We start from the raw sequence: 64,460 nt of genomic DNA on the forward strand, positions 1-64,460 counted from the left end.
TATCACATGGGCATACAAGAAAGGCGCCGAATACTGTACTCGTTAAGAAAAAGCAGGCTACTTCGCGGTTCAGTCCCAGTGTAGGGTCAAGGGGGGGGGTGTCTTTGATTTTTTTTTGATGTTGTTGATGATCATAGAGATGTCTCTATGTTGATGGTGGACTAAATAAGTCGTTTAATTTCCCAATTTTTTTTTGATAGTGTTGGCAATTAGGAGGAGTTCAGTCGATTTTTTTTTCATTCTAGAATCGTCCAACTTCCAGGTGATAATGAGAGTAGGCCTAGTCAGACGGGAATCAGATATATGAACATTTCATTTATAAAAAAATATAAACTACTGTACACTAGAATAATTATTTGCAATAGGTTCCTGCTGCCCGCGATCAAAGATTTGCCGCGATGACAGAATTAGATGAAACGATATTAACATTGAAAATATTTTCTTTCCCTGTGCCATTTTACAGACCTGCAACGGTTCATTCATTCATTCATTCATTCTTTCCCTGTGTCATATTACAGACCTGCAACGGTTCATTCATTCATCCATCCATCCATCCATCCATCCATCCATTCATTCATTCATTCATTCATGCATTCATTCATCACTCATTCACCCACTCACCCACTCACTCACTCACTCATTCATAATTTTGAAGGGGGTAAACATATGAGTTTACAAAAATACTACTACTAAGTAAACAAACGAGTCAGGTGAGCTTCAACCCTCGCATGTACATGTGTACATTCCAGCATGGATGGAGCATAGCAGCTCCATATGATTCCACGTTGAGACTGCACTACTACGATACCACACACACACACACAAATATACCCCAAAAGTGGGTTACTCACGGTGCATACCGGTTTCATCGTATGTGCTACACGTGCTTATTAGTGTCTACATATGTTTACAACGAGAGAATGGGTCGAATCTATTAAACAATTAGGATAAGTTGTATAAAGTGTATGGATATTAACCAATATTTGTCGTTAAAATGTTATCATAAAATAAATAAATAATTTTTAATATTTGAATTATTGTATAGTATTATGTTTACTTGAAGAAATATATCAATCAACTATATTTGTTTTGATTCTACAAATCCTTACGACCCCCGTAATAAAATGAACTCGTCCCACAACTACTGATCATGTGAACACCATGAGCCATCACATGTACATCTAGTGCGGTTGATTCTATGAATGAATGATACGTCAGAGGAGGTTCCGATATGCGACGTGCTGATTGGCCGGGGTTCGAAAAATCTTCAATTGGCGCTCCCAAAATTTCTCAGTTAATGTCTGACACTCGAGCAAGATGGTTACCTCCGACTTCTCAGAGACACAACCACCACCAAGAAGTAGTACTCCAGATATGGAGGATTCTCAAGTTGTTTTACCCTTATTGACTCCATCGAGAATACATACCCCAAGCCAGACACCACCTCCGCCATATTCTGTGGTAGATCTTACTCCAAACCAAATTATTTGGGAAGTTCGAAAGGTACAAATTTGCAAACTCTGACTTTTGTCTTTTTCTTGAGAAACCTTTTCAATCAAACTCACTCCTCAGCATCCATCCACCTTATTCTTAAATTGCCAGCCGCTGTTTAAAGGTTTTGTTTTTGTTTATTTTTAACTTAGACATGTTTTTACCATTTGTTTTCCAGGTTGATCTGGGAGCCACTGATGCTGCAAATGGAGATGTTCATCTTGATTTGGATTTGGATGAGAACGTGAAAGAGAAAAAACGAGATGGCACCCTGCTTGCAGAAGAACAGCCTCCTGCTGGAGCAGAAGAAGAGGAGGAGGATGATCCATGGGCCCTGTCTGAGCTGAAAGACACAAGCACACCTTGGAGTGGTATGTTTACAATTTTTAGTTCTTACACTAGGCCTAGTTTTTTTTTTAGTTGCTTTTATAGGGCTCAGATTAGGGTCTAAACTTTGAAACTGAATTTGTGGAAAATGTGACTGTTAAAGTGAAAAGGGACGCTCCACAGACTAGATAAAGAAAAATCAGACAAACAAAACACTGAAAATTTGATCAAAATCGGTCAACAAATACATGATGTAGGCCTAGGCCTAGATCTAACATCAGATCTAGTCACTAGGCCTAGATCTAGGCCTACTGTAACAAAGTTATGACATTTTATTTTTAAAGTCTAGGCTATTTGTATTATTCTGGTGAAACAATTTCATGAATATTCAATGAGCAAATTGATGTTATATCCCCACTTTTTCTTTTTTATTTTATTATATTAAATTATAAGGTTTATTCAAATTTGTCCTGACAAGCACTGAAAAAATTGGATTGATTTTGACAACTGCCTTTAGTGCTAGGATTAGATATTCATTGCTGCAATTGTCACACATGTATGAAAAAATGAAACAAATTTATAATTTAATGTAGGGCCTACCATGATAACAAGGAAAAAGAAAGGAAAGTGGGGATGTGACATCATCAGCCCAACAAATAAATATTCATCGCGATGACATGCATATTTTCACTCTAACAGTAACATGTCATCCAAGATCAGTAGATCTAGAGTACGGTACTAGATGTAACAAGAGTTTGTGAATGAAGAGCTAGATCAAGACAACATCCACATCTAATGCCGATCTATGTTATCATTATTAACACAAAAATATTTAGGTCCTCCAAGGCTCCAACCAAAGTCTGTGCACTGCACTTACGCATCTGTGTGATTCTACTATGCAACGAACACAGACTTTACACTTTAACACTTATAAACTTTACGCATTGTAGCTGCAATAGTCTACATAGACAAACATCCACTTCAAAATTGCAGAAAATCTATTGAAAATAAATTTAGGCATTTCTTGTGACGGCATGAAAATGCAGCCTTTTCTCATCGAAATCCCCGAATCGTGTGTAGATCTAAAGTAACTGTCTACGTAGACTATCGACTGGCCAAGAATTTTTCCAAGAAAATCTTTAATATAGACTCCAGATTTCTCCCCAAATTTTTTTGATATATTTGAAACAGTTATGAGAAACATTATTAACTGAAATTTTCTGTGGAATGAAAAGAAATTCAGGCATAGATCTAATGTTAAGTTAGATTTTCAGGAGCGGATTCATGGCCCCCCCCCCCCCCATCATACAGTGAGCCTCGCAATAGAAACTGTTTTGTGAGATTAAGCATGTACTTGAAATTTCGTAACTTTAATCCAATATATTTCTCGGTGTTTTAAAACCCTTTTTTTTTCTCTAGTGATCTAGACACTACTTTGTCATATCAACTTTTGTTAGGCGCGCCTAGGCTACTAGATCTAGGGTCTACCTTTCTCTATTCATCTTAAACCTAACTTTAAAGAAGTCTAAAATATTTTTTTATTAAAAATTGCTGATTCTAGTTCTTGCAAGCATGTTGCTGAATTATTATACAAATTAAAATGGATTTAAAAAATATAGATCTGATGAAGTTTAGATAAATGAGTAGGGCTACAATGGATCTACATTTAGATTGAACTTTGAGGAAAAGACTAAAGACAGCTGGTTTTAAATGTGTCACAATTGTGGGATTAGTGTAATCGTACTCTTGTAAGACCTGGATTTATATAGATTTCTATACTATAGATCTATATTTTTTTTTGCACAATGAAACTGATCGCTTCCTTTGATTTCAGATTTTGAAAATGACTCAAATAAAGACAAGCAGTTCTTGCAGGATGTAAAATATTAATTTGAAGAGACCTCCCCCAATTGAGCTGAAAACAGTGCATGTATGCTGGATTTTAGATAAGTTGTAAAAATGTACCATAAATTTTGTGATAGGCTTCAAAATATGGATTACAGGTATCTAGATCTGTTACAACTTCCTTGCTACATGTATTTTGTATGCCTGAATAAATATAGTATCATACTTATAGACCTATCTAATTAGAATACAGACCTAATTTTTAAAAAAGTACCGGTATCTCGTTCTGAGTGAATCATTTTGTTCAATAGAATTTTCATTGTAACTGCATGAAATTTGTCAACTTTTCACTCTTGATATTGAAATCCAGTGGTAGTTCTTGCGTTATATGTCAGTAGTTCCCTGGGATAGCTCCATCCATGCATTGCATGTGTCTCATATAATGCTATAATAAATCAGAGTCTAGACTCTACATATTGGCTTACATTTGCACATGTAATTTTTGATGATTTTAAAATTCTTATGGAATTATCTGGGTCCTGTAACACAAAGGTTAGTAATTAATTGTAACGCTCGATTTTCATGATTGACCGTAAATTCATTGTAGTCAATGGAATCAGTTATTTGTAGAAAAATGTTCTAATGTGATCATTGCTAAGCTTTTGTGTTACAGCCAATGGACATATTAGTAACAATTACTATTAAGAGTAAAGGTGGTTATCGAGTTAAGTTAACTTAAATGTCAAATGAATTCTTGTTCAATGGCCATATGCTTCTTCCTATATCATATACATGTACTGTATGTCGCAAATCCCCACGTGGCGCTCCAAAATGCCGGTATAGAAGCCGGTTTGCATTATACAGGCAACAATTTTCCTGCGTGTGCCCTTCGCACAGCGCTCACTCTACACAAAAGAGGAATTCTTTGAATGCACAATAGATGCTGCCGAAGTGTGTGTGTGTATGTGTGTAGTGGGCACTGGGGTATCATAGCATCATGCATGGAAATCTGGTTATGTACATGTATATATATGTGCATGGAGCAAGAGCAGACTGTGTGTCTTGTGATTTACAGTACACGTGATGTAATGCAGAATCCATACACTCACTTCAATATGACCTCATCCTTTCAGGGAATTTATTCTATAAGGCTTTTATGATTTACTGTATGATGAAACCAGTTTCACGATTAGGAATTGCATGCTCAAGTATATTCTATTATTCTTGAATTCAAACTGAGAATTTGTATTTAAGAGGTCAATTTTTACCTTAGATACAACACTCCCTTTTTAAAAATCAGCACACTGATTACTTGATCATTATTATATATATATTTTAGTTTTATTGGTTTTGCAACCACAATATTTACATTTCATTGGTATAATTACTTGAACATATTTAGTGAGTAGCTGATACAAGTGATAGCTTTGCTGTTATCTGAATTCAAATGTTTATTCACGTTGAGCAGGTCTACCTGATATTGTTTATCTTAATTAAATTAAAGCAGCTGAAATACTGAAGAGTATTGATGATTTGTCTAGAATAAGCTGGTTTAGATTTTTATTAAAACCTCCATTGTTCTAGTGTAAAATCATTAAATGAGAACGAATTGATTAATCTATTTCCAGATCTAACATGCTGTGGCAAGTTCAGTCGGGTGTTGTTCAGCTGGTTACTCAAGCCAATCCTCATTGTTGCACTTCTCTACTTCTTCATCTGTTCCCTGGACCTGATGAGCTCTGCCTTCCGTCTCCTTGGTGGTAAAGAAGCTGGAGAAGTCTTCTCGCAGAATGAACTGCTCAACAACCCAGTATGTGGTCTGATGATCGGCATCCTAGCTACTGTTCTTGTCCAAAGCTCGTCCACTTCAACCTCCATCGTTGTGAGCATTGTAGCTGCTGGAAGTAAGTTTGCCAAATTGTAATCCTTTCTTAACAATTTTTTGCTACCAAATTACTTGTTCAATTTGATTCTAAGCCTATGACAAAAACGTGTACATGAAAATTAAAAACAAATGTAAATAAAGTCAAACTTATTTCTTTACATTATAACACCCCAATGGTCCAACTTATTTCCAAACTTCACAAAATTTGATTTATATTCTCTTCAAAAGAAATAATTTTAACACCAAAGTTTGATACTTAAAAGTTCAACAATTTATTAATTAAAGCAGGATTGCATGTAATATTCTTAATTTAGTGTTTGATAACTTTAGTTAGTAATGAATTGTCTTGTGTGTACTTTTCTTCAGTTCTCCCTGTAAAACCTGCCATCTTCATCATCATGGGTGCCAACATCGGTACTTCTGTCACCAACACCATTGTCTCCATGGCTCAGTCTGGTAATCGATCAGAGTTCCGCCGTGCCTTTGGTGGGGCAACCGTCCATGATATGTTCAACTGGCTTTCTGTGATTTGTCTACTCCCTTTGGAGGCTGCAACTGGCTATCTTTACCATCTGACCAGCCTCATCGTAGCTTCTTTCAATATCGAGACCAAGAAGGGTGCCAAGGTGGAACTGCTGAAGGTGCTAACCAAACCATTCTCAAAGAGGATCATACAGGTGAGAAAAACACTTTGAAATACTACACAGATAAATATAATCTTAATGCACAGACCTGAACATTATTTATTTGGTTATATTACATGTATATGTGGCAACTGGCTCTTTAAGAAAATAAAAGCTGGTTTGAACATAGCTAGGAGCCCAGGACAGGATCAACCAGTGGTAAGCTCATGAGAGGTAGCCCATCTGTAGACGACTGGTTACTTTTTCAAATCGCCAAATTGTTTTAATTTGTACACGTCTATATTTACTTTCTCTTCTTTTTTTTTCCTCCTGTAGATTGACAGCAAGAAGATTTCCAAGATTGCGACTGGAGAGCTGGAGGCTGAGAACCAATCCCTCTTGAAAGTGTGGTGCGAGACAGATGAAGTCCCCCAGATTGTCAATCAAACGGCCAATGCCTTTGTCGCCAACACCACTGATGCTGCTCCTACACAAACTACTGGCTGGGGATGGGGAGGTTGGGGAAATGTCTTCAATACCTCTGGCACTGACACTGGATTTAATAAGACTACAACTGGATATCCTCTGTGGTGGGACACCACTGGTTCTCCGACAGCTCCAAACTCTACAATGGCAGCAACTACCACAGAGGCTTCTGGACAGGTCACAAGGATGGTCAAGGTCAATATTGAGAAATGTAAGTGTTGAATTGAATATGTTTTTTTTTTTATTTTTTTATTTATTCACTTCCATTAAAATACATTGAGCATACAAAAATCATCAAAAAAAAAACCCCAAGGAAACAAAGACACATAGCAAGATGATTCAAGATGTCACAGATGATTTCTTGCACATGATAAAAACATTAAAATATAAAATTTTTTGTTATATATCAATTGCTAAAATGGCTTGATATTTCATGTGGAAGATTATGATAAAAGATAAAATGAATAAGCAATTTAGCGAAAAATTTAGCTGAGTGATATGTCTGGTTAAGACAAATGAAGCATTGATAGACTTAGCTATCTGTGAATTTGATAATTAATGAGTTGCCATTTTATCTGATGGTATGACAATTTTTCCTACTTTTTATCTTTAAATTCAGGTCACTTTGTCTTCAATGATACGGGTCTGTCAGATCGAGCTATAGGTGGCATCCTCCTTGTCATTGCTCTGGTCATGCTCTGTGGATGTCTTATCATGATGGTCAAGACACTCAACTCTCTCCTCAAGGGTCGCGTTGCTGGTATCATCCGCAAGACCTTGAATGCAGATTTCCCAGGACCATTCTCCTTCCTGACAGGATATGTTGCCATTTTGGTAGGTGCTGGAATCACCTTCTTGGTCCAGAGCAGCTCAGTCTTCACCTCAGCCCTGACACCGCTGGTTGGTGTAGGAGTCATTACCCTTGACCGTATGTATCCCTTAACGCTTGGTTCTAACATCGGCACTACAGCTACGGGTCTACTTGCTGCCATGGCCAGCTCTGGTGACAAGCTGGAAAACAGTATCCAGATCGCTCTCTGCCATCTGTTCTTCAATATCTCCGGCATTCTCATCTGGTATCCTATTCCAGTGATGAGGAAAGTTCCAGTCATGCTCGCCAAGAAGCTTGGGAACACCACTGCAAAATACCGTTGGTTTGCTATCATGTACCTCATCCTCATGTTTTTCTTCTTGCCCCTCTCTATTTTTGGTCTTTCACTCATCAGTGTGTGGTGTCTGTTGGGCGTTGGCATCCCCATCATTCTCATTACCATCTTTGCCATAGTGGTGAACACACTTCAAGTTAAACGGCCACAAGCTCTACCAGAGAAACTGCGCAACTGGGACTTTCTACCCCTTTGGATGCACTCGCTTTCACCACTTGATCGCCTTATATCAAAGTTCTTGTCCATTGGTGGGAGGTGCTGCCCATGCCGATCAAACTCTAAAGGAAGCCTCAACATCAGTGGGCAGCCACTGGTACACAGTAATAGCGCTTCCCCAATCAAGGTGCACTACAATGTAGCGAATGATCGTACAGACACTTTGCCTGCCTCAGAACTTAGTAATACAGGTGGTGCTGATCGTTTGAGTACTCTATGACATAGCACATGTATTACCTAAACCGTAGATGTCATGCTGACCATGTTTATTATTTCTAGGGCAGTGCAAATCACTCGTAGTTTCCATCCAGTCACTGATTGAGATACATGCATGGAACAGGTTATATATTTTTATACATCTCATCTTGTAACTACATATTCTAGATCGAAAAATAGATCACAAACAAGGAGATATAACATGCAACAGGGCCGACACAATGTGCATTTTGATATTTGCCAAGTCAAAGTTGTCCTGTTATTCTTACTGCTGCAATGTTTTTTTTTTCCTATCTGGATGTTTGAAGTGACACATCTTGCATAAAATGACTATGTCTAACTTATTTCATACAGAGGTAATATAATATTTGTAAAATATGTTAATTTTTTGTAAAGAAATGTTTATGTCGTAAAATTTAGATGCATTCATACTTAAGCAATATGGCTGATATAGTTTGTCAATATCAAACAATACTTGATGGATAGAGATCTAGTAAAAAGTATAGACTATTAAAGGGAAACTAAAGCATTTTTGTTGAAGTAAATCTCAACATATACTTGTTTTTACCTAATTGTACATTTTTCTCTATTCGCATTTCTTGAAAAACCCAAAACATGGAAGTTTAGAAATCAATATTCTCCTGTACAGCTTTAAGCTATTTAAAAGGGTGTAAATTTTAACATTCCATTGTTTGGACTGGTCAGAAATCTTCCAGCATAATGTATTTTTTTTTGTGGAGTAGAATATTGTTTTCTGTGTTTATTATGAATACTGAAATTTTTCAATGCTTGACACATTTATGTTTATAAATGTGTTTACATATAGGCGATATCTGAAATAAGTATGCAATACAGAACATTAATGATATCAGAGGTAAAAGTTGATGTTCTGAAGTCTAGTAATATTATTTTTTGCAGATTGAAAATTATTTTTTACACAATAGTTGAACTTGGCATTATAATAGTACAGGGTAGAAGTTGAATCCATGTATGAATGGTTATTGCTATGCTTACATGTATGTTATTTTGAATCACTGCACATTCACTGCCAATCCATCAGTGAATCACCTTTTTACCATGACAAACATTTGTTTTTTCAAGGCATTTACTTAACATCATTTGAAAATGTTGAACTTGGCATTATTTATCAACAACATTACAATGGAAACAATTCCCTAGTGTGGTTGAAAGTTGTTAACTTCAGCCCATTTAAGTGTAGTGCAATCATAATTTCCAGGGTAAACAATAATCAGCATTATGATTACATTTTCAACACCAGAAAAGCTAGGTGGCTTGGAATGAATACCCTTGTACCTTTTCTGATTCATGTGCATGATCATATTATACATCATACTACTATAAATGCTTAATTCATAGAGTGGTTGGTTCATTGAACCAAATTCTATTCAGGGTTTTAGGGGATGCCAAAGTGAACCGAGAAATGTCGTTTGTATCATGCAATGTTCCAAACAAAGATACTTGACTGGCTTGCTGCAGTTATGTTATGTACCTGAAATGAGGTAACCTATTTATGCTAATGTCTCCATCTTATGTGCCTGGCTTTATACATAGTAATGAGTTCTATGATTTCTAATATTCATGATCATAGAGAAATGTATTTGTGTTTGGGCTGATTGCATCTTTTTGTTTTGTATTAATGCTGAATAAATGAGCCAAAAACCTATCACATTCTCAATGACAATTTGCTGATTCAAAGTGATTTACAGAAAGTGATTTATGAGGCGAACGATATAAGCAGTGGTTAGTGAGAGAGTGAAGTGCAAGAGATGAGAGCAACAGTGAAGGAATCTTCCCATTTAAAAAAGTATGTATATAATTTGAGAGAAACTTATATTTACAGTAATGATTATTTTGTAATTACATTACAAAAGCATTGACAAGGTGGAGATGTATGTTTCCTGCAACATTTTTATTACTTTGGCAAAATGAAAAAACAACATTAATTGTAATCTAGCCAGTAAAATCTGTTATTATAGATTTCAGCAAAAAGATATGCAAGGTTGATGGTATATATACATAGCAAATTTTAATTTTTAGAGTGAATGTTTGAAAGAATAATGATAAATTGACAAGTGAATGAGGAGAAAATGTGACTGGTATTTTGTTAGAAAAATGAATATTTTAACAAGCTGAATTTAAAAAAGGGGGAGGGGATGGGATAGAAGTTCTGAAGAACATTCCTGATGTTTATTAACCCCTACCCCCTCTATTTCTCTCAATCTCACCACCCCCCTCTCCCTCTTCATGTCTCTATCTCCCTTCCCCCTTTTAAACCATTTCTTTTATCTGCTCTAACCCTACACTTCTCACTCTCGTCTCTTCTTCGTGTCTATCTCTTTCCCCCCTCTTGACCATATCTGTCTACAATTACCCCTCTCCCTAACACCCACATTTTCTCTCACCATTTTATCTCTTTCTCTCTTGACCATCTCTTCGTCTACTCTTGCCTCTCTCTTTCTCTTGCTCCCTAAACCCACATTCTCTCTCGCCATCCCGCTCTCTCTATCCCCCCTTTCAACCGTCTCCTCTCTCCTATCTCATCCTCTTGTTCTCAAACCTCTCACTTATCATACTTCCTCTTCCCTCTTTCTCCATGTGTAACTTTAATAAATGATCCAGAGGGAAGGGCTATTAATTTATAACATGATACTTATGTGCCAAGTCGAAGTTGTAAATAGGGGCTCTAGAACCATGGACCTATTAGAGATGGACATACAGGTGTTTTGACAACAGCGACTACCAAGGCGCATCTGATTATTTCAAAGGCAAAGCTTTCCTGGGTTTGGTTATGTTGGCTGATGCCCTGTGTTAAGAAAATGCTTTTCATTCAACATGCTTTAGAGTTGAAGCAGCAAAATTAAGAAGCAGACAATTTTGTAACATAAAATATGTTATTATTTGATCCTTACACTTCCACATGCACATAATGTCCTCATTAACAATAGATAAACGCTCTTTACATGATAGGAGCCATGTATCTCTGGAATATTAGAAGGAAAATTAGATTAAAAATAGGCAATCGATCACAATATTGCCTCTATTTTAAAATATGCATACATTTTCCAAAATAAAACACATGGAACTAAGATTGCCAAAGGTAAACCAGAACTGCACATCGATTTTCCAGGATTTTGTTTATCATCTTCTGCGCATACAATTTGTGCAATATCAATGTTTAATCATGAACTGCTTCTTTCAACTCATGGCCTAATTGACGGCGGAACAAGGTAGGATGAAAGTAGAAAAATAAGAAGAGAATGTTATTCAGAGCACAATGACGGTCACTTGTTAGTGAATTCATTCACTATTCGATGAATGTCCATCTAATGGGTCCATGCTGGAACTAAACCTTAAAATGGGGTTCTGTGGAACGATTCTGGGACTGCTGAAAATATCATGCTCTGGATCATTCGGCCATATTACACTTTGCAAGGATGTGTTTTTATTATCGTTTCCTGAAGAAAGTAATTTTAACCTTTCTTTCCATTATATGAGCAATCACATGATCAGCATGTGATTGTCAAATACCGAAAAACTTTGTAACCAATAAGTGAATATTTCAAAGCACAGGTTAATTGGGCATTACCTGTCAGGGGCAACTTTTTGATACATAAGGTTTCCAAAGTGCTTGAAATTAATCACTGCCACATTCAAGCACAAACATGTGATCAACATATTCAGTCCAGTAGTTATTAACATTTATGTATGAGATGTATTTATTATATTTTAATGCATATGAAAGTAAATAGGGAAAAATTCATAGAAATTTCAAAGCATCACATCATTTTACATGCAAGCTACACTGCATAGATAATTATAATATGAAAAGAAGGCTGAAGAAAAACAAAGACTTCAGAAAGAGAAATAATATCATATTACTTTCAAGAGGCGATTCAAGATTGAATGACTTCCATTTCCAACTATAGTGGAGGGGAATGCTGGCGACATGGAAATGAAAGAGATTACTTCATAATTTTACTTAACTCTATCTAGGCGGGGGGGGGGGGGCTTTTTTTACCCCACCACTAGTCTTTTTACATTGTAGCCTTCCGCATCTTTTGAGTCCAATTTTGCGACGCCCAGATATGCGGTTCCGAAAATTATGCAACATTTTGCAAGTGCACGTCAGACCAAAAATTGCTAAAAAATTTGATTTTTTTGTACAAAATCAATGCAAATTGAGTTTTCTACCAAAAAAATCAGAAATTTATGAACATATGTTTTTGTTTTGCTGGTCTAAATAGATTTATTTTATGTTGTTTTTTATCATAAAAGTGTCCCCTACAAAGTTCATTGAAAAAAAAACTCAATGGATAACAAAAGGTAAAAAAAACAACGAAATACATGTAAATAATAAATTGCAAAAAATAAAATAAAAGTAAGAAATTGGATTGATATCACAATTTTTTCATGTGCATTTGCAAAGAACACCAAAAAGAGTTTCCATACCAAAAATCAGAACATTTGGTGCTTTATTATGGGAGTTATAGGAAAAATTAATTATATTTTTGCTACTAATTATGCATAAATTAGTATAATCACTTAATAACAATTGGCATAAAAAATTACTATACAGTTTTGTAGATTATGTCCCAGACAACCTGCGTGCCAATTTTTGACTCGATCAACAGCAGAGATCTCAAAGGGGGGGGGGGCTGTGAGGCACCCCCCCCCCCGGCCATGTGATCTCCCAAAATACCCCAGCCTAGATAGGGTAGGCTAATCAGATTTTCGTCAACACAATTCTGAGTTTTCAAATCGTCCCACAATTTCTGAATTGGCAACTATTCATATCTTGATGATAAAAAATTGAGATTACATGTAATGACAACACAAAAAGCAATTGATAATGAGAGAGGGCTGGATGAACTAACACTCCTCAAACAAAGGTCATCAAAGCCAGTTAAACAAATGACTCCACCTCAATTTTGTGCTTTCTCCTCTCCATCATCGTCATCATCGTCATCATCATCATCTCCTCATCATCTGTTCCTAAAATGACATCATCGCTTGCATGATCATTCTAAACACACCTTTCACATGTATTCTGAATGAGAGCCTCACACTTGGCTATCAAGGTCTTGGATTAAGATCTCTACCAGTTCCTTCAGGACTGCCATCCATCTGCTATTAAGAGATTTCCAGGTGTGTTATCTTCCTGCAGCACTCTGAATGAAAGCCTCATGCTTGGCTACCAGGTCTTGGACTAAAATGTCTTCCAGTTCCTGGCCACTACCTCTCTGTTCTTCAGAGATTTCCAGCTGTGTCTCTGAGTCTGCGGTGATCACCACAACCTTCTTACGTCTTTCCTCCAAGATGTTGGCAACAACGACCTGGACAGCCAAAAAGAAAATAAAGTAGACCCTGTACAACCTTCAAAGACTGCAACAATTGCCTAGCTTGAAGTATTATAATTAATTTTGAATCAGATTATGTAAAACGTGTTAATAACATCTTTCAAGTCAAATTTGTAAGTCCAAGAGATTTTAGCAGTACTAAAGAGATGGGCAGATTCACATGTTAGTAGAAATGTAATGAGGGACCAGTGTTAATGGACAGCAATTATCAGGCCCAACTGGCACAGAAGATTTCTAACCATCACTCATCATGAAAAACACCGCTTCCGTCCACCACTAATTTCTAATGAAAAGTGTTTCAAAACTTACTCCTTGCAAAGAGGCATTGCACTTGTGTTCGTTTTCATAATTCACATTCACATTTGACATTCTTATATTTGATAGATATTAGTTTATTTTCAAAAGTTTGCTAATGTCAGATTGTTATTACATTGATATTCCTTCACTGACATGACTCTTTTGTTTATATTTGTGAATATTTGAACATATTAATTCTATTGGCAGTTTTCCATGGGGTGTTCACAAATCTAAGCTGTTTCAAGAAACCACCCTCTTTTATCATTTTTGTTATGATTCTGACACTGTCAAAACAAAGCCATTTTGTAGCAAACACGTAACATGGCAAAAACCAGATTTACAGGATATGAGATAACATTAATGAGTAATATGCTCATGTTTGGCAATAGTTCTTTCTTTTTCCCTATACACATCAAGGTTATGGCTAAATATAAATGTTAAATTCGTGAAGCTGTAAGGACAGATCAATGCCCTATAAAAGCTTATGAACCTTGAAAGAAAAAAAAGAACTTGGATAGGGAAAGAAAAGGCATACCGGCCCGACTATTCTCAAACTCAAATCTAGCCCTATATGTGAGCCAAAGAGTGATGACATTGATGGCATCGATGGCCATTGTCAATTTCATAACTAACAAAACTGACGAAAAAAGAAAATCGCCTCTGGATACTTATAAGTAGATTTTAGTTCATAGATGGTAGATGAGAATGTTCCATACCCCTTAAACCAATTAATTTCCCCTTTATTCCAAATTTAATTGGAATATAAGAATATTTTCATTGTTCGCGTACTCATAAAAAGAAGAATACTTTTCATGAGTAATGACTAATCCTTTGCAGTGAATTTTAACTACGTTTAATCCCCCAAAATTTGTTTTTAAATACTCTATTAACGAGACTTTAATATTATATTTTACACAAAGTTCCTGCCGTGGGAGGGGTCATCATAGGTAAATCAAGAGGGCGAAGCGGCGGCCCTGCCCATTGGCAGCGCAAAATAGGAAGGTGAGAAGAAAAATAAGAAGATAGGAAGAGGAAGAATAATTGGAAAAAAGAAAACATTGTCATTGTAAAATTTTTAAAACAAATTTGCTCGCGCTTTTCATTAATACACAGCCATCTCTTTATTTCAAAATGTGCTTCAAACTTTTTTCACTTTTTAGATCAAAATATATAAAATCAAATCATTTATTTAGGAAGATATCCATCTTTTTTATAATTTGTAGGTTTAAATCTTAAAAAAAATTACTCGCGCTTTGTGCTCGCATTGTTTAAGATAAATGCTTGTTCTTTATTTCAAAAGTGCTTGAAAGATCTAGTTTTCAGATCTGAATAAAAAAATCATTTCGCGCTTCGCGCTCGCATCAGTAATATGGTTGAGTCACATACTATCTTGTTTATTGTTATAACTAGGTGAAAAGAAGATGACGTTTTGGTCGGAAAAAAATCAGGATACGCTTCGCACTCACATCAATTAAAATTTAGTTAGATAGCTACCCTGTCCTTGATTTTAAAATATGCTAATAATACCAATAATACCAATTAGTAAAATTCCAATTCTGTTCATGATTTGAAAAAAATTGACGATTGTCCAGTTTTTAGGTTGGAAAATACAAAACTTTCACCTCTTACTTTGCGCTTGCATTAATTGTTTAGATTCCTATCCTGTTCATGATAAGTACTAAGATTGACTATTATTTACAGGTTGGAAAAGCAAAACTTTCAGCCTGCAGTAATTGAATAGATTCTAATCCTGTTTATATTCTTTTAAGGTGCTATGAATGTCCAGTTTTTAGGTTGGAAAATAAAAAACTTAAAGCTCGTGCTTTGCGCTCGCATTCATTGTTTAGATTCCTATTTCATTGATTATTAAGTGCCAAGAATGTCTAGTTTTTAGGTTGGAAAATCGAAAACTTTCAGCTCGCGCTCACATCTATTGCTTAGTTAAATTCCTATCCTGTTCATGATTTGAAAAAGTGTTACGAATGTCCAGTTTTTAGGTTGGTAAATCAAAAACTTTCGGTTCGTGCTTCGCGCTTGCATTAATGGTTTAGGTAGGTTCAAATCTAGTTCATGATCACAAAAAGAAATGTTCAGAATGTTCAATTTCCATGTCACAATTTATGAAATATCAACATATTTGGGCTCGTGATTCGCGCTTGCATTATTTATTGAGGCCTTTCATTTTTAGTTAGGAATACCTCCCCTCATCGAAATATATCTATCTCTCTCTCTCTCTCTCTCTATATATATATATATATATATATATATATATAAATGAAGGTCCTGCGTTGGTTATGGTAGTACAAAGAAAAATACAATGTGAATAAAACAACCATAGATAGAAAAGTTGATCAAATTTTCGCCCATAGGTCTTCATCAGGAAAAATAAATAAATAAATATATATATATATGTATGTGTGTGTGTGTTTGAGTTAGTAATTCTGTAGTTCAATGGTAAACTCAAATGTGTCCCCCCTACCTTCAAGGACAGATTTCCGCCCATGAAGAAAAATAATAATTTTTCTCTTTTGGTACGAAGTCAAAGAACCAATTTGAACAATTACTGCCAGAATGGGTAATTTTCATTGAAAGATGATCTGAGCTCATGTAAGGTTACTGATTGAAGAAAAATCCTGCAGTCACATGCAGGATACTCGCCAAATGTAAATAATTTTATCATTATCAATGTAAATATTACGGACACCAGTTTGTGTATTATCAGTTAAATATTGACTCTTTATTCCCAGAGATGATGAAATTGGAGGTCAAAATCAAATGCAGAGCAATAACATTGAATGATTACTAGCTCAATATTTACCAAGTATATCTAATAATATCGCATTGATATCAATAGAATCCTTCAAATACACTGCAATTGAATCAGATATTTCATCAGGTTTTGAGGGTTTTTCATATACATTTTCAGGATTTGATTTTAATTTTAGAGTGGAATAGATCATAATACAGAACTAATGGGATGATGAAATACAAGAAAATAATAATGATAAGATCATAGACCTAAATTTTGACTATAACAAGTATTCAATTTATGAGGACAGAGCAAGTAATTAATCACATTTACCTAAGTTGCCAAAATCTCTCTTTTTAAACTGGTAATGAAAAAAATTATCATATCATCTGAATGATTATAAAAGAATATCCTAAATTTCAATGTCAAGTGCAATTTAGTTTAAAAGTTTGATTTTGAACTACAGTTTACTGGGTCTTGATTAAATTGTACTTTAAATTTATATTTTACATCTGAAATTCTCTAGAAGTAAGTTACGAGATATTTTTTTAGATTCATTCTATTATGATATTATTATATCAACAGAAAAAGAAGACAAAGGAAAATAAAAGCAATGGTAGGATTGTGGTGTCAATATCAAAAGTCTGGAAAATAGTTTTGAAAAATGTTCTTGTGTATTATTAATGTTTCAAATGGGAGAAATTTACCAACAGATTACTTTGAAAAGGTGTACAAGGAAAAGTGTAGGAAATAATTTTTTTATATTTGGGGGCTACATCCTTCCATATTGGGGGGGACTGCTGAATTTTGGGGGCTATTAATTTCATTCCAAGGGCTACCTTTTTTGTCCATAAAGCAATTGTGCTGTAATAGCAAATCTCATCTTATGCCTTAATGTAGAATGTTAAGTTTGTGGTAGATCTTTGGTCAAGTAAAGATGGTCGCCCCAAAGAATTGCATTTTGAGAATTTCATGGATGGTTTCGACTGTCATGAAAGGTGAAAAGGCCCATTTCTTTCAAGTATTCCCTATGCTAATGACAGAATAATTTTGATCTATAGAAATGAAAGCAATATGTTGTGGGGGATGATTTTGTAAACTCAGTGCTATTATGTTGGGTGGCCCCCTGCATGGGTTGCATCTGCTTTGACAAAGAAAGAAAGCAACAATCCACTCTCCCGGGTAAACTCATGTTTTGAAACTAGAGTATAACAATTGATTTCCAATAACCAGCAACCTCAGTGAATGCACATCACACAATAAAATTATTGATTATATACCAGGGCAAGGTAGGTCATGCAAAGTGTGCCACATTCTATGAGAACAAAAATGATTTGAGCAGCAGTATCAAGAGCATTTTGTGACTTCGTACTGTTCCTCACATGGCCTTAAACTTGGTAGATATATTTGATTGGTTACTTTCTTACCTCAAGGCCTGGAAGTGCTGTCATCTATTTGCTATTGGTACAACCCCTGGGGTACATTTCTATCTCCATGGGAAAACTGTCCTTTTGAAAATTTCAAACATAAATGTGTCCATCAAAATACCTCATAGGGTGTGTGGTTGACTTTGAAATATCTGCCAGAGGGCAGTGATCTCTTACAATTTTAATGTTATATAATCATTTTTCAACATGCATTGAATAAGAACTGACACTATAAGGTATGAACAGCCATGTTCCCCTTTTTACCCAAAATAGCTATATATGTATGAGGTCTGGTTTGGGAGGAAAATCCATTATATTTTCAATTCTTCTGTCAATGAAAATTGTACACGCTCTAGAGGTAGGCTTCCTGTTTTTAATCATGAAAACGGGTACCAAATTGGCAAACCTGACCCTTGAAATTGGTCAGGTTTGGTGGCTTCAGCAGCAGAGCAACGTCTGAACCAAAGATGAGTATCCTTTCCTCAACCGCTATTTCCTTTCACCAGTCTACCAAAGCCTATACTGTAGGCCTATGTACAGAACTAAATTTCATTCTTTGTTCCATCTATTGTATGGCTTTATATTAGGCCTATGGATATTCATTGAAATACAAGGATAATTACTTTAAAAAATTTTTTTTTATCTTTAATGAATTCTAAAAATTTTCCATTCAGATGAAATCTACCCTCTCATAGCAGTTTTTATACATTCTACTGGTCTAACCACAGTGAGCAGAGTTGTGTAACATGGAACAAACTTTGCCGTTTTGCAGCTGTTTCATGGGCTAAAGTCTACATGGAGGAATCTAGATGGACAAATTTGTATTTTTCTATAGCCGTTTTCTTTAAGAGCTAAAAAGGGAGAGAAAACAACAAGTTGCTGTGTTCTCATTATCTTTTGCCACAACCAAGTGATGGTAGATCCAAGAAGCAACATAATTTTTACTTAACTCTAGTGTAATTTCAGTACTTATATAGTCTGCATGATTTCATAAGGAATGTTAAGCTATCTTTATATTGGCATCATTCTGCCAGGGGGGGGGGTGCAATTTATTTCTTTCACACACATTACATAGCTTCCAATATACTGAGCTAAAATCAAGGTAGCTAAAAATAAAAATTGGCAGTTTCTCACATTGAATGTCATACCCCCCCAAAAAAAAAAATAGGAATGGCAAGAGGGGAATACATGAGTATCTCACACGAACTGATAAATGGGTGGATCCAGGGGAAGGGGTCATATCCCTATATTTGGACCCCATTTCTCCCCACCCACAATTCAATGACCTCTTTTTTATTGCTGGGCAGAAATATTTCATACACCAATCACCTCCCCACCCCTGGATCAGCCCCTGCTATTTTTATATGCACACATGCCACAAATGTGTGCCAAAGAAATGACATTAATATGAGAGCTGAACAGAATAACCAAAAACAAATAATACATACAACCATAGCCTATTAAACTTTGAAAAGTAGGATTATATACATACATTTTTCCTCACTGATCAAAAATATGCAGCTCTAACAATGGAAAACGATTTATTGTTCAACAATCAGCTGATCAGTACCAAGATGTATTCTTTAAAATCATATAAATCATATAAATCATAAAACTAGCCCATTCACAGAAAAGCAGTGATAATTTTAGTTGATATAAACAAGGAGCTTCCTCCTTGATATAAAGTACCATGCTGACCTGAATTATTTAATGAGACACAAAACTATTAAGCCTCTTCCTTACTAAGATATATAGTTCTGACAGGTTCACTCAAAGAGTGAAGATAAAGTACATTAAAATCCCCATGACAACATCACCAACAAAATTAACTCATACATGAACCTCATTATGGTAAGGATCAAGTATCATCTGTATCCTGAACAAATTCTATGAGAAGTTGAAGCATAGTTCACTGAGAAAGTTTAAAGTCAAAATCATGTCTTGTGGCTTTATTTTGTTTGAAGCATTTGGCTAGGATGTCAATCTTGATTCTGATACCAACTTTGTCTAGTTTGTCTACTTTCCATTTGATCTCACTCTTAACCCACATGATCATCTAACCCATACTTGTCTACACTATTTTGTCCACTATAAGCATTTTATATAATTGCTATTCAGCCCATTAAACATTTTGTCTAAATTCCAGTTAGGCAATACCGGTACCCATTTTGTCTAATAAGCACTTGGTATAACACCGCTTCGTCTATACAATTAGATGAACTACTTATGATTTTCACTTGATAAAGTACAGAATAATAATAAGACGAAGAGGAAATTACTCTATCTTTGGTTAGACAAAGACCCTGTTTTATTTTCTTGAACTGGTTTTCCTTAAAACCAGGTTACGAAATCAGTTTTGCATTGCTAGTGTTCTCATCACCATCTCTTAAACTGGTTTTCAGAACCACTTCGGATAAAGTTGTCTTGTTTGTGTTGGAATACTGTCAGTGGGGACACACATTTCATGCAAATTTTGAGAGCGCAGCGTGCACTGCGTAGTGAGCCAAACATGTACCATTGTATTTCCCTGCAAAGATTGCTTCCCGAAGAACGGTTGTGTCCTCACCTATGCTAAAACTATTTTTACGAAGCAAAGCAGTCTTGAAAACCACATTGCGAGGTGCTTTTCTAAACTGGTTTGGAAGAACACTTAAGATCGCTTTCAAGAACGCTTCAAGCATTCCCATTACTGGTTTCAACTAAACTGCTTTAAGAAAGTAGAGAAGAGGTGAGTTATAGACAAACTGAGTGAGTTAGATGAAGTGATGGTTGGACCCAAACTGTAATAGAAACAGATTCATATTAGCCTATCATTAGCTCCGTGTTTAGCCATGACGCGGTTAGATAATCTGAGAATTCGACAGTCTGCTAGTAGACCAAGTGGATATGAGCCACAGTGTGACATAATATGCTCTTAAAAAATGCTGCTGAATACATGTTGAGCAAGGATCTTTAAGTTAAGCAATGCCTTTGTGTAAATGCATGACTGAATTTAGCCTTTAACCATCAAACCTCTAGAAGGTGACCCATAGCAAGAAAGAGGGTGATCTTAAAAGGTATTGAGGAAACTAGGCAACTCTGATTCCTTCCTAAGGTTGGCTTACCCGATTATTCTTATGGGGTTTTTTTCACCATAGGAAAATGAAAATGACTAATGATATCTTGTTTGAATAATTAGGTTTGATTTTTCTTCTTTTTTGTACGTTAAATAAAAAAGTTTATGCTGTATATCCAAAGAGTTGGAGATTTCAATCTCAAAATCAAGTTGCATGGAATACCAGTAAATTTATTTAGGATACAACTATCTTGTATGAAAAAGGGATGGCTCATTAGCATTTACGGTCTACTAGTTACATTTCTTTCACTGAATCTGAAAATGAGAGGAGACACATATTTAAAACATTTATATCTGCGCAAATGACTGGTCATATTCTGCCATGCATGACAAATTCACTCAGAATTTGATCTCAATGAAAGAATAGATTTCCCTCAGTCTTATAAAGTGTCATCTTTGAATCAAAACTGATTGGGATATTTGCCCCTGAAAATGGGTTTCCTCGTTTTCTGGGAAGCACTTTACAGAAATATGTGACTCCTTCCGGGATGACAGAGGCTGATCATTGGGTTTAAATAAGCTCTCTAGACTAACCTCAACGCCCGGGATACCATCACATCAGACTAGAATGGCCATCACATGATATCACAGTGATATAGATACCATGTCAATGTCCATATTTATTCATTTTATCATTTTTCTGGAGTGCCCAAAAAGGCAAAAAATCAGAGATTTAAAAAAAAAATTTGAACTAGACTATCAAATGGACTGTCAAATTAAAACACTACAGTATTTTGAATTTTTTTCAATTATTAAGCATCGTGGTATAGCAGTTCTGACTCTTTCTTATACCCCTTTCATAAACCCAATTAAAATGAATTAGGCGGCTAATAGCAGCATAATTTGGTCGTAAAATTGGAGGAGGACAAGAGTTATCCGCATTACTCTGATGCTGCTATTATCCGCATAATAGCGGCATCGGGATAAAAGATTTTGAGTTTATGAACGCATTTCCAAATAATGCGGATAATTGCCATGGTGCGGTCACAAGGTCACCCTTTTCCAACACAACCGCATCGGAGGGGGCATGTCCAGTTGTCATGGCGATTATCCGCCTTTTTCAGGACGAGCGCTCGTAAAAATAATGCGGCTTATTTTCGGAGTTTATGAACGCAATTTTTATTGAATTATCCACATTACTCTTAGGCGGCTAATTGGAGGATAGGTTTATGAAAAGGGTTTTACAATCAGTGGGTTGTTTGAATCCCATCATAGCCTAGCATCCTTTTGGCAAGGTGTCAATCAACACTTTGCCACTCTCCACACAGGTGTTAACTGGGTAGCTGGTCATATGTAAAAACCTTTGTAGTATGCCAAGCAATCAAGTATTCAAGTGGAGAGAGTACATACATTGTGTGCAGGCATGCCAGGATTCAATGACCCAGGTAATATCTGTAAAGTGCTTAGAGACGCTGTTCCAATAAGAGGAATATTATTATCTGCTTCCTTAGATATTGTACTATCATGGTGTCAAAACTTTTTCTTTCACATACACTTGATTACCATTACACAACGTTTAACATGTTTACTATGGGTCAGTGATACAAATGCCGTACATCTATAAACACCTTTGGGTTCAGATTTTGACACAGATTGACATGATGAAAGCGACCATGACCATACATACAAAGTCTAATAATCTTGTGCGACTTATTCAGGCTTTTCCTCAACGTCATAATTTGATTAAATCTTAGACAAATGAATGGCCTTCCTCACGTTGAAGAACACGCAAGGTGAGAAGGGGAATATTAATTCATTGGATTAAGGATACAAGTGTGAACGGTACAGACTTATCAAAATAGCCAATATTTTATTGACTGTGAAGAATCAAGACTGAATTATTTTCTAAAAGGCCATGTCCACGACAGAAAAAATTATTTGAATAAAAAAAAATTCAGCAAAAATTCCTGGGGGGGGGACCAGCCATATATATTGCTGTACACACGCATGACCCCCAAAACATGTTTCAAAGGGCGTTTTTTTTTTCAGTTTTGGGCGCGGGCCATGCGTGCACTCGTTAAGGGTGTCAAGACACTGATTTTCAAAAAAGGGGTAGAACTTTTTGAAAGACTGGTCAATGGTCCATCGCAGGATCAAACGTATTTAGGGTACGTTTTTTTTCACAAAGCTTTTTTTAAGAATAGCCAAACGTGTTAAGGGTATGTTTTTTCCCCTGGGTCATATTCTGGTGACAACTTGTAAAAAAACTCATTTAGGGGGTTATTTTGTGCACAGAGAAAAACTTGTTTAGGGGGTGTTGGGAAATAATTTGGCCATGCGTGTACAGCAATAAATTTGACTGCCCCCCCCCCCCCCCCCCCCCCCTGGAAAACTATGCAACATTCTTCTAAGTTAGATGTAAAACAGAAAGTCATGAATTTTAACATTTTGTTTAATTTCACAAGAGAGTTACATGCACAACACAGAAGTATTCACATGAACGAGCCACTGATTGATGTCACACACTCACTATTTCTTTTTAAGTGATCATACTCTGTGAGGGTTCATATTACTAAATACATGTATACACAGGATTTACCCAGCTCCACATAAATAAGTGAGAAATTTGCAAATGTGTAAAATCTGATTAGATATGGATTTCTTTTCCCTTTTTCTAAAAAGCAAAAGCAAGTGATATTAGCAACCAGAGGACCAATGGCTTAAAGTTATTTGAAATTGATTTCTATAAAGAAACTTTATAGTGGTGAATATGTCTTTCAAATGAGACATTGGTGCATTGTCTTGTACTGGTCCTGATACTTCCCTATTTTAAGAACTGAGTATGAGTAATTAAAATGCCTTTACTCTATCTCAGTCTGGGTTTGGTGAAGGCAGAGGATATTTACCCAATAATGCAAACAAACATTGGAGCCCATACATCCTTTAATACTAGCACTATGATGAAACAAAGAGAGAAATAACCCCTAACAAAAAAAAACCCCCTCTGAATAAAAGAAATCACAGATAATTGAATTCTTTGTGTGAAAAATGTCTGAGAATGAAGGTGACGTTTTCTAAACTAAAAATTGACTGAAATCAAGGCTGTCTTCAATTAACTTTTTTTTTACTCTAGATACAAGGTTTTTAAAAGTGTTACAGATGGTAATGGTGAAAATGGTGTTTCCAGCAATGGAGTTCTCCATCAAGATTCTACGATCAAGATTCTACGATGAACTGGTTTCTATTTCAGATATGTAGACCTATTGCATAAACTTCAAGTTGACCTGTGATTCCTGGGTAAAAACATGCAGTGGGTGGGCTTGAAATACGGGAAAATCAGCTTTGGATGAAAAATGATAATTTGAATGCTAGCTTGCAGTGACTGTGTTTAGTGTTTGATTAGAGAGTCATCCACATGATTCTAGCTTTAAGTAAACCAACTTTAGAATTAATGTCCGATAAGCTTCGTGTCCTCTTTCATAATATGCTTTAAAAATCAGGCTTTGTTTCAAACAGAAAATGAGATCAAGGACAAAGATTTGTCTAGTCACCCCAAAAGTAAATAAAAATGAGTAATATCGTGACCGATCTCAATAAACTGTTATCATTGGCGATAGCTCAATATCATGCACGCTATCTCTCATCATTGTCAAGCTCCTAAACCCAGGTGCTATAATAGTTCCGGTTTTCATCATACTGGCACGCCAACAGGCAGATCATAATTATCACAATTTGGAATTATCAAAACTTAATAATGTCGTAAAAAATATCCCCTCGGCAAAAAAATATATTAATTTTGAGAGACAGAGAAAGAAAAATAAAGAGTGAAAGACTTGAAAGACAATATCAAGAGATATATCTCTTCCGTTATAATTTTTGTTTGACCTTGGATGGAAAAACCAATGTCTGATTAGGCAATGAACATGATTTTCAGACTCGAGAGTAAATAACCTTGTTCTTTCAACTAAATTTACAATGAAAATATAATTTCTCACTATTTGCTTCACAACCCTGGAAAAATCCAAATTTGGTTTTCCATTATGAGCAGATGAGTAATAAACAATTGAGGGTAATAAAAACAGAAACAAAACAGAACTTAAAGAGACAAGGCATTAAGTGGATATGGAGTGACCTTATTCTACTGCCTGCTACCATCACAGGTCTATCACATGCACATCAAATGGATATGGTCTGTGTCATAATTGAATCTTTTTAATCCACCCCTTGTCTGGCCTGGAAAACATATCAACCCTGGTAATATGCTGAACTGCTATAGTCATCCTTCATCATTCCATTTTCCTTCATATTGCCAATTTCACATGATGCTTCGTTCAAAATAAGCCTAGGTTTTAAACAGAATCTATATCTACAATCTTTCTCCAAATCAGTCTTCTTCATGCTCATTCTGTCTCCCTCCCTTTATTCCCCTCACCGCACTTTCTCTACCTCATTTATTAATCCCACTTAAGTTGGTTTTTACCTCAAAATGATCCTCCTTTCCTGCCTTTCTCCTGTCTATGCCTTCCATTCACGGCCCTCACCTCTCTTTCCCCCTTAATCCCAGCTGACTCATCCCTCCCCCTACCCACCCCTCTTGTCCCCTGTACTTCCTCGTATTTCTTCTCTGCAGATCCCTTTGCCTATGTCTCTCCCTATTCTACCGTCTGTCCCCTTATCCGGGGGGGGGGGGGGCCACTTCCATTCACGAGTGGATACCATGCGCGACCATGGGGTCTCGAAAAGCACCCTAAACACGTAATTTCCATATTCTGAAAATGCACCCCTTTACAAGTATTGGCGTGTGAAACCCTACCCTTAACACGTATTGGAAACAAAGCGATACTCTTGGCAAATATTCCCTGAAATGAACCCCTAAACAAGTACAGGATAATTGTTACGGGTCCTTCAGTCGTCGGCTTTACCTTATTTGGTTTAGTACAGCGACCCCACCTTCTACACCTCGCACAAATCGGACTCTAAACACAAAGTTTTGGGCCAAAAAGGACATCCTTTATAAAACATTTTAATTTTGTTTTATCATCCCCGCAAATTAGACCCTAAACACGTAATTTTCCTAGCGAAATAGATACCCTTTTTTCCTTATTTTTGTGTTTTTGACACCCTTATCACTTTACGTATGTAATGTGCCCTATCGGGTAAAGGACATCCTTTTTACGTGTTTTTTTGGTCGCGTATGGTATCCACTCGTCAATGTAGTGGCCCCCCCGGGCCCCTTATCCCTTTTGTATTTGCAAGCCTCCTTTTTCTCTTACCCCTCTTTTACTTTCACTCCCTCTCATCCTTCCTAGCTACAGTTTAATGCCTTCTACCTCTGCATAACCTTGCTGTCAAGGCATTTCCTCTCCATACTCCCTTTTCTCATTGCCCCCCCCCCCTTTACCTTCCTGAACATCCTCAACATTCCTGGGAAATGTTCTGTGAGGCAACTGTACTTGTTGGTGAGTTTCACTAATTTGTTCTGGGCCAATAAGGAATTCAGTAGCTTATAACAGTTACATCACCTACCTGACCCCCCCCCCCCCCCCTTCACTCCAAGTCTGCACCAACTCTCTCTTGGACTCCTGTTTATTTCTCCTTTTCTCTCTTCACATAACACTTTCCCGTCGGATTACCTCCCCTCACCTACCTCTCCATGTCCTTGCCCCCCATTCCTCCCTTCCTCTAGTCCTTTGCCAGGACTGTTCTACTTTTCAGTTACGTTGTTGATCAATAACACAATCTTCGACCTCTACGCCCGAAATGAAAACAGCCGCACGATTTCCTACCAAGAGGGGATAGCGCGATCACTGGGGAAGGTGCGCAGGGGATGGAGAATAAAGCAAATGGAGAGAAATAACAAGTACACTGACGTCTAGAATCTAGACTACCCTTCTTCCCACAATCATATCTCATTGTACAATGCCTATTTAAGCTTATACGAGGCTGAATGTCAAACATCTGTACCGTCGCACAATAACCGTCCGAATGTACAATTGCACAGTTTGATAGGTGAAGTCTCAATAAGGATCTCAATTTATTGCGTTTAGTATATGCAGGTACAATACACATGGAATACTGGCTTAATGTGCACTTGTTGCTGCAGATATATTGTGCACTGGTGGAATTATACTTTTTGCTTTCCATAATTCTTTCCTCATTTTCATAAATAAAATAATTATTGTTCTCATTTTCGCTACATTCTGATGCATAGTACAACACAAATACTAAATATTCTCATTTGTACAATGGTGGGACATTACACATTACACGGTGACAGAAAGAGACACTCTATTCAACTCAGCTAAGCCTTGTTGAATAGAGAATCTTTCTTTTTCCTTATGCTAAATATTGTATCATCACTGTCATGCCTATTTGCTATATCTTTTCCCCATATACTATACCTTAGTTATCTCAATCTCCAAATCCTTTCCATCTCATATTTGATTTTATTTTCATCTTTCTGATTACTGCGATTTCATCACTATTCATGATAATATGAATTATTTATTTTAAATAAAACCTAAAATTGAAATCTATTTCTATATTTTTTTTTGCAATTTACATACTTTTTACCGTAACATACCGTTCACACCTGAAGGAAGTTTACTTTAAAATGAGTTGTAGATCGTAATAAAAAAAACTTAAGAGCTCATTGTGCACACAGATTAAACCATCTCCACTAGTTTTGTCCTACTTACAATTACTTGCATTCACACTGAATAAGAGCGTGATCAAGGACCAGGGAGATACCTGAATATACACAAATCGACACAAGAGGGCGCAAAACACATATTCCTTCCACTATGGCTAGAAAGGTACAGTTGTGCTCAAAAGTTTGTGAACCCCATGGCAAATGCACTCCTTCATGCTGAGTGTTCAATGTAGACAACACAACAATGTTTGGCAAGCACAGAGAAACAAATTTTAATGAATGTAACATTTTATCCCCCAACTTCACAATTAAATATCTAAGACATGGCAGAACCTGAACACTTTTCATATATTCATTTTCTGGTGGGATACACTCACTTTTGAGCACCACTGTACATGGTGTTGGATATTCTCATTACAATCTCTTTCTCTTTCTCTTTACTCTGTACATTTGTGTTTGTCCCCTCACTCCCTTCAATCAAAGTCAATATATATTTTCTCACTCTCTATTCAGTTCAGTCTAGATCATTCTCTCTGATTTAATGCTAGAGGGTGGCTCAGATATTCTATGTCTACTCACACTCCCAAAACCTATAGCTAAGACTATATTACACCATTTCTACAAAAAGTAATTTCTTGAATAATAATTCTCAGAATCTTTGTACCTAGTCAAACAAGGTTGATTTCTACTCAACTAAAAAGAAGAAACACCAATAATTCTTATAAATGCTTTCATTCCTGGCACAGTAACTATTGTGTGATAAAGCAAGGCATTTAATCAACATGGCTCTTATTCATCATAAGTCAAATACAGGAAAATACCTTAAACCAGCATTATTGGTAACCAGGCATGCAATCTTCAAAAATAAAACTATTGAATACCTGAATGATGATGACGGCGACAACTAATATCATGACATCAAGAATAATGATAATAATAACAATAACTTCTCACAGATAATTGGAAAAAAATCTAACTCCTTTGTATATTCAGTTGTCAATTCCCTTATCTTTTTTGTCTTGGTAGATGCACTTTCTCAAATTGGCAGTAAGTTTACTTTTAATATCAAATTATATCTACTAAAACTCTATACTAAAATATTGTATCCTCTGATTGACCTCAGCAGGGGCCCGTTGCAGAAAGAGTTGCAATCAATCGCAACTCTAAAAATCATGCGCAACTTGATTTTCAACCTATCAACAGCGCGCATTTGGGACTTGCGATTGATTTTTTGACTTGCGTTTAAACGCAACTCTTTCTGCAACGGGCTGTCATCCTCTGGTGAGATGTTAAACTGTATTGATTTTTGACCATGTCTACATACTTACTACTGGGATGGAATACTCCCCAGGGAGTAGATAATGTGCATACACAGACTGCAGCAAAGAATGAATCCAATAACAAAGGTAAAAGATCTGTAAAATGCTGAGCGTCATTGTCAGTATATTATGCTCTACATAAAAACACAAAATGTGATCATCATAGTTTCAGCACTCATACCAGGGGGAGGTTTCATAAAGCTGTTTGTAAATTAAGAGTGACTTTAAGGACGACTCAGTGGTGAACCTTTCTTACGTGCAAAACCATCGCCAATTAACATTTTTGTGTATATCATTTAACACATGAAAGGATAACCAGTCGTTCTTAAAATCGCTCTTAACTTACAAACAGCTTTATGAAGCACCCACACATTTCAATTTATTCCAGCAAGTACACATAAATTATCAATGCACTAGAAGAGAGATATACAAATATATGATGATATAATATTGACTGGCTATGAGGGAGATATATTTCCCAAAGAAGTCACATATTGCCATGAGTCTTGACTTATGGCTCTACAGAGGGAAATACACTGGTGTATATCCTGAAAATCAAAGGCAGTCGATACTATCATTACAGGTAGCTATGTGATGTGTAATTCAAGTATTTGTATCAATTTTCAGGTAATTTATGAATTTGATGGAGTAATCCTGGCTAAGAAATTGCGACAGAGATTATCATCCCACAGGCGCTCAGTGTGCATGGCATGCATTATCTACATTGCGTTGCTTCACAAACTTGTTCTAGCCTGTTTTTCTATTGAGGAGTAAAAACTTCTCTGCTCTGTATCCTCGATAGCATAGCTCAAAGACCTCAAACACCGATTGCATTACAAAGAGAATTCACCTAGCAGAATTGAGTCCTTATATGAATCTATTAAATCATATCATCGACCTGTCCATGGTTATATCTAACGAGGGTTGTGAAAGGAGGAGAAAGGGGTTCGACATGGGTTTCACCGAGAGCAATGTAAAAGTGTGTCATTCATGTAAATCCTGAGAGATGCTGAAATAATCTACTCTGTGCAGAATTACCCTTTACATCAGGAAGATTGGTTTCCTTTGCAAATTTACTTCTTCACCTGACAAGTAAACCAGGTTTACCCAATGAACAACAGGACTTGTCAGAATGGATTTGAGCTCATTACTTATTACACTATTGACTGTCCTATGATGTGTTAGAGGCTACAAGACGTTGGTATCATTGGATCTGCATTGAAATACTGTTGATCTTTCCTCAAGGATCATTCCCAGCCAGTTCATATGAACAGAAGAAAATATATCAGTTGCTAAAATATGCTGACATGCTTCAGGACTCCACACAAGATTTTTCTTTTTAGTATACAAATGCACAGGCATGAGTGCATCCGTAGGTTTTTATGAGCATAGGATACAGTAACTATGGCACTGTGAAACACACTCCACTGTGCCTCGTTGGCTTAGACTTGTTTTCATAGTCACTGGATGCATAAAAAAACCTGTGTATCATTTGTTTCATTGAATGGTGGAACACTGTAAGTAATTACAGAATGCTCATCAAATTTACCAAAAGCATGGCTAGTCTAAACTTATATTGAATATTGAGATTTTGTGACCATGGATTGTCATAAATTGTGAACCTATGCCTTAAAGCACTCAGAATGCCAGATACACACTCTCTTTAAGCTGGATCTAGGTTTTGAGGCTCAGGGCTAACGGGGGCCGCCAGCTTCCTGCACCAACCAATGATGCTAAAAGCCTGTGCAATGCCAATTTCATTTGCTGGTTTGCTAGCTGTATAAAGCTGCATGCCAAGCCTGTAGTTTTGACCCCTCATATACAGGTACATTTTGCTTAACCATAGTATAGTCACATATTGTATCACCGCACAATATCATGATTTCGGACGTGCATATTACTGTGCACATAAGCAATTTTGTATGCATAGCATAGGACTATGGTATGCAGTTCCATTCCAAAAGACCAATAAATGGAACAAGATTGCAGAAACGATGCGAAAAAATGTAAATCTAGAGGTCTAGGTTTACCTTATTTATCTCTAAAATGACCCCCCCAAAATGCTTAAAATATCATATTACATAGCTTTGCATTAGCAACTGATATTTTTTCTGAAAGAAACATTGGGCCTGAATTGACGAATTCAAATCTCGTCCACACCTTCATACGTTGACATGCAATGTATTGTGGGTATGTTACGCCTACCTACCTACTCCTCGGAATCTGATGAAATATTTCTAAGGTGATTAAGATGATCCATTTTATGTGTTTTTTTCGAGCTATTTAATCTCAACCATTGAAACAAAGGAAGCCATGTCCTTCTTCCACTCAGTTGAATAGTTTTTTTTTCTTTAAATCGGAGTGCACTTTTGGTACAGATCTACAGGGCATCTATTTTTGCACAAAGTCTATTGAAATCTATTTCCAAGATTAATTAAGAGCCAAGGCAAAAGTATTAAAAGAGAGAGATAAGAAAGACATCCTACTCAATCAACTGGAAAATAGGGATGATTTTGCCGTCAAAAAGTAGAAAAAATACTTACCGGTATTCCTATTGGATTGAACAATAAAATAGGGAAATCACATCAAATCAAAGGGCTCAAAATTGCCCCCTCCCCCCAAAAAATCTTTCCTGCAAAGTCAGATTGGTCAAGAGATCCAAGATTGTAAACCTGTTTTGCATGTCTACAATCCTGTGTGAAATTATTAAGCTTGATATGGGTGCTGCATATAGTATGTCTGTAGCTCTGTGGAAACACATACACATCTAGCTTTGGATACATACTCTTTGAAACATTTTATCCAATAGTTACCAAAGTAACAGTCAGAAAACTGGGGAGTGTTCTATCAACATTTTCCGTCTGACAAGATGTCAGATCTCACAACTTTCCTTGATTTTGATTGGCTGAGAAGTACTGTTACTATGGTAACTGTCAGATAAAATGTCTGACAAGTCCTTTTATGAAACGCTCCCCTGAGCTTCATTCAAAATCAAGGAAGGTGGTCAAATGACAAATGCCAATGTAATGCTTCTAGTTTGGACAAAGTAATCACATGTCAGAAGTAATTGCTGTTTAATGGTATGGCAAACTTACCTCATGCTGATATGTATCAAGAGCCTTTCTGGCTTTAAGGAGCAGAAGCTTAGGATCTGTCTCTAGCTTGAAAGAGATGATGAAGGCCTCCGGAGCCCACCGATGGATAAGGACAGGAAGCATCTTTGGGACAGAGCTCAGTCTGACCTCTGGTGGCCCTTCAGAAGACTGCATCTTGTGTTCAGGCTGTGCGGATGGGTCATGAGTTTACTTTAATATCACAATTGATTTACATGCATTGGGGATGAGGTAAAACAGGAAAACGGACTCCATTTGGTGGTTTGGCTAAAACAGCTTCTAAATCCAAACCCTAGGCTAGAAATCACACCAAATACACATTTTCTTCAAAAGGATGTGCTCTTTGTCAAAGAAACTTCTATGTTGACAACTTGAAGGATAAAAAGTGATCACGTATCTAATAATGCATCATCTTGAATGGGTTACATGAATATCTCCTTATAGAATGATCATTAGTAGCTTGAAGTATGAATTAAAATTTTGAATAAATGATTCAGGTTGAGATGAATTACATGTAAATTGGTCACAGCTTAGTGAACAAATATTTTGATCTATCATGGATATGAGTCTATGCTTCTTCATAACTGAAAACTACAGACTTAAGAATAAACCTTTGAATGTCTACCAACCATTTCATCACTTGGTATGTAGAAATCAGAGACTGCTGCTGCAAGGAGAAACATACTCTTCTGTCTCAGCTGACCCAAGACATCCGAGATACTTTTCAAGAAATAGAGGTAGTCTTGAAGAGAGAAGAATGGGATGGAGAGAAGACTGTTGGTAGAGGATGCGGAATGGTAGGATCGTAGAACTCTGGCAAGTCTTGTAGACTCATCTTGTTTCACTGCATACAATGATATAATGAATATGCAAATTGAAATTGGTATGGTGAATTTAATAAAAAAATCAAAATCTGAACAAAACTTTAATATTCTATATCATTTTTTCTTAAATCCTGGTGGATGTCTGATAAAGCTGTTTATAAGTGCTCAATGATATATCCCTGTGTAGTTGACTTAGAACCTAAGAAAAGGCTCCAGCCACACGTAAGGTGGTGCGTAAGAGTGTAAACAGCTTCATGACACACCGATCTGGGGGGTTTTCACAAAGAGTTAAGTCTGACTTAGAGTAGTACTCAAAACCCAATTTGCATGTGGTATAAAAGGCATCACCACATTGGTCAAATCATGTTGATAGGATGCGCACTACTGTGCATTAATAAATAAGATGCATTTAAAACCAGTGCGTTGGCATTCATGACTATAAAGCCATACTTATCTTTTGTGAAACACCCCCTGGGGGCATTTCACAAAATTTAAGTATGACTTAGAGTTGCACATAAATGTCGACACGTATATGATATGTAACATGCAATCTTAATATGCAGTATTGCGTAGCAAGATCTCACAAATGCAATCATGCTTATTATAACACATGCAACTAGGCATGTAAGTGTGACTATAAGTCACACTTAACTCTTTGTGAAACACCCCCCCCCCCCAGTGTAATATTCAAGGTTGACTGAACTTTATCCTCAGGTCAGAAATATAAGGATGCAATAAATCTCAGGAAGTATTTCATTTGTAACAAATCAATACATGAAAAATATGTTATAAACATAAAATGCAAAATAAGCTTTGCTATTAGATGCATTCCTCACTCTGAATGAGTAGATAGTAATAAGACATTTTTTTTCTCTGCAGGCCTACCTGTTATTGCACTTGCACTTGTATCATTGCCTTCTGCTTCTTTTAATACAAATAGATCAAGAAGTTTTTCTTCTGGAAAATGTCTGACAAATGGTTTGGCTGACCTTGCCCGGTGCAGAAAGATGACAGCATAACCAGCTGCTAGAAAGTATCTGAAAGAATTAAGGTGATTTCAAGGTAAAAATAGCGATTCAAAGTTGGATGAAACTGTATTTTTTAAAAATTATTTTGTCAAAAATTGATGAAAGTGCTGCTCACAAAAATGACAAAGAGTTAACTGATAATGTATGAGACGAGTAATGATAAAGAATTGTGTAGGTACATGTACAAGATCTGTTTATTTCCTTTTTTCATTGATAATATAATCTTCAGGAAAATATATAAACTTTTGCATCCTTTGTTTTAAAAAATGTGAGACGATTAGTACTCCATTGACATATATTCTTTTCAACTCAAAGAAAACCTCCACATAATAGTTGGGCAGTACATTATTAGTTAAAATATCAAACACTGATTGCTCCAATGAAGCAAATATGTAAGAGATTTTATGAGTTGCAAAGAAATATATGAATAGATAAGGAAAGATAATGAACAAGATTATCTCTCATTGAAAGTTCTTCCTCAACTAGAATGAGGAATATTGGGGGAAAAAAGTTACTTGGTCTCCCACTCGTTCATCTAATTTCTGTTTGGCCTCAGCCCATATGGTCTAATATGTACTGTGTGAGTAAAAAGGAAAAAAAAAACCTCACAAATCCCAAATTTAAGAAAGAAAAAAAAAAGTCATGAACGCATTACCATTATATATGACTGGAAAGAGTATTTTCTCCAAAATAATTTGATATCATATTTATGGATTATGTGTTAATACTTGGATGATCAGGAGATATTCTTTGCAGTGATGTAAATTTTGATTTGTGCCAAAGTAAAGCATGGATGATATGCAATGAATGAACCCAAGATGCGAATGATGCCATAATCCTACTTGAGCTAGTAAACATATTTGTAATCCCTTTTCAATGAATTTAACTTGAGAATTGATACTGAAAAATTGTTGGAAATTGATTTTAATAATGCAACTCTTGTAGGATTTTGACATCTGAATTCATTCATTGCAGTCATGCCTTACTTTGGCACAAATCAAAATTTACATTATTGCAAGGAATATCTCCTGATTATCTAAGCATTAACACATACCATAAAAATATGCTATCAAATTATTTGGGAGAAGATACTCTTTCCAGACATACATGTATATAATTATTATGTGTTCATGACACATTTTGTTCTTAAAATGGGGATTTGTGAGGTGTATAGTTTTTTTTTTTTACTCATAAGGTAGTTTGTCAACAACTGGTTCACCTACTAACCATTTGGTCTAATAGCCATTAACCCCATTTATCATTTTGTCTTAAAAATTTCCAATTATACTTAACCTATTTCATCTAATATTCTATTGGTCGAACACCACATTGTCTAATTGATTAGACAATCTGTTTATGAATCAAATTTTCATTGGACAAATTGAAAATTAATTAGTAAACAAAGTAGAAATTAGACCATCTGGGAATTACATGAAATGAGAATTGACAAAGTACAGTACCAAATGGCAATTTGATCAAATTGATTGTAGACCAGTTGGGTTTTGCCAATATAAGACTATTTGAGAAGTGGACCAACTGCTTGTTGATGAAATGAATACACACTTTAGAATTATTATAAACAAAACTCTGTTACTCAATTGACTCAAATTTGGTTTCATCTTTCGAAGAGTGGAAAGCAACAAAGCAACCATCTTGTTTAAAACCATGCTCAGGTATGATCACATCACATGATCACATGAATAACTTCTTTGCTTTTTTATAGGGTAGAATTTGTGCAGTTGGCAAAAAGGCTTCCAACTGCTCATATGAAATGCTGCTGGTGAAAAATTTGCGGTGACTTGGTTCATAGATTCTGTTTGATTTATAAAACCATCTAGAAATGGTAGCCATATGTTGTCTTTTTATCTACATAATTGAAATATTGAAGAACAAATAAAAATGTAAGGTACTTTATAAACTCAGTTCTCTTTTGAATCACACACTGCATTACCATCTACCATCAATAAATATTAACATCTGGTCATTTTCAAACAAAAGTGGACATGGGGGTGAAAATTAAAACTTGCTAGAAATCATTAGGCTTCAATGTTTTTTGAAACTAGACATCTTAAAGTATATTTTTCCATTTCATTTACATAAAATTATTAATTATGTCTTGAGATACAGTGAATTTAATGCAAGGGAAATTAAATGTTACAAAATGTTTATTTTTGCATTAAAATTCACATATTGCCTATCACAATATAAAATTTGTATTAGAAGCACATTTGTTGGCAAGATACAAGCTGTGTATTGTATCTAACTCCTAAAAAGCAAAAAAATATTCTGTGAAGTGTTTTTCTGAAAAAAATTGGGTTTCGAAGTTTTCAAAACTGGTTGTCGTGTCACTCACGTTTTAAATGCAAAAAGTTTTCTAGAGCTGTGTATTCTGAAAATTAATTTGTCCCAGTACTGGAGCAAATACAGTTTATCTGTACCTTATTGTATATAAAGTAACTTGGTCCAATGTGTTAAGGTAAAGCTAAAATTAACTGTCAAAGTTGTGTCGTGTCACTCACAATGTCGTGTCACTCACGAAATGTCGTGTCACTCACGGTATTATATTGTGTATAAAAAAGGACATCAAGTAATTTTTGAAGCGTTTTACCAGGGATACAGTCAAAATGTTGTTCCTGACATCATTTAGGCCTATTCTAGGCTAATAATTTCCTCCATTTTCCTAATTTTACTCCTTTTTATGGAAATATTGAATTTGACATTGAGTTCATCTATTTTTCTCTCCTCTCCGTGGTTGCCTTGGTTTAAAAAATCCTGACAATTTTCCATTGGTGTGAAGACTCAGATCCTAATTCATATTTTGGTGAATGTACTGTGATTAAGAATATAACAACATAATCAACACAAAATTATGAATGTATCAAGAGAAAAACCACTATACTTAAGCAATGGACATATTTACAATGCATAAAGGGTTGGTGATGGTGATGGTTCAAGTCATACCTAGGTATTACTCAAACATTCTCTGTCTCCATTTACAGAAATAAGCAGAAAGTTCACCTTTCTTTTGAGTAATGTTATTTCTTTGTTATAATACTCAGCTAGAAAAGTCACGGATCCTTTTTTGAAATTTGCAGAAATTTTAGTGGTAAAGTAGTGTACATGAGATATAAGAGATCACCATGAACACCAAACATTTTTTCAAATTCGGAAAAGAAAATACCTTTCTTTTCCATCTGATTGATTAAATCAACCTTTTCATTTGCCATAAAGCTTGTATTCCAGGACATGAAATAAACAAATTTGCAAGAAAACAAACATTTTGGATATTGCTTGAAGCAGCTACATGCCAAGTTCAAAATCATTATTTGTTCGGCCACCATTCATACCGCTAGTGATTAACTACATGTAGGGTCTGAACAGCAAACTACCGTAAGTGGGCCGATGTGTGTTCAGAGCAGATTTGCATTTACACATATTCATTACAACAAAATGATGCATGTTCATGTAGGTCCCAACAAGTCCCAACCGAGACCGCATTTTGATTTCAGCAACTTTGGATGGGTTGCCATGTACCAGTAGATCAATTTTTTTTTTTTGGTGGGGGGAACCCTGATAAGAACAGAGCTGGACCTCCAGGGGAAAAAGCTATTGAGGTATAAAGGGAGCCTGGTTGGGATGTTGAATTGGATTTTAGTGTGACATCCAAGGGCTTAGAAAAGGAAAGGCTAATGACTTGTAGTTGTTATGTAATAGTAGCAGACTGCAAGAATCAGGTACTGACTGCGTCTTTCACCTTGTGGCTTTCCCTGGATTCCCGTGGTATGGTATATGATCAAATAATTAGCAATGAAAAGGCCCTTACAAATTCCAGCAAAAAGCATAGCTCTGAATTTTGGTACAGTGCCTACATGTACTGCCTTGGGAGGGTCCACATACAAGCAGTGTTTAGGAGAAAACCTATGCTTGTTGAGTTGAATTTCCAATTTTCTCAAGGCAATTTGCTGATAGTCCATCTGAAGTGTGCAGCAACGTGATTGTGGTTTGGTACCAAAAAAGACATTTAAACTGCCATGTCCTATTTGGACAATGCCTATAAAAATATTAAAGGAGAATAATATTGTAATCCAATATTTCAAGAAAAGGGAGTCATACATGACATCATTGGCTACCAGACCATGCCAGATGATGTGAGTGACTATTGAGAATACCTTTCTTACAAGGAAAAATTATTCCATCCGTTGTGGATGCTGAATTGTATAAACCTGTATAAGACTTTCATATACAGATAGGGAGAAAGAGTTAAAGTTTTGAATGATATCAGGCCACAAAAAGAATGTTCGAGTTGATGTCAGTGCCAAGACCTCATAACACCTCCTTCAAGTGCCCCCACCTCCTCTAAAGAGGAGAGTGGTAGAAGCCCTAGTGTGACAATGTGGTATGGTATAGGGAATGTGAGTTGATGGGCAAATATGACCATAAACCAAGAATAAAACATCAGGATGACATATTATGAACTTAAAAGAAAGCAGTTATTATGTAATTAAGATTGTTTTTTGGTTAATGGTATTTTACTCTTCTACATCATGCAAAAAATACTTTCAATGTTGAGATAAATGTTGTACATGTATTTTTGCACTTGTCGTGTCACTCACGTTTTGGATGTCGTGTCACTCACGGTATATAGGAGGGTACCATTTTCCATAGAGAAGGTTTGATTAATTTTGACTATATGTGTTAGATAGGTACACTATTTATGTCCATTTACTGGTACTCACAGTACTCCATGACAACTACTTGGGCACGAATCCAACCATATGTGTTAGTGGTCAGAAACCCATGTCCAAAATTTGTCGTGTCACTCACGCACCGTTTTTTAATCATATCTACTAAACGAATTGTTGAATTCAAATCAAACTCGTAGTGGCCCATGCCAGTCCTACATTGTATATAATATAGTAGTCATGATTGATTCATAACCTTTAAGTTTGAAGATATGAGCCCTTAAACCTCTCCGATTGTCGTGTCACTCACGTTTGAAAATGACCATCTGCATGCAAAAAGCATATTGTGCATATTTACTTCTACCAGATACCCAACAATATTTGATGTGATTTGTTTAATACCATACTCTGTGGATGCTGCACCCCTGGTCCCAGTGCTGAAGTTATCAATGAATCTAACTGTTCTGCTTTCCATAGGTACAGCTGTCCCACCAGACTATAAGACACATTGAATAAACAAAAAGAAAGAAAATAGCATCATTGGACTGAAAAAATATACCCATACAGAGAGGTATCAATAATATGTTGTACATGTATGTTGTGTTCTCAAACTTGTCAATTTTGAAGGTCCGTGATTACATGGTAAGGTCCCCCAAGTCTGCGCACACAACGTATCTGCACGATTCTAGTAAAAGAATTTACCCAATAATCACAAACTTTATACACATGCAATACAAAGAAAGATAGTCATTAAAAAATCTGTCTCAAAATGCTGAAAAAATAATGAGTTTCAGGCATTTCATGTAACAGCCTCAAAATGCAACCTTTCTTATCGAAATCCCTGAATTGTGTGTAAATTGAATGGGTGCACAAACATGGGGCACCATTTTTTTTGTTCAATCTGAAAATGACTTGCTGAGGTTTTTTTCCAAAAATCATATTTCTTTCAAATCTTTAATGAGATTTTTGACACTTAATCAAAAGAATATAAGGAATGTGAAATAAAAAGAAAAATCATGTTAAATCTTAAGTTCAATAGTTAGGTGTGCAGACATGGGGCCCCTTCACATGCTATGGCAGAATAGACAGCTGGCAGCCATCTGTTTCGAGGAGATTTTTAACATGTTTTTATTTTTTTATTTCTCCTCATACACAGATGGCTTGCGTTCATGCAGCTGCAATTAGGGGGTTAACAATGCAAAATCCCCTGACAGGGCTCATCAATTTTTGTCGTTATTTCATGAAAATATAATAAAAACTTGATTAAAATAAAAATTATTGGTATTCCGTTTTGGCCTGAAATGCACCAAAATGGGAAAAAATAAATTTATAAGGACAAAAAACGGTGACTTACTTAGGCTGTTGCGCAACTCCCATTTCCCTGGTTTATACGAAATTAATACATAAACTTATGGCCATTGAGTCCCTGTACAGATCAGAACTTCGGTCTCTGTAATTGGTGAGTGGAGCCAACGGAGTTCAGCGGAACAACCAATACTGATAACACTACAGAGACCGAAGCTTTTAGTCTAATGGCAGACCAGAAGTTATTAAAGGGGAAGTTCACCCTGGCAAAAAGTTTATTGTAAAAATGGCACAAAAAACACTTAAAAATTGCCACCAAAGGTTTGAGAATTTTATTAAAAAGTTATCAAAATTTTGATTAGTTCTATTTGATTTGTTACTTCATATACGAGCAGCTTTCCTGCATATTGTGTATGTAATTTTCTCAGAAAATTGAATATGGTTTTACTTAGACCAAAAGCTTCAGTCTCTGTATGTTGGTTGTTCAGCTGAACTACGTTGGCTCCACTCACCAATACATAGACTAAAGAGTTGTTGGCCCGTACGTATAGACAGTGGTATACTGAACTAACGTTTTATAGATCGCGATTTGAAACTGTTTTTACGCAAAATTTAGTTTCATGGTTTCCATTGCCAGGGAAATATATACCTTGGACCGGGGGGCCGTTTCATAAAGCTGTTCGTAAATTAAGAGCGACTTTAAGAACGACCGGTGAACCTTTCTTACGCGCTAAATTATTGTCAATTAACATTTTGGTGCATATCACTTACCACAAGAAAGGATCACCAGTCGCTCTTAACTTACGAACAGCTTTATGAAACAACCACCAGAGTTATTAAAAAAATCATATGGATGATTGAGAAATCTTTCATCTAAGACATTTTCACCTAAACTGACGTTTTTTCTTGCAAGTTGCCATCTTGAATGACGTCATTATCCTTTCAATTTTTTAATGTCTCGATATATCGAATATCATCTGCTACCTGTGATCGTAGCGGTATGGCTTGCATATGGAACATGAAAAGTAATATCGATATCACACATTCGTAAATTGTTGACGCCCTCTCCGTTCGTTGCTAAATATCTCATATTTTGGCTGCCATTTTGGGGGGTGATTCTCGAGACCAAGACAAGTAAACATTAGTACCGGTAATGTAACACTTTTCATTTCTTTTTTCATGTCATGATTCTTTAGATATTCAAGACATTATTTAGGTAGTTTCTAAATACTTAGACTGTAAATTAGATTTTTTTTTTAAATATTGAAGTCTAGAAATTTAATAGGGGAAGGCGGGTAAGTTGAGCATAGGGCAAGTTGAGCCACCATCTCCAGGCCAATAATGAATGAGTCTGACATTGTGGTGGTGTCATGCATTGATGACCCAATACATAACCCTTAACCCCACCAAATTGTTTTCAACTTTGAAACAAAAAGTACTTTTTAGAGGAAAAATACAAAAATTTCAGCCATAAAAGTAAAAAAGGGTGTGAAATAGATCAGTGCTTTTTTTACCTACACACGTCTTTAAATATAATAAAGATACAAGAACAATATTGTTAGTCCAGGTATGGATTCTCATTCTTGTCATAGTCTTTTACATGATGGATGCATAAGAAATGTGTGGAAGTGAAAATATTTCACTAAGTTCGGACTGGGGTAATTTAAAGGTAAATGCCAGTTTTGGTAACGATATCAAAATGAGTTCGTAGAGAATCCAATGAAATGACCACCAAGGTGTCTGTTTGTATAAATAAAGAATATGTGCCAAAGGATTCTGGAAGAAATTGTGTAATTGCTGAGAAATTAGCAAATAAGCACAGGATTCGAGTCAAGCGTCGGGCACGACATTCAAAGCAATAATAATACACTGTCCCACGTGCGCTTATCTGTGTTGGTGTTCTTCAGTGTGAATATTTTTCAGCGTAGATTTCAAGATTGCACAAAGTTCAGTTTATGTGACTGTACCAGATCTAGACCCTCGATGATATACTGACAATTAAGCCTGGTTTTACAGACTTTCTCATGAAATCTGTGTTTACTGCAACTACTGGCATTTCTCTTTAAGCCAAATCAACATGGGGCAAGTTGAGCCATGGTGATTCTTATAATGGTAATGTATAATAAAAAAAACCTTATAAGCCAAATACTTAAATTTATTGTGATTATAAATAATTATTTGTATTATACTAATTATTTATAATCACATAATATAATGATAAATTTTAGTATTTGTGAAATAATAATTTTTATCTATAAATTGTTTTTCAAAACGGCATTGCTAATTGGAAGTACGTCATACATGAGCGGTTCAACTTCAAGGGTCGACAGTGTATTTTTGTCGTTTACATGTGGATCGAAGGGTCTACGCGGCATCAGTTAGGTAAGAAACCTTAATTTTTTTTACATTTTTATCTAACAATTTTTAAAACCTTCCTACGCATTATGATTAGGCGTAGGAAGGTGTAAAAATCAATAAAATTCATAAACTTTGTTATTTTTGCCCTAAAAGATGGATTTCCTAGGGAAATCTATTGTTTTGGCCATTCTCTTATGCGTCAATGGGACAAGTGTCAAGACGTCAATGATGAAGGAGTATATATCAGGATTTTTAGTCATCATCATGCGTCCTCAGTCTCACTCTCACTCTCAAGGTCAAGACTAGTAATTGATTTCCACCTCCATTCACTTTGTACATGTTGTACACAAGTACAGGTGTGCATGTACAAATCAACTAGTGGTTCCCGAAACCACGATTTGGCCGTTCAATATATCCTCTCACTCATGAAAGTAAAGTCCCAAGCCAAGCCAACCGTCCTAACCTAAGCTAAGGCTAAGCTAACTCAGCTCAACCATCGAGCGGAAGGTAGACCATTCAAGCGCCCGTACTTTCGGCATAGGCTAGGTCTACATCGCCAGTGACCATCCGCTGATACCGTAAGGTGTGCGGACAGGAAAGCAAATCCACACAAGCTTCTGGATTTACTCTAATTTCTTACCGTAATAAGAACAACATTTTTGTTTTTGACTGAATTTAGCTTTACAAAAGCTTCTGCATCCCTGATGGTATGTTTTAAGTCGTCAGGAGGCGGAAAATCCTCGAAGAAGTGTCTTGATGTTGACGTTTGCATCATTCCAGAATTAAATCCCCAGGCTCAAGCAAATACAGTTTTCTGACTTAGTGTATATCAAGACTTTTGGTTATTACAGAAAATTATATTGTAAGACAACAATTTATAGTAAGATTGATATATATGCCCAACTAACTGTTAAGTTATTAAAATTATATATATTGACCTATTCAAATCTAAATCCGTGGATTTCATTTGCCTGAAATAGAAAAACAATGGATTGATTTGAATTGAGCAAGTACCGTAATATTTTACATCATGATCTAAGACTATATCACGCATCTAGTGCGTGGTACTGTGACTCTGTGAGTGGTGAAAATTGATCAGTCTCGGTTCGGATCGAACGACGGTTTTGGCAGTGAAATTGCTGTTGTCAGTGATTCACTGCGTGATCTGAGTTTACAATACATTTGCTACCAAACATCATCATATTGGATGAAATACGTATAATATAGTATTTTTTCCGATGATCTTACTCACTCGAGACTTGTGTATCTTCACAAGATAGCGACACACTCAATGCTACGAGTACCTGTACGACGTAGACCGTAGTATTTCGTGCTTGCTCATGCCGCGCTCCACTATCCATACCATATCTCATCGGGGCAAGAAAACGCCGCCGGCCCAGCCAAGCACCTGACGTGACCAACCAACATAGTGCCCAACCCCTCTTTTGTTTCGACGACAGTAGATCTACTAAAAACAGAACATTTTAGTAGAGCAGTAATACTTCACTTCGCTGAACTTGACTCGAGTTTAAAATTTAAAATTTAAATCAAGGAAGGATGCTAGCATCAAGAAGTGTAAGAAGGTAAAGTACCGGTATGCATGTTGTGATCATGTTTTGACAGTCTAGGCCTATTTTTTTAGATAAAAAAGTCAAAGTCAAACTAAAAAATCTGTGTTTTTTATATTTTTACATCGCTTTCCACTTTTTTTTTTTTGGGGGGGGGGGTGGCCGATGAGTTCAGGGTTCAATTCGCTGGATAATTTATGGAAATCATGTCTAGCCATATTAATAATTATAGAACATACATGATGGGGGAGTGGAAATAAATACCAAAATATGACTTTATTCTGTCAAATTTTGAGCAGGATCTATAGTGTGTGAAATTGTCCATAGACATCGGTTTATTTAGTCAGTAAAGGGTCTGTGAGTCTACTCTAGACCAGTCAAAACATCGGCTGATAATCGTTAAAATACTACTTCCGGTATCAGCGCTTCTTGCTAGCATAGCAGGAAGAGGTCTTCTGGTCTTTACTGCAGATAAAACGAGGTGAGTTCGAGTCGTAACTAAGGTAAGCAACAGTAAAAAAATAATAGAAAAATCTGAGGTGAACGTACCAGAAGTCTCAACAATCTTTTGTTATTTTTGGTGGGAGGTGCATATGGAACTCTTTCCGAAATTTTCTAAATACGGAATTCTCATTGATATCTACATTTATTATAATTTCCATTTGTAGTTGTAGAGTCTACAGTTGTTCTCCATAAATTACTCAGTTCAGGGTACAACAGAGCCAATATATTTATCAAAATATATAATACATATCCTTTACAAGTGTAGCATGATAGAGCTAGAGCATATCATACAAATTTCAATTCAACCTGAGAAATAAAAACTTGATTGAAAATATGACTTGAAAATAAGACAACAAAAACAAGGCTCTTTATCATATCACAAAAGGTTACCAATTTACGACCATAGAGAGTGTTTGTTGAATCTTTGTTTGAAAATTTGCAGCAATATTAATTTATTCAGAATTTTTCAAAACATGTTTTATTGTAATCCTTACATTTCAGATCAATTTTTTTTCATACAACACGATTGTGTTGCATAAAGTTTTCATTTTAAATCATGAATTTGTGATTGGTAGAAAAAACTTGATTGAGCTTTATTATAGACCAGTTCCACCCCATTATCAAGATGATTTGAGTAAATCTGAGTAGTAGACTAAGGAAAAGAATTATAGCATGTCAAGTTTTGCTTTGGAAAAAAAAAGGTGATGCAGGAAATTCCCTGGCATGTTCATGTTCACTGTAAAGTTTTGTAAAAAAAAAAAAACTGAGTGAAACTTATGCCGTGTTTATGCTTCCACTTTTCAGGCCAGAATCAGCGTTTCCAAACGTGATAAGTCCAAAACACGGTTGCGTCCATGCTTACCTTCATTTAAATGCAGTTTCAAAACGCTGATCGTAAACTCACAAATAGGTGCGTTTGTAAACGTCGTTTGACCAGAATCAAGCTTTCTGGGGAAGTATAAACAGAACCATGATCGTAAACGTGTTTGAATGACGTCATTTCATACATGCTTCCGGTGAGATGAAAATCCAAGGGCAAATACAGTCGCATTGCTCCATGTTATCTCTACGTAATAACAACACTCGGAAAAAATTTCGAAAAAAGGCGCGCCCAATTTGACCTCGCTTTCCTGCGAAGCCAGCTGGCGATCGTGATTTCGCCTCTGAAAAGTTAAGCATAAACAGCACTCCCAGAACCACGTTTACGATCGGGTGTTTTGAATCGACGTTTGAAAATGCTGATTCTGTCCTCACAAAGGAAGCATAAACACACCCTTAGTGAACTTAAAGATATCTTTATGGAATATTTTTAGTATTGCGTGATTTTGACTTTCTCCTATCCATTCCAAGAAATGCTTTCTTAGGGTGGTTTTGGCCTTTTAAAACAAAGCAATACTGGTCAAAGCAACAAGATTCATGCCTAAAATTACTTCCACTTTTTTACCTGTCAATGTAAAACATTTGTAATATGGTACGGTAGATTTTAAAACAAGAACATAACTAGTTGAAAGTGAATTTGAGCTTGAACTGCTACAGGTTGGTAATATACTGTGATTTCATTCAACTGACAAAAAGAGAATTCTGCTGGATCAGCACAATAAGATTGAATTGATTAATTTCAGTAGCTTTAAATTCTAATTGCTAATTTGTTATTGTAATAAGTTTTATGAAACAGCCACTTACCGGTATCTTACACTAACATCAGCTTAGACCATATGCACAGCATTTGTTTTGGTACCGGTAGTTATATAATTCCTGATAAAATCAATGAGCTAACCTTTGAGCTTACATAGGCTTGTTTTAGATCGTATATCAGACTGATAAAATAGATAATCACACTTATTCAAATAATGTATCAAAGTCTGAACTAAGAATTTATCAAAGTATAATTGGAATAATGGAATTAATTTAGAATAGTGCAGTATCTGCACAATTCTTTAGGTCATAAATTGTTTACTGTTAAGTGTGAATCATGAAGTATTAACCATATTGCTTGGTATTCTTGACATGCATCATTCCACTGATACTTGATCAGAAATTAAACATTTGCAAAATGGATCTTGACAAGAGGTGAGGATATTGATATTATTTCAAATTGATTTGAATTTAATAAAGTGATTGGTAGTAAGGTAAGTATGCAAATCCTATACATAGATCCATCATTTGGCAAAGTTCTGGATTCAGGACTTGTCATACCAAAATTAATATAACCTTTTAGTTAATAGGTCTGCTCAAAGTGTTATTAAAAGGCAATCCATTCAACTCTTAACTCAGTATTGTTATGATGTGTACTGTTAACTAGTGGTCCAATGCTTTATCCACTCCAATAGAGAGTGAGTGTGTGATAGGGGATAGCTTGTTATTCAAGGTTAAAAGGTCATAGTGGTTTATGTGTCATGATTTAACTCATTCAATCTGTCAACATCACTGGGTTCATGGAACTATTTCTGATGTAGCTGGCTAGCTGCAGTACAATCAATGGGCACATGTATTCAATGAGATACCATATGTGCCAATTATCTATCAAGGAATTGAAAAAACTAACAGATTTATTACAAAATGTATATATATATATATATATATATATATATGTATATATATATATATATATGTATATATATATATATATATATATATATATATATATATATATATATATATATATATGAAATAATTGCCTTTTTGTGTTTCAGTATTATATTAGTCAAATCTTGTCTATGAGTCAATGTTATGTGTTTTTGCCCTGTGGGTTGGAATTTCGCTTGCAGATCCATTTTCTTCTGTTATTAAGATATATCATAAAATACAATTTTTGTCAAAAATGTTATTCTTACTCTTTTTCCTGTACAGTTTATTTTTATTTCAGAAACCGTACTCGTGTAAATCAAGCCAAATCTCTGATACTGCTTACATGTATTTCCTTTTGTAGAGTTATTGTTATAGAAGAATAATGATAAAAATTGGTCAGTTATGTTTAAATTTAGAAGAAAATTAATGAATATTTCCATACTTTTATCATCCCTTTGTGTATGCAGTATATCCTTGCAGCGTGTTTCAGCCATCCTGAGGCAATTGAGGATGTCATCAACTGCAGCAGGTTCAGAAGATGATGCTCTCTTCGAAAAGATAAATTCAACTGGTATCATTACACTAAACAGACCAAAGGCCCTCAATGCCCTTGATTTGTCTATGGTCAAGAAAATTACACCAAAGCTAAAAGTAAGCATTGCCTTCACTTTGGAAGCATGCGGAAAGCATGTAGATGTCATGTGTTCCGAGATCCTTCCTTGTAAAATCACCAACAGTTTGTCATTAATAAAGAATATAAAAAAAGAATGGTAATCTTTAGGCCAATACATTGCTGCTTGAAGTGTTCTGGTCAACCCATTGATGTATTCAATTAACCCTTTTGGAATTTTCCTTCATGATTTTATTTTTTGTCATTATAAGGCTTGCATGATATTTGTGTTTGTAGACCTATATCAAACTGACATGTTCATTTAGAATACTCTGTAAACTTATGTTTGTGTTTGCGACGTAGATAGGTTCAGAACTGAAATAATTAGCATAATTGCAGATATATGTGAAATGAATAAGCCTTTTCATTCTTTGTTTTTATTTGGATTTGTTAATCTATTTGTTTAGGAATGGTGTGAAGATCCTTCTACATCAGTTGTTATCATAAAGGGTTCTGGGGACAAAGCTTTCTGTGCAGGAGGTGATATCAAAGGTAATATTGTAGTTTGATGTTGGATTCTGATGAAATAGGATATCATTATTGGTGGGAAATGTTTTCTTACATATTTCATTGTTTAAGAAATTTCTTCATTCTTAAGGGTTTTTTTCAGTTAAGATTGTCAGTGATACTTTTCTTTCCATCATAAACAATGTAAAGTTGATTTCTAATCAGTAATAACTAAAATAATGAAGTCATTTCAGGTCTGACATGCATTTACATTATGTTGCTTGATTGTGTAACTGCATACTTAGGCATCGGAAATCAAGTCAAACCTTTGAACACAAGATATTTATAAAAAAATAATGTTGAGGGCCGTAATGCCCCCCTCCTCTCAGATTGTGAGGGTGAAGCAGTAATGATGATTTTCCTTTTCCCCCTCAATTCCAGCTGTAACAGAAGCAGGCAAGTCAGGAGACCCTCAGGCAGGGGATTTCTTCAAGAATGAATATGTATTGAACTACACCATTGGAACCATGAAGAAACCATACATCGCATTTATCCATGGCATTACCATGGGAGGGGTACGTCACATTGATCTATTGTTTGGATTGAATTCAGTTACTCACAGAAAACTCATCACATTAGCCTTGCAATCGTCAAGATGAGAAAGATAACAAATATTGAAAGTAGAAAATAGAAAATCAAATAAAGTGATAACTTTGGTAAAGGGTATTGCTGTGGTCTTCGTAATTGTTTTGCTTCAAATAAATGTACTTTGCTTTAAGGAATTTGTGATATGTTCTCAATCAACATAATAAATTGATTATGGAGGCACTGTGGACAGGTGGTCTAAGGCTTCTGACTAGAAATATGGAAGACCAGGGTTCGACCCTCAACCAAGGTACTTCTGCCCATGAGCAAGGCATAAATAGTGCTCTTTATCCTGCAATCAAATCAATGGAAATGCTGTGTACATCCTTGGTAACTATATGTGGACCTTATTTAGAAAAAAATTATGAAAATTTGAATTCACTATCATTCCATATATAATTTTAACATCTCTTTGTTTTAAAGGGTGTAGGTCTGTCTGTCCATGGTAGGTACAGAGTAGCAACAGAGAAGACACTTTTTGCCATGCCAGAGACTGCTATAGGACTCTTCCCTGATGTAGGAGGTGGTTACTTCTTACCAAGGCTTGATGGGAAACTAGGTATCTACTTGGCTTTAACTGGCTACAGGTTGAAAGGTCGCGATGTCCTGCACGCTGGAGTAGCTACACACTTTGTAGAAGCTCAAAGAGTAAGAATTAGCAAGTGTTTGGGTAATTTTTGTCTGAAAGGACCTGATTATGCTTGAATATTGAAATGTAGTATTACATTACACATGAAAGGTAAATTTGAAAAGTCTAATAGTTGATGACATTTTTCCTTTGTCATTATAATCCACATATTCCATCTATTGATAGAAGTTTCTTGAAAAGTAGCATAACAACGGTCATTTCCATTGTCCATTCTAGTGACCTTGTTGCATGCAAAATTTTATTTGCCCGTTGCTGTAAAGGGAAGTGAAACCCTTTAAACCAGTTGATTTTTTATAAAAGGAAAAGGCAAATAAATAGGTGAATGGAAGTTACAGAAAAATTTAATGTATGCTGGGAAAGTTATTAGCATTTAAATGTTCAGATCACTATTAAATGCTATAAAAATCCTCCCATTGGCAATGAACCGAATATGTGTGATGTTACCCTTGTACAACTTTCCCATTAATACTTTGTACATGCTTCTTTTTCATCAAGTCTATTTGTATTTGTGTTTTTGTCATAAGAGGACATGTAGTACAGATTTCTCAAAATATATCATGGACAAATCACTTTTACTATCATTGGAATAAGCAAAAATAATTGTATTTTAGTATATTTTTTTTCAAAAAGAGGAAAGATGTTCTATTTTCAGAAGGTACATGTTGCTCTCCAATGGCAGCCTTGGCCTTGAATCAAAGTGTGTTTACACATCAGAATTATTTTATATTTTATCTTTGTTTCATGTAAGATGCTTTAAAAATGCACCCTGAAGCAAATTTTGTAATATCAAAACTGGAATCCTGAATCTGAATATAAACAAATTTTATTTTTCAAAATGCAAACAAATTTGAATCAAATAATATCAGAATTATGGTGATTTGTTGCGGTACTAATCATTATGTGTTTATCTTGTTTTAGTTACCAGAATTGGAGCAAGAACTGTGTAGTTTACAATCAGCTCAACATGCGCAGGTTCAAGAAGTTCTTAATAAATTCCATGAACAGGTGAGGTTTTAATTGTTTTGCATTCTTAATGATAAGAACATTGTTTTGATAAACAAAATGTTGATGTAAAAATTACAATACCACAGGTGAATACCATGCTATATTTGAATTTAAAAGTGTTTGAAAAATTCAAGATGAAACTTTTATTTTCAAATATCCCCATGACCATCTTAGGCCAAATAAGACATTTTATACATCTAATCTGACTTTGAATTAAACGATAACTGCATACCTGTGCAAATTGTCATTGAATTTATACCTGTATTAACTCTTCATGCGTTCACCTGTAAACCCCCTGTGTGTTGCATTATTTTAGCGTGATCCCCTCTACGCAGTATAATACACTCTGTTATTCAGAGTGCAGTAACTTTTTATCTGATCATTTTGAAAGAAAATGTTGTGTAGCAAACTTGTAGAGTGTTTCCTGGGCTTTCTTATCGTATATAAATTTATTGGATAAATTATGGAAAAATGTATAGTAATTTACATTTTCTAAATGCTTTCTCCTAATACTTCCAACAAAATTCGTGCCATGAGTCACAGACTCCTAACAATAAACCTGGCCATGGTATTGTTTGTGAGAAGGGTTTTTATTGATTTTCTCCCCTCCTTTTTCAATGAACTTCCTGGCTGTGATCAGGATGTATTGATTTTTTGGGAAAACTCAACGATTCTGTAATTTGTAAACTGCGATAATCCGTCGAACGCTAAACTAATGTCACACGCCATTGGTCGATCGCTACACATGTACAGTATACACAAACGCCAGGCTATACATTGTAGCTAGTCACGCTCCGGGGCATGCAATTGTTCCAAAAACAAAGGGACAGGGGACGTCTATGGGAAATGTGTGGTTGTGCAAAAATGCGAACGAAACACGCCTACGGATGTGCAATAATGCGAACGTAACGCATGAAGAGTTAAATGATTTACCGGTAGACTGTTATAGTGTTATGCCTTTAACATACTAAATAATATGCATTTGTATTAACCAATTTTCATTTGTCTGTCTCTGTTACACAATTTCAGTGTACGATAGATGTGGACAAACCATTCTCTTTGGCACCTCATAAATCAAGTATAGACAGGTTGTTTGATGCCGATACTGTAGAAGCTATACTCCAGAATCTTGAGCAAGATGGATCAGAATGGGCTATTAAACAACTTGAGGTATGTCTTAATAAATGAAATTATCTTCCAACAAAGTCTGGGTCTTTTAGGACCAAAACATATGCCCATGATAGATTAAATACTGTACCATTAAGCCTCCACATTGAAGAAAGCCTCATCTAAACAGGGAAGGGTGATAATATATAAATTAAAAAAATGTTTGATATCTTGTGATTTTCTATTTCCTGGACCCTCATTTTCTTAGTTGGATGTTGAGAAAATTGATTTTGCAATGTTTCACAAAGATTTCAGATGAGAGGCCGATTCAGATATTGAACAGTGCCAAGCTGTCTTGTTTGCCTTCACCAATTAATTATCCACAGTGGATTAGCAAATCAAAGTTGCAATACCCAAATTGTGAGGTTTATCAATGAACTATGGGAGAGGGAAACCCCCCAAAAAGTATAGATGTGTGACCATGTTTTGTTTACCCTTGGAAATATGATAGGCATGAATGGCATGCTTTATAGGTACTTGATATATCTGTCCAACTTTGACTGAGGAAACACCATCACTTTTCTCTAAATAAAATGTGATATCAAGCTTCTTTGCCCAATATACATTTTAGGAATTTAGCTATTGGAAGAGAAGAATAACACATGACTTCCTCCTGTTATGGCCTGTTGCTTTAATATCTCACCTGTAGAATAGTAGCTCTCTTTAATTAACAGTTAAGAAAATTTCCTTTGTTATTGTTGTTGTTGTCCAACTGAGTTGCCTGGGCAATCTTTATTAACTGTTCTCATCCCATATATTTATTTGAAAAATTGCTCTATCTCTTCTTTCTCATGCTTTATACATTTTTTTATATCCGGGATTAAGAAATATTTCTTAATCTCGTTGAATTAACTTCATCTTTTTCACAGACTCTCAAAAAGATGTCGCCTACCTCTATGAAAATCACCTTGCGTCAGTTATTAGAAGGCGGCAAACTGACATTGGGCAACTGCCTCTCAATGGAATATAGGATTGCAGAAGGATGCATCGTAAGTAATGATTAAGAATAATAATAATAGCTGTATTTATAAAGCGCCTTTTGCCTGAGGATACAAAGCACTGCTATTATTACCCCGGCTTTAGCTCGAGCACCATCACCGGCGCTCAGTGCATGCAAGGAATTAATCCTGCCGGGTACCCATTCACCTCACCTGGGTCGAGTGCAGCACAGTGCAGATAAATTTCTTGCTGAAAGAAAACACGCCATGGTTAGGATTCGAACCTATGACCTTCTGTTTGAAAGGCAAGAGTCAGAACCACTTGACCACGACACGCCCGCATGATTGAGAGTAGTATAAGAGTATCGCTCGTTATAACACATTCAATCAAATCTGTGTTACCTGCCACCTTCCTATAGCAGCCATCCGCCTATAGTGACCACTAATATTGATTCTATGGGGGCACAGTAGGTGGTAAGAGCAGTGGTCTCAATAATCCGGGGACCTTGGTTTGATATTAAGTAGGAGTGCCTGTGACATTTGGGGGGTGTTTCACAAAGATTTAAGTATGACTTAGAGTCGCACTTAAATGTCTTGTTGCGCGCAGTATAAGAGGCATGACAGCATTGGTCAGATCATGCCAAGAGGATGCACACTACTGCGTATTGATCTATAAGATTGCGCGTTGCATATCATGTACGCGTCGACATTTAAGTGCGACCTAAGTCATACTTAAATCTTTGTGAAACACCCCCCAGGTCTTATTCCTGTTTGGTCCAAAAATAAATCATTTTGCCCAGATGGTCTAATTTTGTAAATGAATTTGTGTTTCCTAAACAGTTGATTTAATCATAAAGACGAAGTGGTGTTTGATCAAGTAGATATAAGATTAAATAGGTATAGCATAGTATTAAAGCAGTATCTCATTGGCAATTGGGCCAAATGGCAAGTAGACAAACTGGTTGTAAATGAACTATAATTGAACCATGTCTGATGAGAGTAGACAAAGTGGGTGTAGACCAAGTGACAATTTGATGTAGAAACTTGATCTGAAAAAGCACAGTTGAAAAAGTGTTAAACCAAGATGAGATAAAATGTAAAAAAAAAGGCTTTGACTTGCTGTAATTTAATCAGAAACCATTCCATGATTATGTCGCAAGGTTTGAATATTGAGGAAATGGAAATGAAGAATAACATAAAATCATAATCATGCCATTAGAAATACAGATTGTGAATAAGAATTTATACTTAACTCTTGAAAAATATCTACCTGACATATGTTTTGTGGTTTTCTCCTATTATTTGACAAGTATGTATGATAAATTGAATATACACAGATGCTGGTTGTGTTAAATAATTGGAATTTTTATTTTTTTCCATCTCCAGAGAGGGCATGATTTCTACGAGGGAGTGCGAGCTGTACTCATCGATAAGGACCACACCCCCAAATGGTCACCAGCAACGCTAGAAGGAGTCGGTGAAAATATTGTCACAAGTCATTTTAGTCCGCTTGGCAAACAAGAACTTATACTCTGATCTGATCCCCTTGACATTCATGCCTACAATGCTGCCCTCATATAACATGAGCCTAAGGGAGTAATTCTGTATTTCTTGTAAAGCAGTTTTATTTGGGAGAAACTTTCCAGAGATCGTTCTGGATGGGTAAATGGTGCCCATAAACAATGAAGGATAATAAATTAATACGGGTAATTGCATGATACAGATTTTATTTTCACCCTCTTGCATAGTAGAAAGAGTTGAAGTCTAGTCAAACTGCTTCTTTGTTTTAGTTTAGAGCGAACTCTCACCTTTTGTAGCAAAAATGAATGATAAGTCATCCAAGAATCAAGTTACTCAATCAGAAACATTCCTTAAACAATTTTAGAAATGACAAAATAAAATGTTAAATTATGAGTTTAACATTGTTTGACAATGGTCTTGCTCAACATTTTAGTAAAAAAGATTATATATGATTCAAATTATGGCTATTAAACTATGTTTTAAGACAAAGCCAAGAAATTTGTGATTACAAATAGGTTTTAGATATGGTGTTAGCGGTCTCTTTTATCATGAAATGATAAGAAATAAATTTATTTCAAATCTTGATTCTGAAATAGAAGAATATTATGTGAAAGAAACAATGCAATAAACTGTAATTAGTTAGCTAATTTGTGTGGTTTAGATGAATTTTCAAGATGTACCATTTTGAATTGCTTGTACTTTCATTCATGTACATGATTAGTATTGATTTGTGTGAATAATATAGTGTACAGAGATAAAGTACTGAAGTTTGTAGCAAAAACAAGAAATGGGTCATTTTCCCCTTTTTTCACAAACTCTAGTGACTAGTCTTCTTTCATCTTTAGGAAACCTTGTTTCTAAAATGTGTTCAGGTCTGGGGCTTTCCATGAAATAACTTGACACATATTTAATTACAATTGTTAGCAGCTACTGAAATCCTGGGAAGCTGATTGGCTGAGTGCAGATTTGTCAGGAGAATTCACTTAACGAGAATCTTCGTAAAATGTTCCCCTGATTGGGAGATAGAAAGTGGGGATAGAAAACAGGTAAGTTACTTAAGAGATGTAGCATAGAGGTGTCATCTTCAGACACCATTAAAGGCCCATTCTCTAATCTAAAGTTGTAATTAAGCTTTGGATAGCCAAATATAACCCAGTTCTCTAAGAATATAAGTTGAATAAAGAAGGATGCATTGATCTACAAGGTCTAATCACCCCCACGACGTCAACATTCATGAGGTAATTTACTATTGGGTAATGAACAGCTTTATAATTAAAAAAATGCTGCAAAATACTGAAAAATTATGTGTGACGTTTCCACCTGAGAGAAATTGTTCATATTTTGGTGGTTGATATTTTTATGTATAAAGAATGAGATTTGTATTTAATCACGTGATGGTGATGAATGTAGTTATTCAAGAATCATTGTGCAAAATTGATTTGCATTGCATTATGTTTAGAAGAGTTCGCATGATTTATCTGAAAAGTGAAGTTAGCGAGTAAATAATTTTTGTTGTGCTATGTGGTATTAATTCCCAGTGGAGTACTTCGTGAGAGGACTTGTCAGATGTGTTATCCCACAAAGTATACTTTATTAGCAAGCTCCCATATGAAGTATGCTTTTTAGCCAATCAAAATGAAGGAAATTGGTCAGATCTAACAACTTGCCAGATGACAAATGTTGATGAAACTCTTGTGGAGATTTATATTTTGAGTCATTAACTGTACAAGGGGTTTTGGCTGCAAATTCAAAAGTGTATTTAGCACACCACTATGAACTCAAATTTGGAATGGGCAAGATTCTGCCATGCTCTACTCTAAAGATTTTTAAAAGGGCAGATGTGCTGTATTGTGCACACAAGATATGCTTGTTAGCAAGAATTTCCTACCTGGTTCAATAAATTCAAAGGAACTGATAGGCTTACTGCCAAATGCTACTAATAACAGCCTTCATTTTAACATTTTCTGTTTCTGTTCATGGTAACTCCCGTGGGAACTTGGCATGACAGCTTTTTGCTGGTAAACGCCAAGCTGGTATATAACCATTTACCTAGCTAGGAAACATTTTACGTCTAGGTTAATCGGTCATAGTGGCTGATGGTATAGGCGACAGATATTACTCTTGGGTCTTTTTATCAAAGTGGAGACAATGGCAGAGTGGGGATTCGAACTCACAATCTTACGATTATGAGTCCAATGCTACAACCACTGGACCTCACGACATGTGTGGTCTAGTTTTATGCAGCTCTCATATAATGAAGATATTATCTGGCACTTTTACAAAATAGCAAAAATGTTCCCTATAACAGAAAGAACTATATTGCTCTTGTCTTAAAAACTTGGCAATGTGATTGTATTCCCTTTGAGGCTAGTCATGTAAGTATAATATTAAAAAGGTATTACTTTGGTACAATTGATATTTATGTTAGCACAGGGTAAGAGATAGATATATATTTTATACAGAGCAGTGTTATCAATCATCAATATGTTGAACACACCCCTCGATGTGAATGTTCATCGTAATATTCATGGTATTGGTTTGTACCTAGATCTTCAACCATCTGCATAATGAATTTGCTCATTGCTGTAACAAATTGTTTGGTAGTTTGCTTATGCTCTGATCCATATGGTAACCCACGTTATGAAAATAATTGATGAATTACAGTGGTTTCTTCAGGAAGCATAGTGACAAATTTGAGTGATGTGATATTCATTTTTTTTTAAGTTAATCTTCATGTTGGTCTTCCAAAGAGTTTGGAATACCAGTAGGTGGTTATTATGCCAGTAAATGATGTTCAGATATTCATAGGCACAATACAAAGTGATTAAATACAATAAAAAAATAAAATACCAAACTTGACTTTGTTTGTATTAAATATTTGATGAAATATATTATCACCTGTAATACCAGTGTTTTCCTTCTCAAGTAATGAAATTTACTCCAAAATATTTATATCATATTTGATGGTTCTGAATGAGTTACCAGAAATATATGAGTTAGATCCAATAATGTAATATTGGCTTGCCTAACTAGAATATTACTGGTATCCCATGAAGAAAGCCTTCCAATATATTATCTTTATGATTATTATTCATTAGATCATGGAATATGGCACATTATAAATGGGTGCAAGGATGTAGCCAGTGGTGAGTGCGTATCCTAGTCACATGTTTGGTGCTTTAATTCTAGACAAGCTCCAAGCCGTGCATTTTTTGTGTTGCTTTGTGCATTTATTATGCAGCACTGTGCATTTTGGGTGTGTCATTTTTCGAATAGTGTGTAAAAATTGACACCATCTGAAATATGTGTTCTTTCAAAGGAAAGACATGCTGTTTACTTAGGCACGTATACCTAGATACACTTGTGATTTCATAATAGAAAGCAGTTTTGACCTCTATCTCTGCGATCCTTGAAAATTTAAAGGGATTTGAACAAACAGAACAACCTTTCCACTACAAATTCATACTGCTGACCCATTTTATAAAACAAATAATGCACATTTTCTATATTATGTTAGTGGCAATGCAAGCATCCCAAGTATTTGCAATAATATGCAAAAGCACTCTATTCAAGCACCTTGTGCTTTCACATATTGCAAATGCCCTCGAGTGTGCTGCATCACCATAACACACTCATAAATGTACGTATTTGTATAATATTGCACAAAAAGTTTTTAGCTATGAAAGCCAATGGGAAATCTTCATACAGACCAAAATATGCTTTTATTGCACCACTAAAATGCCCTTAATAATGACAAATACCCCTTTCATGTCAGTCACTCATCTCGTACAAATGTACGCATTATTTTCCAATGTTTCTTCTGCAAAAAAGAAGCCAGGCCAGCTGTTACTAACCGTACTTCATGTGCATTAAGGCCACCGCACACCTTACAACCCGACTGGTCGGCGACTGGCTCGCGACTGAGTGAGGGGAGATAAATCGCAAGGTAGTCATAAGCCTCGACACCGCACACCTTGCGATCCGACGTCACATCTCCCCTCGCCCAGTCGCCGACCAGTCGGGTCGTAAGGTGTGCGGTGGCCTTTAAAGGTCAATTAAAATCATCATACCCGTCCTGAACTTACTTGCATGTTTGATAGATGCCTTAAGTTGCAAAAGCAAATATTCAACATACTAATGGTCACTACTGGCTACTGATATTGCTGTGAATAATACAGTCTTTACTTTTTGAAATATAAAATTCATATTTATCCTACTGAAGGAAAAGTAACCTTGCTGATTTTGATTAAAAAGTAAAATGGTTTTGTTCTCACAGTTTCATTGGTGATTATTAGTCTGAAAGGAGTGTAACATTTATAAGGAGCTTACTAAGGGTGTTTCTAAATGCACTGTGTTCTGTTTATAGTTTATATTTGGGAGGAAAAAAACACGACTAATAGAAAAGAAATTTTATTTTATTTTTTATTTATTCATTTTCCAACACATGGGCTGGATAGCCATCTTCAGCCTAACGGCTGTTCATCTGAGGGGTCCAGAAGAAACGACATACGTTGTTGAAATCAGCTGTATCATGCTATCAAATCCAACTGTCCATATCAATAATGTTAATTTTATGGGACACCTATCAATCATATTTTGAATTTCACCATACTGGAATGAAGGGAAACCACACTTAAGAGGATATCTGCCAATCAAAGTACATTGCAGTTATAATTCATATTTTTTTTGTATTACTGTTTTATCTATTAGCATGTACTTGTACATTTGAATAAAGATAATTGCCTGTTATATCATACAGTTCATGGAAAGATGGTGAAATGCTTTGCTTGAACAAAACTGGTTTTGGTATTTTTGAAGGTCTGACTTTAAGAATGTTGTTTCTACTACAAGTGAGTATTAAAAACTAAGTTATTAAATAGTGCTAAGGAAATAACCTCGCAATATTCAATGCTTGTTTCTGTAAACAAGGTTATCAAAAACAATAGATTGAAATAATTATAAGGAGTGGGAAAGGACAATCACATTGATGTATAATAAGTTTGTTTTAGTACAAGGTTAAAAAATCAATGATATATAGCTCTATTATGAAGTAAGGACAATTTTAATTGACCACATTGGTCACACCTTGAAAAAAACCCAACATACTAAACAACATCTTGGGGTAGTCAAATGAGCCTAATGACAGCCGTGCAAGAAAACAGTTATAAAGTTAGCTTAACTTTACGACACTGCCATGTGTAAAGGCGACCGCACACTTTACGATTGGTCTGCGACCCGATTTCAGAATAAAATGTAGTAGAATTTGATGATAATATAGAGACTTGGAATATCTTACTGTGTTATGTACTAAATCATTGTACGAATACCTGTGTTCAAATATGTGACTATGCTCTCATCCTTCTTAGAATAAAAGCGTATCTAATATCTAGTCTTAATGACGTCATAGCAGTCGTATGAATGGCTACAATTTGAAACTAATTTGGCCTTTACTCCAAAATAAAGGCAAGCAATCTTTCAAAATGGGTACATTAGTATTCTTTCAATTAATCTTAACCTCAAACAAGTGGAATGCCTCTGGCAGTCTCACCTGCATCACGCGATTCAATATAGCAGCAGTGCTGACTTTGAAAACTACTATAACTCGCACAAGATGTTCAGTGATACTTGGTTACTCTATTTCCACATTTTATGAACCAGACCAATACACGTACAGAGATATGAACGTGGCCAAAGTTCATTGACCTCACATGACCTTTGACCTTGATCATGTGACTTGAAACTCGCATAGGATGTTCAGTGATACTTGATTACTATTATGTCCAAGTTTCATGAATCAGATCCATAAACTTTCAAAGTTATGATGGTAATTCAACAATTACCCCTAATTCGGCCAAATGAACTAGGTCCATAAACTTTCTAAGTTATGCTGTCATTTCAAACACTTAACCTTCGGTTAAGATTTGGTGTTGACGCTGCCGTTGGAAAAGCGCCAATAGTCTCACTCTGCTATGCAGGTGAGACAATAAAATAATATGTTCCATTCACATTTTCAGAAAATGAGCAAAATGCCATTTGTTCCAAAATCGGATCGTGAACAGTCGCAAGGTGTGTGGTGGTCTTAAGAGAAGTAGACTGTCAAAGTTATATTACAAAAAAATATAAGACATAAGACAAAATTTGTTTATGGGAAGTCATAAACATTCTCTGCTAACACCTTTTTCTCTCATGGTCATATATATATGGTAAGAAATGAAAATTGACATGAATGAAACCCTGACAATAATGAGCACACAACAAAATACATTAGTAGGTTTAGCATTAATTAGCATATTCATTTTTTATTTTGATGTTCTTTTAATAAAGTTTTTACAATTTGACTTTACAAATACATAACATCACCAGCCTACGACAGCAGAGCTAAAAAAATAATATCCCATAGACCGATATCATTAATAATTTCATTTCTCTCTCTTCAGAGATAAAAAGTAGAAAATAAAGAACGACAAATGTATGTTTTAGACTTGTATCATCCCTTGCCATGCAAATGATCAATAGTTCTATACTACAAAACTTTTTTTTCTAATATTGTTTTTTTTTCTTTTATACATATATTTCAATCCTCTTCATCATGACAATCTCTGCATGCATCTGTACATAGAGTTCATTCTCCCATCAGAGTCTACTGCACTTTTTTATCATTTTGAGTGCCAAATCAACCTACAAATGAAAAATTCATGTAGATCATGAATTTTTAAAATCTTTTCCGAGTGTCTCTTATCCAATTTCTCTTCTCCATTTATACAGAAGCTGTGTGCATTACATGTAGTTACCTAGTGTTTAAAAAGTGTTCTCAAATCAAAAAGTATTTAGAGATCTATATCTTTTGCGAGAAACTTACAAATCTTGATTCGTCTCTAGGAAAGTGAAAATTTGTATAAATAGTGAATGTATCATAAGAATATACCTACTTTAAATTCTATAAGATCAGATGGTGATTCTCAAAAATAAATCATTTAATCTACTTCTACTGTACATGTCATTGAAAAGGTCAAATTAAAGCAATCAAAATGGATTTAATCTTGTTCACTACAATATTTTATTATTCATCCCAGACACAAAAGAGAAGTGAAAATCTGGAATACTCAAAATGAAAGCCAAACAATGCTGAAAGATAAATCCAGAGCACAAATGAAACATAAATCATGACCTTAAAAATTGATTTTCGCCCAACACAATTGTGTTACCTTTTATCACATGTAATTGGTTTTCTTTTACAACTCTCTTGTAAAAAAAAAATCTGCTCAATTAGCGCAAGTATGCAGATGAATAATTGTCTTCTAAAACCATAGTATAGCTATCTTTAAAAACACAGCATTACACATACACTTGCTAGGTTTATCTTGCTAGAATGATGCATGTACATATTGAAGAATAGCACTGTATACATGCCCCCCCCCCCCCAAAAAAAAAAATGACAAGATCATACCACAAGACAGTAGCAAAAAACATTAAAATTGATTCACAGACTACTCTTAGAAATCATTGACTACCAACATTTATGTAAACGTTGATTTACATATGGTAAGGCTGTGCCCTTCAATGATCATGTTGGGGCCACAAACTGATTACAAATATCTTTACACAGCCATATGGAATGACAAAGCCAAGTGCATTAAAAAGGTCATGTGTCTATAAACAAAAATAAAAAAAATTGGAAGGTACAATAATGCTAATGTTTCACTTGGACCATCTGTTTGAAACCAGATGGAGCATTCCAAATCATCAATTTTTTGTGTTCACACCCAAGATCAAGAGATATGTTCACACAACTATTGTCAAATTGGTCAATATCATTGATTTAAAAATAAGCAATATTGATTAAAGAGTTGGAAACTAAACATATTTTCTTGCATGTCTAAATACATCTCCATTTATGTGCATGGAATAAAGTATTTTTTCCTCATGTCTTTGTTGTAATTTCAAATTAATATTCAAATACTAATATATGACTTCAATTCATACTGAATAATTATGTGATGTAACTGTTATAATTTTGTGAAAACAGGGAGGCGTTTCATGAAAGGACTTGTCGGACATTTAATTGACAAGTACCAGTTTATCCGAGAGTTACCATAGGAACAGTGTCTCTCAGCCAATCAGAATCAAGGAAAGATGTCAGATCTGACAACTTGTCGGATGAAAATATTGATGAAACGCTCCCCAGGTCTTATAATAAACTCCTCAAAACATTAAAAAGAAATGAAATCCTAAAGGAATTTTTAAGTGACTTTAATTATGGTGTAAAAGTAAACCACATTTCATTTGGTCCTCATGGGAGTATGAATATGAATGGATTCATTTGGTCTTTTGAATACCAAGACAACTGATAGGAAAGCACATGCCTGACGTATATTTTATTTTTCCACCACTGTACAACACTGCCACATTCAAAGAGACGTATCAAGTTGCTCAAACAGTTTTCAAAGATAAACTGGTAGTTCATTCAAGTATAACCACTACCTGATGGATATTTCTTATTGTACAACGCCTACTTAGCTTGTTGTACGCGATCAAATGGGAGGCTGAATGTCACACATTCGTACTGTTGCACACAAGACGTACCATCCAAAATGTACCATTGCACGGCTTTAGGAGGTGACGTCACAATGCGATTTCACTGAATAAGGTGACAATGCGTGTATAGCCCGCTGGCTAAATGCGCAATGCTGTCCAAGAACATGTGCGCTTGTGGGATTTTGCTTTTCGCCTTCAATATTTTTGCTCCCTTTTCATAGATTACTGGAGGGAAAAACTCTTGTTTTTTCATATTTTCGCTAGATTCCGAGGCGTTGTACAACACAAATAGTGAATATTCTTATTCATGCAATGGTGTGAGATTTCGCATTCGGTGAAAGAAAGAAACGCTCTATTCAACTCGGCTAACGCCTCGTTGAATAGAGCATCTTTCTTTCACCTCATTCAAAATCTCGCACCATCGCACTCATGCCTTGTATACTGGTGATTTATAGCAATAGCAATAAAAGTGGATAAATATTTGTCTTAAAGCTTAAAATGATTGTATAAAAAATATGACATTTTCACTTCTAAATTAATATAAATAGAAATATTACATACATGCATGAAGGAGGAGAGCGACTGCAGGATGACAATGACATTATATATTACTTAAATACATGTACATTTGACTACTATAAATAAGTAGAGTAAATTACTGTTATTTTTACATCACCTCAAAAGACAGTGAAAGAGAGAATGACAAGAACAAAATACTGAACAAAGCATTCAAAATAAAAGTTTAAACAAACTATACCTGATAAAAGAAAAAGGTAGACATCTCAGATTCATACTCTGGGAAATTTCAGTTTGATCTAAACATTCAGGACACAGCAGACATAAATATTACACAAACATAACCATGGCTAGAGGCAAAAGCTGAGCTTGTGATTTTTAAGATGCTCGTGTGTTTATTGCATTTTAAAAATTTTGTTCTTATCGACTATAACAACATAACCCTCAGTTTGGTAAAGAAATCAAAATGGAGAAGTGGGTCATAAAAATTTGGTTTGGAACAAGAATGGTTCCGAATTTCTCACTCCAGTACAGTAACATCAGAATTTATACCCATCTAACTAAAAAACAGTTTATTTTGGAAAGAGAATTTCAATGTCCCACAGGGAATTCTGGATTAGAGAATTAAATACTTCATCAATGTCAAAGACACACAAAGGAGATGTCTGCAGAATAGATGGAGATAAAAATGATTGATTTTTAAGGACTTGTGGTAAAAGCTTGAATACTTTCATCGATCTATTCTGAGCAAATACATCCATAATTGCAGTCAAAGCCATAATATTTTTTTCCTTATCCAATACAATGATACTACTATGCACATTCCAAATTACAATTACCATATACATTTTACATAGAACTAGCAAAAAGATTAATTTGTTTTTAATATGTAGGTTTTCAATTGTGTTGAAATGTATTGTGATTATCTCCTTTCCTTTTCAAGAATTTATTCAGCCTTCATTTTCCTCTTTTCTTTGGGACTACACAATGGCATCTTATTAATATATCAAATTTATATGCAAAATCTTAGATCTTTCAAAAAGGATAAATAGTTTATGTACTTCAAAAGTTTTACAAAATCTACAGCAAAAATAAATCAATTCGTGCACAATGCCTAGAATAAGTAGCATACATAGATTGATAGGGATATTTCGGCAAGATCATACATGAATTTACTTGTGACAAACATTTCAATACATTTTTTATAATACCTTCCAAATTCTGAAAACCATAGACATGATGTCTAAGGGTGATTATGTGTAAAGCTTACAAAATGTTGCACAGG

At 35.4% G+C, this 64,460-nt stretch overlaps 3 protein-coding genes across 7 annotated transcripts; 2 read left to right on the forward strand and 1 right to left on the reverse strand.

The window, feature by feature from the left end:
- Positions 1-1,248: 1,248 nt before the first annotated feature.
- Positions 1,249-9,939, forward strand: LOC121411293 (sodium-dependent phosphate transport protein 2A-like). Its single transcript, XM_041603939.1, has 6 exons — positions 1,249-1,503; positions 1,670-1,862; positions 5,292-5,567; positions 5,915-6,225; positions 6,508-6,868; positions 7,277-9,939. The coding sequence occupies exons 1-6, from the start codon at positions 1,318-1,320 to the stop codon at positions 8,257-8,259; spliced, it is 2,310 nt and encodes a 769-aa protein (XP_041459873.1). The 5' UTR covers positions 1,249-1,317; the 3' UTR covers positions 8,260-9,939.
- Positions 9,940-12,615: 2,676 nt separating this feature from the next.
- LOC121411295 (phosphopantothenate--cysteine ligase-like) lies at positions 12,616-46,224 on the reverse strand. Of its 4 annotated transcripts, none has more exons than XM_041603944.1 (6): positions 46,198-46,224; positions 39,187-39,275; positions 33,955-34,106; positions 32,875-33,089; positions 32,228-32,413; positions 12,616-13,609 (listed from the first exon to the last, which is right to left on the reverse strand). In XM_041603944.1, exons 2-6 carry the CDS (start codon positions 39,252-39,254, stop codon positions 13,427-13,429), a joined length of 804 nt encoding a protein of 267 aa, XP_041459878.1. In that variant the 5' UTR covers positions 39,255-39,275; positions 46,198-46,224; the 3' UTR covers positions 12,616-13,426. The 4 variants fall into 4 exon arrangements, with proteins under 4 accessions (XP_041459878.1, XP_041459877.1, XP_041459876.1 ...); XM_041603943.1 differs by lacking the exon at positions 46,198-46,224 and adding an exon at positions 43,695-43,782; XM_041603942.1 differs by lacking the exon at positions 46,198-46,224 and adding an exon at positions 43,083-43,376.
- LOC121411294 (3-hydroxyisobutyryl-CoA hydrolase, mitochondrial-like) lies at positions 43,521-57,015 on the forward strand. Of its 2 annotated transcripts, none has more exons than XM_041603940.1 (9): positions 43,521-44,025; positions 47,550-47,733; positions 48,160-48,244; positions 48,641-48,774; positions 49,268-49,492; positions 50,412-50,498; positions 51,528-51,668; positions 52,535-52,654; positions 53,990-57,015. In XM_041603940.1, exons 1-9 carry the CDS (start codon positions 44,000-44,002, stop codon positions 54,137-54,139), a joined length of 1,152 nt encoding a protein of 383 aa, XP_041459874.1. In that variant the 5' UTR covers positions 43,521-43,999; the 3' UTR covers positions 54,140-57,015. The 2 variants fall into 2 exon arrangements, with proteins under 2 accessions (XP_041459874.1, XP_041459875.1); XM_041603941.1 differs by lacking the exon at positions 43,521-44,025 and adding an exon at positions 46,490-46,584.
- Positions 57,016-64,460: the final 7,445 nt, after the last annotated feature.

This window comes from Lytechinus variegatus, chromosome 3 (genome assembly GCF_018143015.1).
Source record: "Lytechinus variegatus isolate NC3 chromosome 3, Lvar_3.0, whole genome shotgun sequence".
NCBI classification, from domain to species: domain Eukaryota; kingdom Metazoa; phylum Echinodermata; class Echinoidea; order Temnopleuroida; family Toxopneustidae; genus Lytechinus; species Lytechinus variegatus.

Coding starts and splice junctions, on each gene's coding strand:
- LOC121411293 (XM_041603939.1), top strand. CDS start 1,318: ATGGTTACCTCCGACTTCTCAGAGACACAACCACCACCAAGAAGTAGT. Junction 6,226..6,507: donor TCTCAAAGAGGATCATACAG/GTGAGAAAAACA, acceptor TTCCTCCTGTAG/ATTGACAGCAAGAAGATTTC. Junction 6,869..7,276: donor CAAGGTCAATATTGAGAAAT/GTAAGTGTTGAA, acceptor CTTTAAATTCAG/GTCACTTTGTCTTCAATGAT.
- LOC121411294 (XM_041603940.1), top strand. CDS start 44,000: ATGCTAGCATCAAGAAGTGTAAGAAG. Junction 48,245..48,640: donor TGCAGGAGGTGATATCAAAG/GTAATATTGTAG, acceptor CCTCAATTCCAG/CTGTAACAGAAGCAGGCAAG. Junction 49,493..50,411: donor ACTTTGTAGAAGCTCAAAGA/GTAAGAATTAGC, acceptor ATCTTGTTTTAG/TTACCAGAATTGGAGCAAGA.
- LOC121411295 (XM_041603942.1), bottom strand. CDS start 43,217: ATGATGCAAACGTCAACATCAAGACACTTCTTCGAGGATTTTCCGCCT. Junction 33,090..33,954: donor AAGTGCAAGTGCAATAACAG/GTAGGCCTGCAG, acceptor CATTGTATGCAG/TGAAACAAGATGAGTCTACA. Junction 13,610..32,227: donor TTGATACATATCAGCATGAG/GTAAGTTTGCCA, acceptor TTGGCTGTCCAG/GTCGTTGTTGCCAACATCTT.